The sequence below is a fragment of the Coloeus monedula genome, assembly GCF_965178545.1.
Source record: "Coloeus monedula genome assembly, chromosome: 14".
Lineage (NCBI taxonomy): Eukaryota > Metazoa > Chordata > Aves > Passeriformes > Corvidae > Coloeus > Coloeus monedula.
In genome coordinates, this window is record NC_138794.1 from 13,641,248 (window position 1) to 13,699,504 (window position 58,257).

Sequence of the window (58,257 nt, forward strand, 5' to 3'; positions counted from 1 at the left end):
AGTTCTTTCACCTCTTCCTTCAGAAGGACCAGAATATATTTGAGTAGTTTATCCCTAACACTACCCTTTACATAAGTATTGTCAACATGGTTTGAAACAAAAAATGCTTGATATAATAAGCATCTGAGATGATCAAGATATAATTCTGCCAAATATGCAGATTTTTAACTTTGAGTTCTATTTTCCACCTTTTCTCAACACCATGTGGCCAAATCCTTCCAAATTCTTAATAAAGTGGTAAATGTTTGAAAAATTTAATTGCATAATAAAAGATAAATGTGAGGAAATTGCAAGTATTGCAACTGGTTCCAGTTGAACTTAATCTTTTCTAACACCACATATCAGAGCATTATTCAAAATATATAATTTGCATGGAAGATCATCAACTGGATTAAAACTACTACAGATTTCCCTGGCTTTCAACACAGATGCATTCAGGAACTCCCTTGGTAACATACACATCCAGTTTTGTAGCTGAAAAAGTGCGTTAAACTGCATAAAATAAAGCATTGCAATGAGTAATCTTCCATGTGTAAAAGCATGAAGACATCAGACCGGTTAACCAAAGCACTATTTAATGATTTCACTAAAATCTTTAAAAAACAAAAGAATAATGCAACTTATTCTTCTCAGCTTTTTCATCTGTCATGGTATTTGAAGTTCTTAAAGTGGCAGATCTCAAAGAGCTGTGAGTATGTAAACTGTTCCACTTTTCTTTTTTAAAAGTCTTCTACACATGCATGGATGACAATGAAGATGCAGTCCAAAATGTAAATCATACATCCCTTTAGATCTTGAAGGAACTTTTGAGGCTGTTGAGATCTGGTTTATTTAGAGGCTCCAATAGTAAGCTGGATAGTCTCTGGATTTTAATACTGTTAGACTCATTAGCAGCTGAGCTCGGTGAACTTAAGAGGACAGAGGAAACTTCAGTTGCAGGCTGATGGGCCAGAAAAATATCTGTATAGTCTGGAAAGGTTAGCACATCATACCACAATACACAGGTACAAAAAATGTTTATGCATAGGCACTTGCTCATTTAAGTCTAAAATAAAACAAACAAACCAACCAACCAAAAACTAACAAAAATCCCCAATGAAACATACATCTCAAATTCACAATATTGAAGTTACTTATTTTTTGGGAACTGCCACTAAATCTTTTTAAAAAATGGGAGAAACCTAAGCCCAAAGTTTCCAGCTGAGCATAAAATTATACACAAAGACAAACTTTTGTTGCAAATATTTACTCAAAAAGTAATAATTTACAGCAGTGTTTCAACAGCTGTTCAAAACATTTAACATTCATTAAAAACAAAACTGTAAGTCAAAAGCACATTCTGAATGTTTCAAATGGAGCAATGAAATCAAAAGAGCAAGCTACTGTTAATCATATGCATTCCTAAATCTAGCTAACTAGAAAACAAAAAAAAACCCCAAAACAAAAAAACCAAACCAAAACCAGCAGCCATCTTTCTGTACATAACTTAGACTACAAAAAGTCCTGAAATTAAACTGTACAATTCTGCTTTATATGCCCTTGTGTTCTATTTTTAAGTTAGCCAGTAGCAGCTGCAAAATGGCAGAACTCATGCCAGGTGGTGTTTCCAGTTTGGAGTTTTCCTTATTTCTGCTTAAAACCATTTTTGCATTAAACCATACTTTGGTGTGACTTACAGACCATTCCTATGGGTCTACGGCTAAGAATAATTAAACCAATAGTAAAAGCCTAACAGCTACAGTACTTTTAGCATTATGTCCTACTTTATACAGTTATGTTCGGTATTTCTGCACAGCCTGCACAGTGAAAACCCCACAAATATATATTTTTATTGTAATAATTTCACTTTCACTGAAAGTTTATTAAGGTAAGTTTACAGCCTGGCAGAATTACACCTGTACAGAGGTGCACAAACTAATATACTTCTGTTTACTTGCTTTTACAGACAGGAATGTGACACCAAGTCCCAAGGTTTATGTTTACCTAAGCTATCAGCAGACCAATAACCTTCATTACAAGTGTGCTCCATATCAGCATCAGAAGTTAATTCCTACTCAATCCCCAGTTCAATGATATTCACACTGAAGAATTTAGAAAAATACTTTTTGGGCGAACAAATCACCGTATCCTGGGCTAGTTAACTATAAAAAAATTAGAATTTATCCCTCTTTTCAAGTATCAATCTAATAATATATCACATCCAAGAGACAGAAAGATATATTTGAACGTGTTACCTTTTTGAAGCCTAATGAATTCAGTCATACATACACATACATGCCATCTCCATATGCAAACTTCCCTTTGGTGTCTCTTTCTCTTCTCCCTTTTAAACTTTTTAATATATAGCATCCACGAGCACACTTATCAGGAATGGTCCATGGTGTTCTCACCATAGTTTAAAACAAACAATAAAATTAACACAATTTCAGCTTGCTTCATTTTCATCTGTCTTGTTTACAGTTGTTTCCATTCTGCTGGGATTGCTTTCTCGAGAAGTCTCATCTGTTTGTTCAGCAAGCTGTCCTGCTTTCTTTGATGAAGGTGTGACATTACCTTTTTGGAGAATTTCAGTAGCTTCATGCTCTAGTACTTCTGATGGAGTTAGAGGTTCCAAATGAATACTGCCTTGTTCACTTATGTCTGAACTAACAGATTCAAGTTCATCCCTCTTTCTCAAGAACTGCTCAAAACTGACATCTTCACCCAAAGTCAGCTTTAAGTCCCTCACGTTCATTGCTGAAAGCGTAGTTTCATCCAAGGTACTCGCTTTAGTCTGCTCATTCAGGACAACGTCATCTGAACTTTGGCACGTTTTCATCTCACTTTCATCAGGAATACATTTTTGTCTCTCATCTACTAACTGTTTGTTATTGGCTGAATCACAGTATGCTCTTTTCTGATGCAAAGAATTCTTTGAGCTGTTGCCAGGGAGTTCCAAACTAGGAACATTTTCTGTATTTGACAGTGAGGAGTCGTCTTCACTCTTTTCAATGGATGCAACTTTTTTAGTTTGATTTCTACCGCATTCTTTTGTTTCATCTGAAGAGTCATGCTCTTGTTTGCTGAAAAAAACCAAAACAGGTTATTTTTAGATATGATTTTTATATTTTCATATTATAAATGAAATAAAGCAATGCATGGTTATACTCTGCAAAGTGACACTCAGAGGGGTATTGAAGATTTCCTCTTTGGGATTTGTCATGAGGCTTCATAGCAAGAAAGGCAGAATTTAATTAACAGCTGCATTTTTCTTATCCATTTACAAACTCAGCTTTGTATTTAGCAGTCAATTAGTACTCTAGTTCTTGCATTTCAGCTCCAGAAAGGAAGGTTGCCTTCGTGTGACACACAGAATTTCCCAAAACAATACCTATAGTTCCTCTACCTGCACTGCCTCTGACACAGATGCAGATGAAAGTGCTTTATACCACCAACTGACTCTGCAATACTCATGAGAATAAAGCTAACAGCTGGAAAACTAAATTAACAAAACTAAAATTTATTTAGAGCAATCACAATCTGGATTCACTGAAAAAGTGAATCTGTGAAGTAGTATTTTAATTCACCCTTCAGAGTAAAGCCATGTGTTTATAAAGAGGAAATACAGAAATAGAGAAGTTCAAATTTTCCTGTAAAGATGAAATCTGGTAAAAGTTTAATATAATTTTCAATCAATCCAAAGTTTTTCAGAATGATAAGCAGATTGAATTACCTAAAATGATGATGATGATGACAGACAAAAGAAGGTGTGGGGGACAGGAAAGGGGAAGCTGGAAGAACAGTAATTTGTCTGATTTCAGATATAAATTGTATCTAGAAAGTGAAATTAAGAGCAAAGTCTCCCAAATGAACTATTAAAATTTAAATTGAAAGTAGTCTCTGAACAGTAACACGCAGAAAAAAAGCTGTGAGGAACACAGTTATCACCAAATATCTCATTAATCAAAATGCATTTTTATTTTATTTCTTCAAGTGGTTTTAAAGAGTGGTTTGAAACCATTTTTGGCTAAAGCCATTTAAATTATGTAAACAACACACAGTTCAGAACTCTTAAAAGGAAGAACCAATTCTTTGCTACTAGGTTTTTTGATATATTTTCAAGCTGAAAACCTACCTGTGTTCTACTCATCCAGGAATTTAATACAATTCAAGTGATTCATTTATATGATAAATGATATTGAGTTCCACAGAAAATGGTTATTCTGGAAAAGGAGCTACAAACATTCAGAAATCTCTTTCCAAGTTTTACTTTCATTTATATAAATTAATCCAAGAATATTCTACTTCCTACTTCTACTCTAGGTCAGAGGAACAATTTGAGCAGGAGTAAAAGACTGTTGGGATATCCTTCAGTGGTGAAATCTTACTGGTCACTGGGGTAGTCATAAGAATCTTTTCATCCTGTTACACCGATTTTTCATTCATAGTAAGGAATGAACTCAAGAGATAGGCCAACCTCTTTAACAAATTACAACCTATATTTGCTACTTTTCTCAAACAGAAATGTCAGGGCTTGGGGTTTTTTTTCCTCATTTAGTGGACTACCTAAAGTGTAGATGACATTCTCGAATACACAGTTTATCTATCCAAGTTCTTTTCTCTCAGACATCTAGAAAGAAAAAGGCAAAAAAGGTAACATTGGAGGGAAAACTCAAGACCAAGTTCCAGCATAAAAGCCAATGCTCAGGAGCACCCATCAGCTGTGGCTGACATAACTGGTTTGCCATAATTGTTCCTAATTTCTTTATCTATTCCAGAGAAAGACTTCAGTTATACAGAGTCATATAAATACTAGTTCAATATTTAGAATTGTTTACATATGAAAATCTAGTCAACTCTTCATCAAACAGTGTATACACATATGACCCCTAGCTGCTATTTTTCAACAAGCAGCTTGAGGGCAAGATCTAGTTGCAGAGCTAACAGGCACAGTATTGTGCTTTATGTGGGAAGTTTTGAACACAGATATACAAAACCCTAAAAAATAGGTTTTAAATAAAGGGATGAGTAATGCCTACTTATCCCACAAAGAGCAGTGCTTCCACACTGAAAAACCCAGATGGATTACACATGTGTATACACACACAGAGACAAGATTCACATCAAGAAACTCCTCAAAGGACAAATATACCCTTAACATATAAAACAAATTCATTGCAATCTTCCTCATCTTCTAGTAACCAAAAGTAACCTTCATCCAAACCCAGCCCCTTATTCTCAGTCATTTTTGGAAAAACACAGAAAGGGAAGAAGTAGTAAGTGGTGGGGGAAGAAAAGAAATATATACCCATATATATATATGTAGTTGTGCAACAATCACATCGCAAGAACAATTATCCACAAACAACAGCGATCTTTCAGACTGCCAAGCACAACAGTAAGTTCCTTTAGACGGAACAGCTCTCCAATGAAATAATTTGCCTCTGCTGAGAACTGCAGATGAATCAGCAGACCCTAGTGATTGTGATGCACTAAAATACCACAATAAAAAGAAAAATCATACAATATTTCAAGAATTAATTCGGTTAGTATGTCAGTAGCTGAAAAAGAAAAGCCTTTTATCCAGTACTAGCAACTGAAAGTACTTTAGTACTCTATGTGCAGATAGGACTGGTTACAGTGTAAAAGAATTAAAAATTCAGGCATCAAAAATACAGGAGAATGCAAGAATATTAACAGCTGTATTATACAGAAAAGAGGATGTCAGTGAACAGTTAGAATGCAAAATCTGACTTCTGTTTAATGAAGCCAATGAGTCCAGGTTCATGACCTGACCACCAAGTATGGGATATGTTAATGAGCTGGCTGTGATAGAGTCCATCTGAAATCGGGGCTTACAGTAAGACTACTCCAAGGCAGCAGCACAAGCTGTAGCTCTGAATCCAAGAGAGGAGTCTACTAAGTAGAAACATACATCTACATCAGGATACAGAAGCTTAAAAATGAAAGCAACTTAGTTTTCTTTTTTCTCATTGTACAGAAAATGCAAGATTTTGGTGCCAAGTGAGGCTGAAGAAAGTTAGGCTCTTATCACTTGTTTCAAAATCCTACTAGCTCAAGTTTTTTTACTGTACTTTATTTAGAGTATTTTATTATTTTATATTGGTATATCATATTAGGATTTTAAAAATAATTCAGGGAAAAATTCTACAGCAAGCAAGAAAAAAAACCCCAACCCTATAAAATGAATGACATTTACATATCTACATACAGAGTAGTTGCAAAGTGTGTGCAAACACTCCCTTCAGTCTGCAGAAAAGTATTCCTCCAGGTAACAAAACTTGTACTACAGCTGCATTTACATTAACAGTTTGGTGTGATCCATTCCTAATTGTTCCCACATAACTGGTTTGGTTTACAAGGCAGTACTGGGACATGCAAACTACATTTCTTTTTTGAGGAAAATGAACTGGAAGCTCTGATCCACAAGTGCTCCAACCCCTAATGGAGCTGAGTCCTCAAGAGTCCAAACCGACACAGGATGTTCCACACAGCTCTGCATGCGTGCACAGCATGAGCACTCTGTCCAGGGATCATGAGTCTGGTCCAAAATAATGCCTCTGAACCTCAATGCAGTGAAAAGATGCAGCATTTTCAGTGTCAAGTGCTTTCATTTACTGATCTGCTCCTGGAGCACTAATTCCTTGCTACTATCAACATAACTACCATGGGTTAATAACAGAGAAAAGTGTGAGGACTGAGAATCTCTAGTGCTAGAGCTACAATACTCCAAATGTCTGTCTTAAAGCCTATGAAATAGCATCAAAGTTTTCGTCAGAAAGCACAGATCAGATTTATATATTAAAATTATTTTTGTCTACTTAGACACAATGATAAGAAGTAGCACATCATATTCAATTAGAATTACAGTGACCATTTACTAATCCGTAGCCTAAAGACAGAGATAACATCTAACACCTGAACCACTTAGTCTCAATTATTAAGCCAGCATTTTATGGAAAGGCAGAATTTCAAATAGTTTGACCCACACTGCATATGACAGAATAAAAAGTGATGAAGCAGACAGAGATACTCTGAAAGCAGTTAGTGGGTTTTTTTATAAGACACTATTAATGACTGTATAGCAAATAACCACAATTAAGTTTTGACTACATTTTTAAAGGTTAAATTTGCACCAACAATTGTGAAAGATCACTAAGTGGGATAATATATTTCAGGCTGTTGAATCTGGAATAACTAAGTCTATCCACAATATGTGCCACTAAAAGGTGTAAAATTTCAATTCTTTTCCCAGACTGGCATTATTTAAGTGTAGAGCTGTAATTATTAGTTAGCCAAGAATTTCACATATTTGCTCTGCTAAGAATTTGGTTGAGTACACTTTCCATAAATGACACAGGTCTTTAAAGACCTAAAGAAATAGACAAGAATTAACATGTTATATTATATTTTAAAATTGTTTCCCAATAGCCCCAGTAATACTGTCAACTCACAGAGAAAAAGATAAAAAGTTTCTTTTAACCATTTGGTCAATTTATTTACTATCCTATGAATCTTGACTAATTTGCCGTTTAAGCATTTCTTAAAATGTGTTTTGACACTTGGAATCTAAATTCTCCATGTCTTGTTGAGGAAGTACCTTACAACTGCCACTGAAAAATTTCTATCATAGCTAATGTTATGAAAATACTAATAAAACATTTTTTGCCCAATTACCTGATATATAACACAGCATGTGTTATTTTATGCACCTGATTTCAAGATGCAGCTGATCATTGTATTTACCTTTCAAAAGCTGGTGTTTCTGTTTTTCCTTCAGATAAACTAGGTCTTGAAATTTTCTGTAATATTAATGATATTTCTTTTATTTTACATTCATGAGCAGCTGATGACAATATAAAGTTGTAGAAGTATTTTCACACTGATATTCCCACAAATCTGTTATATAACAGAGATTAAGCATGGATCTCAGTAAAGATGTCTCCAAATAGTCTTCCAAATTTAAAAAAAAAAAAAAAATCACCAAAACCCACAGAAACAAAGCAAAACTAGAAAGCAACTATTGTAGCTTTTTCCATAAACACGCAATTTAAATTATGCCTTAGTGAATAGGATGAAAACTAAGTCTGGACAGTTTAATATTTGGACAGAAAAAGTTTCTGAACTAAACTTGTGTTCTGCTAGCACAAAAAGGGCAAAAAAAGTCAAAGAACAGCAAGTTGAAGTTAATACATTTTTAAACATTATACAGTGTTTGAGCCCTCCAAATGCTACTACATTAAGTGTAAACATGTTGAAGAGTCAAGAGAACGCTTGTCACAGAAGAAACTTTTGATTCTCTATTAAAACTTACCCAATGAAATAAACTTTTTAACTCTAAACAACATGAACAAATTCAATTTTCCTTCCATTTTTAGAACAGTAGAAAAGCACTTGAATGAAAACTGCCATTTAGAAACAGCCAACCAGTCTTAAAAGCATCTTCTTCTACACTACAGGGCATCTTACTCATATATTATTCTTATTTAGGAAATACAAAGTGCCTAAGTGACAAAACTAATTACTCACATTTTTTTTTCTGTCTCAATTCAACTGCGAGTTAAATTTGGTTCAAAAATAGGAGAGGTCACTGTATATAAAGATGAACATACAATTATTATTTGTATCACCTCTTATTTAAAACTACATAAACAATGCTACATACTTTTAGCATAGTAACTTTTCCCCCACAGAACTGGTATATTTTGTTTCAATGAGGGCAAATTACACAGCAAGTATTTGAAAATTGTATGGCAAAGTTAAGCTTCTTCTATATTATAAAATGCCCTTTGGAATATGGTTCTTGTACTTTGTTCTATTTCTGCCATACAAAACTCAAACACAAATGAGCCATGCTAAGAAACTATTTCCCACTCAAAATTATTGCACTCTATCTTCTCCTACAGAACCTCCTTCTCTACCCACCACTCTCCTCTGCCCTGGCTGACCTATTTGCCCCTGAGAACTATGAGGAAAGAAAGATTTCTTGACTCATCTCTTCAAATTTTAAATGTTATATTTTTAAACTACCTGATTCTTCCATTTGTATTTTTGGTTCTTCAGCACCCTAAGGGTCTGTCCTTTGACCTCCTGCCATGTATTTCAACAAACATCCAAAATGTCAAGCATCTGGCTGCAGCAAAGTAACAGGCATTCCATGACACCTTGGAAAAAACAACCAGAGGCTCCACATGGCCCAGACCACACTGACAGAGCAGCAACTCACTGTTCTGAAAGGTCTGTCAGATGCTCTGTAAACTCAGTTAACATCAAAGTAGCTTTTTCTGTTCTGTGTTCTCCATCTTTTCCAACTGCAAGAGCTACAGTGTGGGATTTGAGTTTAGTTATGTTTTTATTTGGGTTTAGACAGAAGAGGTTGCATTTTTTACGTTTTAAATGAAAGCCAGTATTATGGAACACAATTTTGTTGAGAAAAAGAAGTGCAAATTTGACATCTATAATGCTGAAAAACTACATGGGATAAAAAAGAAAAACTAAGAGAAAACATACCAGAAGTGGTAATGGAATTTATGGAAAAGGTGTGACTGTGTAAGACAATCTTTCTTAACACTTTGGAATGAAAATGAATGGTCTTCTCATTTCTACAAAACCATTGTTTCTGTTAAAGAAACTCACCAAAATCTTTGCATTTTGGAAAGCTGGCAAGCAGTGTTACAAGACAAATCTTTCCCAGGTCTGAGGACTTCTCCCACTCTCTGACCATCTGGGATTTCTGTAACAAGACTGCCCTTTCTGAAGGGCAACTTCTTAAAAAAAAAATCTGTAAGATCAGAATCCAAAGATGATATTTTCAAAAAATGTTAATATGGACTGTGAGATCATTTAGATTTCTGATAGGCCTCAAAAAATTACAGTTCAGAGTCAATATTATTTCAGATCTCACAGTTACCAATTTCCAGGTTCCCTGAATATGAAGATACACAAGGGAAGGAAACCATTCTTTCATTGGAGTCTGACATTCAACTCAACCAAAGGGACTGACTACAAACTGCACATCTCTGGGGTGGCAGCCCCACCAAAGATATGCCTCTGACACTGCCCAGCTTTCTGCAGTAAAACACAGAGCTGGATTCTTACACCATGCACATCGTCTGAACACCATGATCAGTAATATATATATATATATATATATATAGTTAAAGAATTGTCTTGGATCTTCACACTAGATACAAAGTTCAGACATACTCTTAGACTGTGTGTAGAAAGGACAAGACATTACCCCCAAGTAATCTTCTATCTCTCTACTGGAGATTTCGGTGTGGATAACAAATTAAGATTCAATGTCTGAAAACACAGTATGGTTGAAATACAGATAAGGATGAAAATACTTACAGTTAGAAAGCAATTTGGTAATCTGAATCTGATTTTTAAAGTTGATACTTATGCTGAGCTTAAACATACTTCAGAATTTCAAAGTGTTTTATTGGGTGTACAGAAATTAGAAGATAAACTTGTTTTATGTAACCTCTTCCAGTTATCTTGCCTCAGGAAAACCAGCAAGCAACATTCTTAAGACAGTGAGCATTACTTTTATTCTAATTATACCTGAGGAATGATCTCCTCACCAGAAAGGCCTTTTAAACCATAACTGAAGTATTTTAAAGATCTGAAATGTTAAATTTAGTGCATAAAGCTATCTGACAAAAAAATTCCACAGTATAAGCTCAGTTATCTTTTACTTGTCTACCATAACCCAGAACAGAGCTGTAGTTTACTTTAGGATAATTGCAAAACATTGCAGCTGACCTCCAACTACTATCTAGAGGGGATGCTTCCTGCAAAATATCTTTACAGGCACAGTCCATACATTAGACGAGCTATAAATTATTTAAATTCATTGACTTTTAAAACCACATTAATTAAACAGCTTATCACAACATCACCAAAATTGATTTTCTGTGTTTCTATAAGAAAATGTTATCGCACAGATAGCAAGAAGCATCTCCTACAAAACTTCTTAAGTCATCAGTTCTAACAAAATCTAACCTTTCAAAGGTTTCTTATAGAAGAAAAGCAGAACCAAACAAAGCCCTCAAAATTGCTTATGCCTGTATCTTCTTTGTCGATGCTGCATTAAAGCAAATTTAATCTGCTGAAGTACGGTGTCGCCTCTATTATATTTAGATAACATTATTAATCATAAATTAAATTATTCACAACCTCAGCAAGTCTTAATGGTTGTCTACAGGGTGCAAAATACTTGACACAAAAAACAGCTTTACCACTTAAATTTTCTGAAAACTGTATACAAATATTAGATTGATCAACCACATGTACTTTCCTAAATCCAAAAGAGCAGCCTAAATCCACACCTTTTAAAGAATTTAAGCACATAGAAGGTATTCATAATGTGGTGAAACTAACATTAATGCTCTAGGACCTAACCAGCACCTTAAACTGCAGCATAAACAACTACACATTATTATTATATCTTACTCTGCAACAATAGATGGCAATAATATCTATAAAAAAGGGTTGGTTTCAGTAGCACTGTAAAAATACTCTTCTAATTAACAGAGAAATAATCAGGATAAATCAAATGAGAACACATTTTTTGGGGTCAGGACTTAAATACTCTGAGGTATTTAATCATGAGTAGTCCCAGCAGTGGAAGACGATGCAACATCAAATACTTAGCTTAGCTTTACTGCTTTAATGATTTCTATGCAAGAACTTAAAACAAGTATGTTGGAAATAGCCATTTGTCATGTAACAGTCACTCCTGAAAGACCAGAACAACTTAGACACAAATATATCAGGTATTGTGCATCCAAGGACAAAACTGTTCTTCTTGTCTCAATAAATTAGTTTTGCCACTAAATTAAATAGATGTGAATTGAATCCAGTATCTATTTTATTTTAAATCCATTATAAATGCTACTTCACATGATCAAATTTGAGAGATTTCTGTGTTCATGTTTTATAGCTGATAGAATGGATTCAAACTGGCTAATTGTTTATGCTGGTTTGGAAACGAGCAGAGTTTGTAACATTTTGTAGTAACCATATCTTTGTTATTATGGTTTACCTTGGATACATGATGTATACTCGCAACCTTAATTTTGTTTAGGAATAGTTTTAGAAAGCAGTTCCTTCTAATTTGTAATTGGCAGAAGTTGCATGAATAGACACTAAACCATAGAAAATTATCACCTTGTGATGTTCCCAACACTTTTATGCTACAAGAAGTCTTAAATCCCATAGGTCTCAACATTGACAAAGGCAATACCTTCTTACATCTGTGAAGTTACAGTGCTTCTGGAAAGAATATTATGAAAATAAAGATTTTGACCACCTCCAGTAAGTACAGCCTGTTGGTCCAACAATTTTGAGCAATTCTGAAACCTTTCTAGAACCCTCCAAAGATTCTTCACTCTACAAAAAGTTCTAGTTAAGAACAATGAAAACATGCCCTTTAATTGTCAAGCCTTTAAAAAAATTGCCCATAAAAAAGGAGCACCTGAGCACAAAATTTCACCCTGAGATAGTCAATAGAATGGATCAGCCATAAAACCAAAGAGATTCAGAGCAAAAGTCAAATAAGAAAAATAATTTAGACACCTTGAAGTCTAAATTCAGTTTGACCTGAAACTTCAGTCGAGAGAAGAGCCACCTAGGACTAATGGAAGAGACCTGGAGTCAGTAACAAAAACTAGACTCTACAATGCAGTTAAGGACAAATAGGAGTACTCTACGGAAACTCAGTCTCATTGCTTGCCCTGCTCTCACATAACAAAATTCTATATATTTGCCCACACACAGAGCTCAAATCAGGAGGCACTGTCTTCCCAGCAATCTCTCATGTTTTCTTACTACCAAAGGCTCACTGGGTAAGCAGAACAAACTCAGCTGGAATCTTGCCAAATATTTCTTTTGTCCACACCTAATCAAAAGTAACCTTTTCTGGGACGACTGTAGCTTCAAGAATTTATAGAAAGCAACTTTGAGTGACTCAAGGTATCTTCCAGACACTCAGTTGAATCATACCCAGCATTAATAAATTTAAATCTATTCACACCCAAAAGAATGAAAAGGTCATTGGGTTTGGGATTCTTGGGTGTTGGCTTTTTTTTTAACGAATCCCACCGTCTAGCAGAACTTCTCTATTTTGACAGATGTAACTTTAAATGCTGCACAATTACACATAACAGAATTACAGAAACATTTATTTTGTTTGTAAGACTGTCAAAGCAAATATTAGACATAACTGGCTAGTCAAGCAATGACACTCAATGTCCTAGAAATAACAAAAAGAGAGGTTAAGGTACGTACAAATGAAATCTTAAATTTTTGACCGTAAGCTAAACTGGTTATATCATGCATATTCATGCTCTGCCCTTGCAGAGATGGTCTAATATGTTGCATTACTCACATAAATTGTTGGGACCATAAGACAGATTTAACACTAAGGCAGGCAGGTTTATTTGCATGATTTAGAAGTGGTTTTATGAGTTTTCCACATGAGTAACTTTCCCGAGATCCTCACACAAATGGAAACAGGATGTCACAAGGCCAATTGAGTCTACATGAACCATTTCCACAAATCTCTCATATCTGTAAGTAGAAGTAGTCTATAATTTTTCAAAATACAAGTTTAGAATATTAATTTCTGTATCAAAGCTGCAAAAGAACAGAAGGATAATACTCCAAATAAGCATTCAAAAGATGTATAATTCATATAACTTAAAATCCAAGTGTCTATCTAGTGTAATTTCTGAGAAATTCTTAGAAAATGTTTCTGAAAGCCACAAAAACCTGCAATCACATTCCATTCTTCTTGTTGTCGGAAACCTGAATGAAAGTGAAATACGGATTCAACTTCCTCTGAAATGAACAGCATGTTCACAATGAAAACACAAATCCACTATGCTTTTTTGAATGCTGCTGTGTCAAAACAGAATTAAGTCCTGCAAGAAAAACCTGTAGTAGGTAAGTGATGCTTGAAGCTGAACAGCAGCAATCAAGAAGGAACACAGCTTCTGTCAGAAGGAAAAAAAGTAGCAAAAAGAGCAAGACTTTAGAGTACTAAGTGTGCAGACGCTCAGTCACAAAACAAAGAGACAACGGATGACAGGATCCTTGCCATTATTAGCAACACTACGATGGCTGCAGAAGCTCACTATCACCAGACCTGTGACTGTTTGAGTACTAAAAGTCAAGAGGACAAAAAAACTGGTCAAAATGAATTAATCTCAGAGAATTTGATTATTCAGAAAAAGAAAGTGCTGCAAATCAAGAACAGCTTACATTCACCAAAACCAAACTCTTGCAACTAGGAAGTTATATCAGTGACTTATCCTTGAGTGAGGTAAGCTGTATCTGTTATGTTGCTTGCAGGCTAGAAAATGAGAGATTCAATCAAGATATATCCACTGTAAACAGGAGGCTGAGTTTGGAGGAACATTAGATGTTCATCATGGCAAAAGGAAAGCTCATCACATATCCTGATGGATAAACTTGCCATAGATAATCTAGAACTGCAGATTAAGTCAGAAGCAGTAAAATCAAAAGCAGCAGATGTCTCAGCAGCTTGAGTAGAGCATCCTTGAAGATGAGACATGATACCAAAAGAACAAGGTGTCAATGAACTGGAACTGTAGCTGCTCCACTCTCAGAATCAAGGCTCAATAAATATATGTACTTCCATTAAGTGCTTTCCTCCTCTCACAGTATTTTGGAGCAAAAAGAAGCTTACCTACCAGAGAGCAAAGCAGCTAATAAATTCCTTTGGCCAAGACTCAGTTTATGCAGTTAAATGCAACAGAAGTCATTCAAAGCATATTTTGCCACTATATACCATAAAGTCACTGGCAGAAAAAAAATGCAACTTACTTGAATATTAAATAGATCAGGACTTGTATGCTTTAGTGTACACCCAAAAAGAATGACAAAGCCTTTTAATTTCAGAAGGTGGGATCAAGTTCAGAACAAAATGGGCTTTGATATCAGCTCATATACATCCCATTTACACACTACTCTAGCTTGGGATGATACTGATAGACTGGAACAGGGAAGAAACACTGCACATGAGCAGCAAAGAAACGCTGCATCACGTAAGTGAAACTCCTGGTAAGCCTCTCTTCAACTGGATACAGCCCCCAAAAAGCTGCAAATCAATGCTGCAAAGCAGAGAACATTATCAAAAAGGGCCTTTGACTACAATATTGGGAGAAAAGACCAGACCTGCTGTCTAAAAGATGCAAGAAGAGAATACCACAGCTTCAATGCATGAAGAAAAAGGAAAAGGTCTGGTCAGATCCTTGTTTGCTTACATACCAAAATAATCCCAAGCTGGACTGGGTTCAATTTTCTGGTCCACAATGATGTATCAGTGAGCCAAGGCAGTATAGGATACCTGCTCACTTTCAACTGCCCTGCAACAAAAATGTCTGCTGTCAGTTCATTTAAAAATATGTTAATGGTTGTGCAAAGCAGAGAGTTGAGCATTAGAAGAGTACTCGCATAGTTATTACATCTTACTCCTTCAGCACAAGGTGGATCACCAAATAAACAAGGAGACTCTCTGTAGATTAAAAATTTAAAAAACAAACTCTTCTGGAACATCCCCAGCTAGGTTATCTGTATTACTAATGGCAGGATTCTGGTCCAAAGACAGGCTCTGTAACATTACAGAGTTCATGGAACATGTCTGATCATTAGCAATAAAGATGAGTTTTAAAACACATACAGACAATCCAATATATAATAAAAGACACCATCAGAGATGCAAGAGAAGATCCAAAAGTGTTCAAGATTGTAATTGTGAGTCATTGTTTCCAGTGATGAAGTGATTCTGAAGAGTCCCATAAACAAGTCATTGAGTTATAGGTCAAAGAATTGGAAGGAACATTCAGAGATCATTGAGAAACTATACAGCAAAAGTTATGAATATTGTCTGCAAGTTCCTCTTCTTCCAAAGCAACCAAAGAGTACCACTAAGAACCAGCCCGCAAAAAGATGAACATTTTTGTTTGTACTCTGTACAGCAAATTATGAATTAAAAATCTGCTACACACGCATACTCATACTCTTCAGTTTAGCAATGATACATTCTTGCCCAAAGTATCAGAGAACTAGTACATGGAAATGGACAAGATTTACTGAAGTTAATGAAGTCTATGAGCCTGACAGTTCCAAAAAACACCATCAAGGATTTTATATTACTTCATGTGGTGCCAGTAACTAATTTTATGTTGACATCAGAACTCCCAAAAATAATGGCTATCTGCATCTGTCCTAACCTAACATCCTGCAGAAACAAACCTGCATATATTCTTGACTTTACTTCAAATCTTTGCAGTGCTTCCCCATCTGCTTCTGAGTAATACATATATATCCGTATATCCAACATTTTTACATATTTCCATATATCTCTAATGTATTCAAGACAGCAAGATCCTTTTGCAGTACTGACAACAGCCTGCCACAGCTGTGCATCTTCAACCACCATTCAACACATTTATAACCTTTCCTTCCATGCAATTCAGCAAATACTAAATTCCCAACACCTAATGCCAGTTCCAAATACAAAAACTAGGATTTCCACTAGTATCATAGCTCAACACTTTATTTTCTCATTGTTTGAATTGCACTGAAAGATGAACTACTAGAGGACCCCCTCTTACTAGCCACTTTATGGAAACTAAGAAAATACCTTATAAATATTAAATAATCTATTTGGGATATTCTCAAAGCTCAGTGAAAGCTGATTTATCTTTAGAGGCCTAAGAACTTATCCCTCTGTTGGCAGAGTTCTCACCATACATGAGACAATCTAAATTCCTTTTAGAATCCTGCTAAAGGCTAGATGGACTCTACCAGGGTTACACTATTTTCTTCTATCTTTTAAAACAGTTCTTTGCAGTCTAATTGACATTTTTGATTCTGTGTTCTGAAATGGTTTGAAGAAAACACAAATGTTTGATTTAACTGACCTCTAAACCTTGAATTAAGGCATAAACAGGCTCATAAACTACACTGCAAAGCCTCAGAAACTGTTCCAGGACAATCAGGAAGGGCTTAGCATGTCTGATGCCTCTAAGGTTTAAAAAAACCCAAACTAACACAATCTGAAACAATCTCCACAATACTGCAAGTTCTCTTTCAAATCCTTAAAAAACCCTGATTAATACATACTAATTCTTCTTTGAAAGTCAGAATAAAAAAAGCTAATACAAAACAGTATGCCTCTGTCATATAAAGAACATAATTTTGAAAATAATTCCTAAATATTTTTAAATATTAAGACTGAATTTGTCCTATTTCAGTAAAGGACATTCCTTTTTGCATTCATATTCAAATTACATAAAGAACATAAACCAGTAATTTGATAAAGCTAGTATTAAGTAGAAGTAACAGTCTCATTGTGTATAGACAGGTCAGAATTCAGGAGTTCCAACATAGCAACAATTATTTATGTCTCTCCAAACTGAACAAAAGCCTGATTTTGTTTTAGCTGCAATAGGTAATAATTTTATCTCTTCATTCTTGTAATTGTGGACATGGTAAGATGAAAAAGCACTAGTACAGTAAAGGCCTGTGTTCATCCATACATTTCAAATTCTATGGAATTAAAAAAAAAAACCAAGTTCGAAATGCAAATTTTGGCTATCACTAAATTAATAGAAAAAAAAACATTAACAGTAAAATAAAACTTACTGAGACACTTGTGCAGCAGTTGGGTTATCTGTGGAAACTGAAAATAAAAACAAAGGATTTAATTAAGAATATTTTAAAGTGTGGAAATACAGAAGCACTCACTGTCAAATGCAAGTACAGAAATAATGCAGCTCAAAATAGGACTGCAATAACACAAGAGCTATCCACAGGTAAGTATTTATATACTGTATAAAAGAGATACTACATGTACTCACCTTTCTCTATAATAACTTGACACGTATGAGTGTGGTTCTCACTCAGATGTGTGGCCATGCTATCCAAGCCAGAAGCATCAGCCAGGAAATCACAGTTAAGACACACTACAGTCACACCTCTAGGAAATACAAAGTAAAAAGGAACTGTAAACACAACATGGTCATGGAAACACTTTTCTTAACTTACAGCAACTGGACAGACTATAAAAAAAAAAAAAAAAAATCATTCAACTTCAGATGAGATGATTCACAAAAACATAATCTTACTTTTTCTACTGCAACTAGTATCAGGAAATTCCCATCAATGAGCAGGGCATCTCCATGCTGGATATAGTACAAAGAACATGACTTTAGACAGAAATTTATCTGTAGAGCATGAGTTTCTCTGTTCGGATGGTTGTTTTATTCTTTCCCTGACCCCCTCCCCATTTGGCACCTTATGAATAACCAAAAAAAAAAAAAAAAAAATTTAAAGACTGCTCAGAATTAAGTTCATAAATGTGGACAAATAAGTATATGTCACTGACCAGAACACTGCTATTGGAAAAGTTAATGGTTTTATTTCTTTGCTCTAAATTGTGGAAATTCAAGATGTTATAATCTCAACTAAGTTATTAATTCAACATCAGAAAGTAAAAACATCATGATCTGTAACTGAAAAAAGCTGAATTACCGTAGCTCTTCTGAATGCTTCTTAAAGATCCAAAATCTTTTACTTGGACGAGCACTGTGAAAACTAAATATATGAAAACATTACCACTTAGACCGGTTTTCTTGAATACATTACTCCACATATCCCCTCTGAAAGGCTGTGTTGGTACAGTGACTTTCTTCACCTCACTATTCATGGTACTGCAATTTGCTTATGACAAGACATGAAAACAGAAGCCTAAGTTACTGAACTGCATTATTCTTAAACATTAAATTGCTTAAAGCTTATGGACTTGTGAATCTCAGCTCTAGCTTAAAACATTGTCTCCCTTGTAAATGAGCTTGGGAGGTGAAAAGATTAACTTTATTGGCACAGTCTTGCGAGAACATACTTCTATTGCTTCCATGAGCAGTTCAGCTTTTGAAGAACCATGGCTGTAGTTATGGAGTGCACCACAAAAGAGCTAAAACTTCCTAAAGACATGGCTTTCAACGAGAAATAAAATTTTCAGATAACCTGTAAATTGTCTCTTACGCAGGTTAAGTATGTGCCAACACAGTTCTCTCCCATGGAACAACGTGCAGGCAGCTCAGTACAGGGGCTGCTCCTCCACAAACACCCTCCCTCTAACAGTCCTCTTCCTCACCATTACTTTTTCCTTACACTCACCAAAAAAGAGGTGATGATAGGTGCTGCAAAGGATCAGATAGGAGATACATTAGAAAATCGAGGGGACAAAGGACAAAAGATTGGCCAATTTACTGCATGGATGAATTTGACCTGCCATCCAGACCACTGGCAACAACAGGAACAGTTTACCTTAGATTCCTTTCCCCTTCCAGAGTAAATTTTTTCTTGTACAATTGGAATTAAGCACATTAATTTTGGGGGGTTTTAAGCATGCAAACAATAGATTATACACATAAAAGCATGTAAACTATTTCAGCCTAGGACTTCCATAAACATTGAAATTAGTATGCATAGGGTCAGTATATATAAAATATATCTAAAACTTAGGTCACAGATTCAAGAATTCTAGCATTCACAAATGTCAAGGCATTTTCTATGTACATGAATTCAGAAAGAAAACCACATTCAGTATTTTCCACAATACAGTTGGCTTGTTCAGGGCACAGGATTAACAAGTAGGTTTTTAAAATTTTGTTTTACTGTCACTGCTAAGTGACCTGTATCTAATTATTGGACAGTATAATTCTATGGCTCTGAAAACTAACGCATTTGTTTTCTTAACAGGCTTTTTTACAGCTGTCATCACTAATGCCCTACGCTGCCCCACAACTGGTGACAAAATGAGATGTTATGTCTATGGATGACCAGAAGTAGTGTAAGAAAAAGTATCCACTTGAGTTTGCTGTTTGAGACATCCTTTAAATCTGAGCACAGATTTCACTAGCAATAGCTGTGGCCCATGTGCATTCAGCACTTTTAAAATCAGATGAGGCATTCAATCTGAAACCCAGAGAACATGCAATCATTAGTCATTATTTGACAAGTCAGGCTGAAGTGATCAAGGAATATCCCACAGAAACTCTGAAGCAAACGTGTAATATTGCTTGAACCACTGATTTTTAAAGCAAAACAGGAACATGGAGTTTAAGCCTTCATTACAAAGTAAAAAATCCAACCTTACACATTTCCCTGCCAGTCTGAGGACCCACTTCAAAATTCACCTAACAAACACTTCACACCTTACATGAACTTAGGAAGTATATGCTAAGCCACTAAAAACTTCGAAGAGTTCTTACCTCATCATGTGATTCACATAGGCTTTGCTACAGCTGGTGTTGTATCTGCATAAGCTACAGTGGACGTAAGCAGGAAAGTGACTCGCAAAATCTTTTATTTCTGAGAAACACTCAATGCATTTGTGCGTTCCCATACGATGCCTAACAGTAACATGAAAAAGTTATCAGTTAATAGCAACACTTCCAGAAGAGATAACTACTTCAAACTTCTTGCTTTAGGTAAGTAGCAAACTTGCCTACACTAGGGAAAATTGAGAAACTTAAAAATGCATCAGCTAAATACTTTTAAGTTACACTAGCATACATGAACAAAACTTTGCTTTACTTGAACTATGATTTCATTATGATCCTAATAAAAGTGTGCAACGTAATGTAAGCATCCATTATTGGCCACTCCTGGAAACAAGAGATAATGCAGTGGATAAGAACCTCCAACTTCAGCTGCTGCTGTTGTCTCTATACACTCGAGAAGTATTTCCAATAATTGTTTCCATCCATCACAATGCACAAAAAACGTCTTTGGCTTTTCTGTCACCCCAATATTACCCACAAGCTTTGAAACATCTACAAAGCAAGAATGTAATCCTGCTCTTCCCCAGTTTTGCTGACTGTTTTTGGATGTATCCCAGAGCTACACACTGAGAAAGTTAGAAACTGGAGGGGTGACATCTACCATCTTTGACAAAGAAAAATGCTAAGTCATCATAACCAATGAAATTACATTCTAGTCCATAAAACACCCATGAAAATAGTAACATAAGGACAGCAAACCCCAAAAAATTGTAAAGATCAGGACAGTATTCCCCTAATAGCTTGTTTTTACTTTCCTGATTTCTTTTTTATTAGGTCCCCAAAATGGGGTATCTCCTAGGATAGACAGGATTTAATCTTTTAACTAACAGGTTCAAATAAAACTAAAACAACAACAACAACAGAAAATAGTTTCTCTCCATAAGAAAACTTCCGGAGAACACCCAGGCAGATGTATTCCTCTCCACAGGTAAGGTCTAAACATAAATCTGAATAATGAGTCAGTATTTCAAGAGTCTGTGACTCCAAGCAGAGAAAAGTTCTAAATGTGACACAGAGAAGTTTCCAGAACACTTGTTCTTCCATCATAGTCTGCCACCACCAAAATCAGTGAATGAAGATTCAGAATTATAACCACAGTAGCAGTATGTGGAAAGTTTATGCATCTGCTTTCTCAGCAAACCTGAGGTGTCAGATCTTCTGTATTACAGTATTAAAGTTACTGAAAGACCATCAGATGATTTATATTCGAAGTGTACTTAAAGACAATTTTAATGCTAGTATTTTACCTTAGATTATGAAATGCTATATTTGTAGGTTCTTTTTTTTTTCTGCTGTTCGTCCATGCATTTTGTTTCTTTGATGTAGATTGTTTTGATTTTCCTCTTGACTTACTTGTATTAGATTTGTTATGATTTTTAGTGGTTTCATTTTTAGCTTTAGGTGATAATTGAAATGTGGAACTGCTTGTACTAACAGAAGATGTAGCTGATGATCCTGACTGATGAGATCCCAAAGATGCTCGAATAGTCACCTACAAGTATGAAATAAAAAAAATTTCGTTTAGATTTAAGCTCTCCAAGTTCCCACTTCTATTTGTCTCAAAGTTTAAGCCACTTTACAGCACAAATCATAGCATAAAAAAACTCTCCTGATAAAAGACTACTTTGAAGAATACAAAATACTGAAAATACTGTTGGCCTAGAGTTAATCTCAAATAGCCTACTAGATGCTTAAAAAGCTCATTTTGGTTGAAGTGGGAAAACACAGTTTTCTTTTCAGAGCTGCAACTGGCTATATCCTGCTTTCTTAAATGAAAAAAAAAATGTAGCAGAAGTCTCAGGCTAATCAGCCCTACTAAGATGAATATCAAACCACTCCATCAGTGCCCGGATTTAACAAAAAAGTCCCGTGTCTTGTTGCCTCATGATGAGCCAGTCTACTCCCTTCAGGTAATTTTGCTCCTCATCCTAGAACTCCAAGGACTAATTCTGGTTACTGACCTCTCATCTGGTATTCTCCAACTCCCTTGTCATGCTCTCAAATGTGGTTTTGACTCACAATATGACTCCTAATTATATTTCTTACCCATACTCCTAGTTTAGAAGCACCTTGTCTTCTAAACCTGATTCCAGGTTCTTCAGTATTATCATTTGCATCCTGTCAAGGTCTACTAACATGAGAATTTCAACATAATCTAAGCTTTTATTAGGTCATGAAGACCCTGAAATCTTGAAAAAATTGAGGTATTGTCATAGTGTAAAGAATCAGTGCTTTACATTCCTTCTGCCAAGAAGGACAATGAACAGCAACTGCAGTCACTTTCCCTTCCTGACTCTACAGCAAATGAACTGTGAAGAGCTGATCAAAATGTTAACTTTTCTTCTTCCTTGCAACTAAAAGGACATATATTTTAACAGTCTACTAAAAAACTGTTGGAAAAAGTCCCAAAATCTACAAGAAAATCCTAGTCTAAGTAGCTCCTTCTTGAGAAATGGGAGAATGACTTAAAGACAGCGTAAGTGTTCTGAGAGGATCTAAGTTTCCCTCAGACACCTTCAAATGCTGAACCTAAAGAAGACCTGGTGAACTCAGTTTTAAGCATACATATTCTATGCAGAAGGAGGTCTTGCGATTTTAAATGGTTTTTTGCCACCACCTTCCGTAAGTTGAAAATTTTTCACAAGAAATGATTCACAAGAAGCTCCCAGCACAAGAAAGCATGAATGGGAGGGGACAAATAAACCATCAACTCAAGAAAGCAGCAGCTCTGGCTGGACTACTAGCATGCATGTAGGTGTATGGAACAATGGGACAGAAAGCAAAACCACCCATCACCAGGAAGAAACCATAAATTGTGCCTGGTAATTCTTGAAACAGGAGCATTTTTTGAGAGTTTTAGTTTTAGAGGTGAGGGGAAAAAACCAAAACACAACACACACAAAACAATACAATCCCAAACACTTTGTTCGGGAAAAGAAAGGAGAAAAGCACTTCTTTCATTCTACTCCTTACCAAGGCTTTTTTTCCCTTTGTCCCCTCTAGTTTTCCTGCATGAACTCTCACCTTTGTTCCAGGAGGCAAGCCTTCTAACTGCTTGGGTTTCCTAAATGTTCGGTGATGCTGAGTCTTGTGATCCATTTTTTCTTTGCATGTTAAAAATTGCAGTCTGCATTTAGTGCAACGGTATATTCCCTTTTTCTTTTAAAGATAAATGACAATCTATAGTAAGCATGGGTGGCATGAGAAACAAAACCCTAGCCCTAGCTTGTCTCAAGCAATGCTTATGCAGTTCCTAAAACATCAACTAAATAAACAAACTCCTAATACTGTACAAAGACAGGATACTCTGTAGGAATGAGATACTTGAAAATGCAAGGCAGTACAATTACTAAAAGGAGGAGGAATCAGATTACCAGTTACAAGACACAGTACTTCATTATCTTTTTTCTTTATTTGAACTAGTGGCAGGTTTGCTATAGTAACCTCAAGAAAAGCAGAATCATATCACTGCAATGTAACAAAGAAACCAAATAGCAATAAGATTCTTTCAAGGACATTCAGAGATTATTTTAAACAGGGAGCTGCTATCACACAAAAACAAGACCAAGTCTAATAATTAGTTTAAAGACTTCTACAATTCTTCTGAAGTATTCTTATTAACTATTCTTATCCAGTAACAACCATACAAACCAGCTGTGTTTCTTTTTTCAGAGGGAGATTCCTTAAATGTGTTTAGCATTTTTCTAGCATTAATGATTGAAAATACCTGCTTACCTGATGCCTCATGTAATGATGCATATATGGTGCTCCAATTTTAATTACTTTGAGGCAAAACGGGCATAGCAAATGTTTTGTGTTTTCATGAACTGTTCTAAAATGCGTTTCTACATCTGAAAAAGCTGAGGATCTGTAGTTGCACACCTAAAATAGAAAGTTTGACTTTTTTGTTACAAGTTTATTGACAGTGAAGACAGGGGAGTGGTGTCATCTAAATACAAAAGTCACTCTGAAATACCTGGCAAACATACGGCATTTCACCTGGCTTATGATTGTCCTTCATATGTTGCAAAAGAACTTGCTCTGTTTCAAATGATAATTCACAGATTTTACAAATTGCTAGAAAAAGCAAAAAACAAGAAAAAGGTAAAAATTTGATAGGGGTCATATACAGATAAATTATAATACATATATAATGTGAACTATATATATCACTAAACATAAAGCAATCTAAAGATTATTCTATGCTTTAGAAGAAATTCCCTGCAGAATTTCAGAAGGCCAGGAAGGCAAGGGCCTTAAACAGGAGTTCTTAAAGTAAAGCTTTCAATTAAAAATAAACAAACAAGCAAACAAAAAAACACAAGGAAAAAATCAAAAAGCTTTTTAAAATACTTTTTTGCACATACATTGCTCTTAAAAACGCTCTGTTCCTATATTAAATCTCAAGATTATTGTTCTTTAAATACAATAGCTTTATTCTGAAATTACAAACCAGGAAATAAAAGTTGGAAAATTTCTAAAAATTTTGGCTTAGGAAAAAATTCATTATGATAGGATCCAACTCACTGGACGACTCATAAGGCGTGTGTGTACTCTCAATGTGGCACTGCAGCTGGAATGGGGTAGGGAACTGTCGGTAACAGTGCTGGCAGGTGGTGTGGCTTTCCCAACTTTCATTGCTTTGCTTCTCAAGCTCCAAGTGATGTTTCATGTGGTTCATAAACCTTTAAATTACAGTGAACAGGTGCAAAAACTACATTTTAACATTCTCTATACATATCACATGCAAAATGTACAGGACTCTTTAGAAACTTTACTCTGTATGGACTTCCCAATTTCAAAAAGAAAAACCAACTAAGTAATAAGTGCTTGCTAAAAAAAAGGCAACAAACTTAAAGCTGACTAGAAATCATTGACTTTAAGGAACACACAGCAAGTCTAAAACATGTTCTAAGACTAAATAATCTATCACATTTCTCATGTCTGCTTAGACAAAATTCTTGCATTGGAATAAATGGAAGTAAGCAAAGACAACAAGAATGCATCAACTGTTCACACTTCATTCGCCATCAGCAATCTCAAAGCCACATTCTGAAACAAGTGTAACTTTAGCTCTGCTGAAAACTATTAAGTAGCAAGAACATATCTGCAATTTGGACATGATAGCTTTATGTGAAACCACGTCCATTCAAAACTGGCAGGGCTCCAGGAGCCTTCTTTGTCTAAAGCATTTAGGCCTGACATTGAATTATGAAGGACAGTTTACAAAATGTCACTGTGTAGCTGATGTCAAAAGAGTCGATGGAGAAACTGATATGTTGCTGCTTTAAGTTACCAGCTTTTCCTCATTAATCTGTCCACCTGTCTGAAGTAGGAACCTATTCTGGCTGAGAAGTCCAGGCACCCACGACAGCATCAGCAGGTCACTGTTACTGGCAAAGCAGCACAAGGACAGGTTAGCTGCAAATCCATTACTGTTCAATTTCCAAAATTCCTGTTTTGAATGCACTTCATTTCAATACAGCCAGAAGAACTACTAAATGTAGGCCACACTCAAAAAAGGAATGCAGACCTTGGAACTGGAAAAACCAAATGAGCAAGGAGAAAAATCTCTTGAGCTCAAGCTCCTAATATCATACAGTTGCTTGAAAACCAGAAAAAGCCAACCGAGTCTATCCAGGTTCCTAAGAAGACAAAAGGAACTGACACTATTACTGCATAATGCCTTAACAGAAAATTATTGTAATGGTATGTTCAATCACAGATCGTTTAAAGAAAGCAGGGGATTACCATGATGAATCGCTTTCTGCTTTTGATTTCGGTCAAAAAGCTTATACTTGAACGATGAAGGTAATATGTACTTATTTTGTTCGCTATATATAAAGGCGCAAAATACACCTTGAAATAAAAATTCTTAAGTTACAGAACTATGGAATAAAGCTACAAAGTTACAGCCAAAATTAATATGGTTTAAGTCAACCCTACAGAAATTGGGGAGAAAAAAAAAAAAAAAAAAAAAAAGGGCTCATACATTTTTAATGATTTGCTGTGGAACACATAGGCACCAAAGCAGTGATTGCTTACAGTATAATGCTGAGTAAAAAATAATGCCTATTTAATGATTAATAGCAAATGTCACTGCTTTAATTACAGAAAACTTGGGTTTTTTTTCAATAATACGTTGTCTAATGTTAGCATAAACCTGTTCACTTTAACTTGCAGACTGTGCCCTTTGAAACAATAGTCCATTTTTCAATTTTACATTCTGCTACTTCAGCTTCCCTTCAATAGTGCATGTAAAAAAGTTCAGTGACCTTAACTTCCAAAGGAACGATGACACAAACTTGTCTACCTACTAAAACAGCTTACAGGGGTTTTATCAGCATTTGGAAGTAAAATTACTCCAACAAAATAACAGATGTTACATAAGTGAACGACTGACTATTAGTCCTTGGGTGTCCCTAAAGAGAATTAACACTCGCATCTACCAATATAGCCATCAATACAGATGGCAAGTTGTAAAATACTGTGTTGCCCTTTCTAACCCCAAAGTCCTACAACTGCTCTTATCAAAATTCTGTGTTTATGTTAGACACCACTAAAATTTAAACTCTAATCTGTAAAAGGTTTCAAGTTACGGCCATACATGCAAAGCAAAAATTTCTTTTCAGTTACCCTATATTATCAGTTTTCAGTATGAAAGGAACTCTACTCCAGAGAGACAAAATTTTAATACATGAGACTACTATGGGTTCTAAATGATTAACAAATAATTATGGAAGCGAGTTCAAATACCTTATGTTATTTTTCAGAACTTTGAGACAACTGATGCATTTAAATGTCGTATGAGTCTTCTGCTCTTGTTGTACCTGCTGGAGGTCACCTTCATCCTTTCCATAATAAAAGTCATTAACTAACATAATCAATTTTCCTTTCTCAGATTCAGCAGTCTTACTTGTTGTGTTCAAACACTCTGTTTTGATCACTCCTGGGAAAAAGTTATTTACCATATCTGGACAACAATACTGGATGAGACAGAGAGAAACAAAGGTATCAGTCTCACCAAACTGCATCAATGAGAAAAGCATTTTAAAAACTGAAGGCACTAATGAGAGTCAGATGCAAAGTTTAATTCTCTGACACACTGACCTTAGTCATATTCAATTTTAAACAGTGACTCATCTTTAACTAGTGTTTAAGCAATAAAACACTATATATTATAAAACTGAAAAGAAAGATTCTTAGAGGATCAAGTAAGATAGATTTAATCAAGAAAACAATACTAGTGTTGCCTTACTCTTGAGAAAAATTTCTATTTACATTTAATAACAAGAACAAAAAGCAGTTTTCATGCAAGTATTTTGCTGACAAGCATAAGTTTATTGAGAACAATGTTTTCAGAAACAGTAATAAGTAGTTTAATAATCAGATGAAGTGATGCTCAGTTTTCAAAAGTTTTGTTTACCACAGTGTTTAAGTATGAACTACAAATGAAATTCTTCCCCCCAGCTTAACAACTTTTTTATCTATTAGGTATGAAGTATTTTTATCTTGATGTACCAAGTGATACATCAAGACAAAAAGGTACATTTACACTGTCATCTTTGTGTCAGCTGCAATCTTACACAGATGTGGGTCACCTGGCTGCCTATTACCATAGACACTTACCTTCAGCACATTGGAAAAATGAGGCAAAAAGCAAAAAGATTTAGAGCTCCCCTACTCCTGTTTTGCTTTTCATGACTGCAAGACTTTGAGCATTTGGCTCTGGTTGGTACCAGACAGAAGTGAAACCAGCTTCCTATCAAACCAAAGCACTCTTCCATAACCAAAGAGAAGCCCATAAAGTTTGTCCTAATGCTTACCAGCCCCAAAATATTTTACCTTCATATGATTTTTTAGAGGATCCATAAGATTGAAATGTATATTACACTTTGGACAGGCCCGTGGAAAAGGTCCTCCATTTTTAATGGTGCTGGATGCAGCATTTGTCCCTGTAAAATTTAAAACATATAAAAACTCAGAATTCACAAGCAGAATACTCAATTTAGTAGCAGTAGTAGAATTCTAGCAAAATATGCTATTTCAAATGAAAACTATTACCATCAATGAAGCTGTAGTAACCGTAAGCAAGGCTTTACAAGCATCTTTTAATTACTCTTCCTTTTTCCCCAAACTGACTTGGAGTTTGTTCTATTTGATATAGACTGATAAACAGATTTTACAAAATCTTATCCACAAACAAGGAGAAAACACATGAGATAAAGGTAGCATGGTAGGGAGAAAGCACTCTTTCTGTGCACTATCAACTCACCCCATCCTGGACAGGATGGATTTTTGATGCTTTTGTTTTACAAACTTTAATTTTCAAATGAACACATAAAGCCTGTTTACTGCCATGACCCGATTATCATCACAATAGGGTTCAGATAAGTGGTTTTGGAAAGGAATTTCGCCATTTGGTTCTTAATGATGAGGCTATCTCTCTCTGGATATTTGTTGGAATCCAGGCCTATTCAAATGCATACTTTCTGTTAAGCAAAGGTGTCTTTGGAGAATCCAGAGAATAAATCCTCTAAATTAATAATTACTCCCAGTAATTAAAGGAAATAACATTCCCTTATCAACATAAATGATTAATGCCTTTTGAACAAAAGAGAAGTATTAAAGCTTTGCATTAGTTTAAACTTTAATGAATAAAACCAAGCTTCAAGTTTTCTCCAAACTGCCAAAAAACATCAGGGCAAAAGCTACATTTCCAGATGAAATTTTCTTGCATTCTCAAGTCATTCACAGATCTGGAGGACTCCATACTAAGTAAGTAGTTTAGAAGTTAAACGCAGAAAAAACATCTCAACAGTAGAGTCAACTGTTCCACAAAATACAAGGGAATGAGTAAATGTATGAATTAAGAGATGACCATGCAAGAGTGCTATACATTTTTACACAAAAATAGTCCTGTCTAGACCATAGGTAGACAGTAGTTTTCCTTAAGATAATAGTCTTGCTAAGAATCATTATTAAGCAGAAAGTCCTTCACATGAGCGGATGGCCATGTAAAAGATGCACCACAAAACAGTGCTGCAAGTCTTCACTATTACAGTTGGTAAAACATTTTGACACATCACAGCTACATGCAAACTGAGTTGAAGAAAACCAGTTCTGCAGCAAAATGTCATGTTCTGCAGTGCTTCAGTGCTGGATTCTGCGACAGATTAGAAATTGCTATGCCAGCATGGGATGGCTTAGAGACAAACTCAGCAAAAGACGGTTTTCAGTGAATACGATCTACTTCTTTTTTTACTGAATTTAGCAAGATCCTTCAGTTATCTTTTATTACAGGCTGCAGCACAATATCTAATTTACCCAAAACAGGGTGGAGGAAATTTTTTTCCTGCGATGTTCATGTTATAGCCACTTCCTTCTGGTTGCTGGAAAGACCAAACAAGCTCTAAATAAGACATGCAGAAAAACTCAAATCTGAAATTATTCCAAACAATCATTTTAACATTATAGGAGAAAGGATGTCTTGGAAATGTCTCAAAGTCAAGAATAAGTCCTTGCCTACTGCAATCACCAGAAAGCACCTTTTGGCTCAGGAGAAAAAAATGCCCCTAATTGTTAATACTCTGAAACAGCTAGACTAGCTCTCTTCTTGCAGGGAAGGAAAGATCTTTCCAAGAATATTCCCTCTTTGAAATAGACCTTCCCCCCTCGCACTGCTACTTCAAACTGCATCAAAAACTGCTGCTGCTGCAAGAAAAGGGGGAAAACTGCAAAACACACTTTGCAATAGTTACTCAAAGTACAGAATCACAAAATAATTTAGACTGGACCTTCGGAGGTGGTTTTGTGCAACCTCCCATTCAAAGCAAGTCCTCTCTTATGCTCAGAGCCATGCCCTGTCAATTTCTGAATATGTCCAAGGATGGGGATTCTACAATCTAAGTCATTACTGCCTTGCCTGGCATTGCTAGAATGACTTTTTTTCCTTCATCTAATCAGAATTAGTTCATAAATTCAGCAGTCACAGAATCAACTCAAGAATTCTTTCTATCTTGATTTTCTGGTTGGTTGTGTTTTGAAGTTTCAACCCCCTACTCGCTTCTTTGACATAGAAAATCTGAACTAAGAGAATGAGGTCAGGGGCATTTATTTTTATCATCTGTCTTCAAGTGACTAATTATTGCTCTACAGAATTCAAACCTACCTACTAAACAAAGGTCTAAAATTTGAATAGGTAATAACCTCAGATGAAATAATTTGTAAAGCTGTATAAATCCTTGCATAGAATAGCTATTTTTATTTTATGGCATAAGAACAGTTACCTACTTACACTGCCTTAAGAGCATTAAAAACACTGACCAACTGAAACACTACAGATGTGTTAGCTTTTTCCATGACACAGAAGCATGGACTGCCAGCCAGACCATTCCATCTTCCTACGGCTTGAAGATACATTTTGTGTCTGTGTAACTGTTGGACAGGTATCTGTAGGTGAAACAGCCGAGTTGCTTCTAGCACCGACCTCATTAAGCTTGGCCTGTTTTGGAGTTACACTGTCACCTTCAGAAGTAGCACGAGCTTTAAATACAAAACCACTCTCATGTAGACCTACGGCACTTTAAAAATAAAGAACCTCGTTTTTTTCCCATAGTAATCAAAACACATTAGTGATACCTGCAATTTAGACTCCACACAAAGCAGTTTTAAGATTTTCCTAAACTAATATGCCATACCGAAGTTAAGAAAACAATATCCAACTCAGACTGAAGGCCAAGGCCAGTGAAGCAGGAAAGAGTAAATGCAAAGAGATACAGACCCACATCTGAAACCCCAGTAAATCATACTACGGCCACCTGAATTTATTTGGCCTACTTTTCACATCTTGACCCACTCTAATCTGAGACAAGGTGAGTTCAGAGTAATAAAGTTAAGCTAAGCAGCTGGTTTCTGCAGCACCCACTATTTGGAACAAGATCTGCACTTGTGATGAAAAACACCTTCTTTTTTGGTTCTGTGTTAATGCTGTTTTAGTTTGTTACTTAACTCTGTAAACTTCAGTTTGCATGCAAAACGAAAACAGTGTTGTAACTTCTAATGACCAAGCACAACACATCTATCTGCTCTCTTCTGAAAGAAGATCACACGTCCTTATCATGTGCAGTATTTCTTTTGAAGAAAATCAATAAAAACAAAACAAACAAACAAAAAAAAACCACCAAAGCAAAACAAAAAACAACACACCTAAAAAACCCCCACAAACCCCAAAACACCCCATAAGAAAAAAATCCCCCAACAACTTTGAAATTGGGAGGTTCAGTGGCTGATTAACATGCCCATAAACACTTGACTCCATCTTGTCAGAAACCCATGTCTCTGTCACTTGACAATATAAACTCAACACAGACATCAGTCCTCAAGTAGACTCGAAAGACACAGCTACGAACCAAGTAGTCTGAAGTGCCAGCACTAGTCTTGTAAACCTCTCACAATCACAGACTGCAAATAGTCTTAAGACTATAATAAACTATGTCAAGGGCTTCAGTTCTGGACACAATGATCTAAGCTAAGGACATTCTGGTATATCCCCCACCCAATGGTATAGCTGCTTCAATGATTTCTCAGAGTTAACACGAAGCTCATTACATAGAGATACCTTGTGTCACATAAAATTATTCAAACTTCTGAGAAGAAACTAAACAGCCCCCTGGCACCCACAGTCGTGCGTACTCAGTGGGAACCATCTACACTTAGCCAAGAATATGGAGAATCTCCCCATTCAATGCACACAGGCAGACTCCCAGCAGGGAATGCTGATGAACATCTTGGAGAATTTGCAACACTGTGCCTCACACACGGGAAAACACAATTCACTTGATATATAGATACTTAAACATCCAAACATTCTCCTTTGTAGCACACCTTTCCTTCTTTTTGACATAAATGAACATGTTAAGCTCAAATGTCTCACTCTATGCATTATTTGCCTAAGGTTCATTCATTCACACATTCACAAAATCATCAGGTTATTAATTAGATGCTACTGCTTCCTAGGGGGTTTTAATTCACTTATACTCACCCTCATAGGTATATGAGCGGCTTACATTGACATATATGTCTTGCTCAGCAAAGGCTTCCAGGGAGCTGTATAACCCTTAGCATTCTTTATACCACTGAGGCTATTTGAGCATCCGGCCATCAACCTACAGCAGGAACTGCTGCTGTATATTAAACTATGTGTAGCTGTGCACACAGTTTTTACAGGAATCTTCAGTGAAGTATTTTATTTGACTGTAGAAAACCCGATTTGGAAACAAGGACTATTTTCATATGTTAACAAAATTGTTCATAATTCAAATTTTAAAAGCTTAACACATCTGTGATAAAAATTTTGAAGACTCTTTTATATATTGATAAAGGCAAGTAGTCTTGGTCTATACAACTCTGATTAGTAAATTCTCTCAGAAGAACTGTAATACTAGAAGAATACACAGGTTTACGTTTTAATTCTGTTGTTGGTTCATGTAAAAAAAAATTAGGCCTATTTTGAAAACTAATCACACCAACTCCAAATATTATTTAATATCTTGCTGGTATAAATCAGATTGACCCCTCTTATCATGAAAATGCCCCTCTCAGCTGGAGTGTGGACACAAGAATTCCTTGTATCACCCACGTTCCAGACTAGTTTGTCCAGTCCTCTACACAGCAGACAACGGGGACTCCAAGTACTCAGGACAGCAGGGAAAAGCAGCAGCCAAACAATTCTTGTTTGGTCACTTTGTGCTATTAGTGAACACTTCTGTAGCTACTACCCAGCAGTCGGCTATCCTTATACACACAATATTCCTGTGTACCACATCCACAATGACAAAGAAGCAGCAAAGTACACTGCTGCAGCACCACCTCACAGACAGGTTTCTGAACACACAACACCACTGTAAAAACCTTAATGTTGCTCTGTGCATCTGTGCTGGCTGGGCCTGATTTTATAAATGCTGAAAAAGGACATTAGAAATAGTAACCTGGAATAAAAGCACCAAATGTACCATGATAACAGAATAGGCACAGGAAAGCCAAATTGCTTCAGGCCTCTAGTGCATTGTCCTGCACCAACACCTCCTGTTAATCAGGAGCCATGAACTCATGGATGCAGTCCAGTCAACTCCACACAACAGATCTTTCAGTTACAGCAATTTCTCATTACTCCAAGTGGGTGAAGTTTGTGGAAGAACATTCTCACAATATTCTCAGAAAGCCAGCTACATTTTACATACATCCCCAGTGCCATCTGACCTGCAGGTAAGAGCTACCAATGCTGTTTACCCAAACACCACCACCTATTTAGCAGCCTAACAAGATGCTTGGTTAGCAACCTGTCATTTCCCCGCTTAGACCTCAGAAATAAATATTTATTCTACACTGAGCTAAGAAATGTCTTTAGTGATCCATATGCGTAAGTTAAATTGTCCTGCAGAGTATCAAAGGCCAGTTCCCAAAAGGATTTTGTTTTTAAATACCATATTCCAGAATGTCTCGTGCCCACAGTGCTGCATATGAATTAGGGAAGCATAGCACCAACACAGGCAAGTAGGCTTCGGCATACACGAACTTGAATGTAATCTCATTACATGGCCTCACCAAGCAAGCCAAACCACAAAATACACAGACACTTCCTTCTCGCAAAGTAAAATTTATCTTCAATTTGCCTTCTGTGTCATAACAATATTCATATTTCAATCCACAGTAATAAAACTTTTATTTTAACTTTCAAATCCTATTTCCATCTTACAGAAATAAACATAGAATAAGTATGGCACATTTAAAATGCTTTGAATTGCAATCCTCAATGCTTTTAAGCATTTTATTTTTTTCTCTGTGAGAGACTAATACGAGTAATTTTTAAGTAAGCAAGCAAGTCTCCAAAGTTAAAAAACTTAAACCCACAAACAATTAAACTTTAATAACTATTATTTGGAGAACAAGGGCTGGAATACTGAACCATTTGCAAAATACAAACCATTTCCTTACTTGACGAAAAGCTATTTAACCCAAGACAAGAATGACACCAACAGAATGGCTGGACACGAGCAAGAAAATACACTACTAAACCTTCATCAACACATATGTGGAGTGAAGAACTAAACTAAAAATGCAAAATCATCACATGAAGCTGAGCAAACTAGCTATCCCTCTGTCCTACGTAACTTCTTAGCATGACCAGTAAGGCCATTCACTGCACTTAGCCAGTCACCTCAGGGAAGAATCAGAAGTCATTGTCACCCATAACTTACAGACAGAATAATGGGATTCTGGCCAGTTATCACAAAAGTACAATCCTTCAAAAAGGAGGAGGGAAGTCCCAAGTTATAGCCTTCTTGAGACTGAATACACTGCATGCTTCACATCTATTTCATCTGCTGTGACACACACACACACACAAAAGTAGGTTTTTAAGTAGGTTAAATATTTACTGCTGAAATACAGTTTAGCTAGTTGAAAAAAGAGGGTTTTTTGTCAAATTACATGCTCTCTCCCTTCCCTTCCTTTTCAGGAATGATTCTTTTGATCCCATCTACTCCAACTCCTGCATATAGTAGTCAGAAAACCAAGATCAACATCACAGGGAATCCATCCAGCAGACTCAGTTCTTCAGGTACTGTACAGCCCCTCTTTTGCTAACAGTCTTTCCTATTCCCACTGGCCAGAGAGCAATGAATACATTGAAAACAAACCCTTACCTGTCAATAAAGATACAGTGGATCTGGCAATGCTTTTTCCCACCTAAATGAGCATTATAAGATGATATCAGTTGATTTTATAGTCAGTCTAATGCACTGAAAAGCAAAGTCTGACAACACAAGACTCCAAAGTTTATTTCATTAAACATTATACAGTGTTATGTACAGGGGGAAGAAAAAAGTAGCTATACTATATTCCAGAAATCCTATTTAAAGTTGTAACCCAAAGATCTGCACTAGAGTTAAACGACAGCAGGTTGTTTCTTTCTCTTATCAACTACTACAGTTATACCCACCTGTTACATTCACTGCTGGCCCAGTCTGGTACTGTGGAACTCCCGAGTTCTGTCTCACACCAAACAGTATACCAGATGTATTATCTGGTGCATCTGGTGGAGAATCCATAATATAATCCTAATAAGATATTTTCAAGAGGGAAAAGAAATTTGAGGTTTAATATTTTTTTACTTGCAAGCTTCAAAGGGTTTATTTTAAAAACATATGATTGCTTAAAAGTACTCAGAAGTACTCAACTGAAAATCAAGTTCATTACAATCTCCCCAAAATAGTTTCTTTTGACACTTCACTAAGGTTGCAATTCTCACCAGTGCTTGTTAATTTTTCATAGCTGTGTATTCAGAACAGTAAGAACAATCCTAAGTCCTGGGAAAGACCATTTAATGAAATATCACTAATCTGTTTGAATTGCTAATTGTAAATGCTTTTGTTCAAAAAGTCTGATGATGTTTCAAATTATACTTGATTATCTTTCAAAGAGACAAAATACTTTATTCCTTCAACCTAAACTCAGGCATTTGCCTGTTACTCCTACGTAACACCTAGCTGCATTTTAAAAGATTGAAAACCAGAACTCAAAAAGTAGCACAAACTTGTAGCAAGCAGAAGCTTCTCAAAGCAAGATGATATTAAGATCAAATTCTACTAAGTGCTCAAGCTTTAATGAAAGTAAGGGGTGTCTATAGCATCTTGACTGGGAAGGGCACTCATTCCTGATATCATCAAGGGTTTTTTTCTTTTATGTAGAGTAATTTTGTAAGGATTTATGAAAAGAATATAATCAAACCCTCTTTTCAAAGCCCAGCTAACCTAAAAGCTGGTTCATGTTTCCCAGCACCTTGTTAAATTAAGTTTTGTGCATCTCCAAGTACAGGTATTCTTTTATCCTTCAGTTTAAAAGGTTTGCCCTTCAGTACATATAACCTAAAAAACTAAATAGTCCACATTTCTTGTCTCCAGCACTGGAAACTGTTAAAACTAAACAATTCCACTGATCACCCAATAGGTAACACTTCGAGGAAAAAGAAACATGAAATTTAGCTCTCTTTACAAATATTCAAACTTAAGAGGGTGAGGTAGGAGAAACATTTTTCAAGATTCATCAATACTAGTGACATTTTAATAGGCCATTCATCCTAGCACAATCTGAAATATGAAATATTTTCAGGAATAGCAATAAGCAGTTAAGGAAAACACAATAGTTAGGTTTAATTTAATACTAAGGTAGAAATGGAAAAGTATTGGCAATTTCAACTCTGAAATAATTCAAATGGTTACACTTCATCAAGCTGTACTGTGAAACAAAAAAAATTGACAATAGTGCTATTTTCCTAAAATAAAAAAAAATAAACAAATGAGGAAAAACACCCAATACACATACAGAGACCATGTCATCAGTGGTTTTTAACTACCACCATGTTAACCAAACTGAATGGAAATAAAGCTGAAGGAGCACAAGTACACAATCAGGTACGATAATCTGGTTTAGGACTCCTAAATACCAGAACAAAAAGAAAGATGCTGCTCCCCAACCTGCCTTTTTCTTGCACATCTCCTTAACTGAAGACCCTTCAGGACCTTAATAAAGGGCTATTCTTTCTTCTGGTGAGACACCTAATCCACTCTAACCAAATTAAAGATAGATGTTCAGGAGTAGCTGTGGAAAGTTACTAAATGCCTGCGTTGTATTTGCTATGAGTAACAACTACATGAGTTGCAGTCACAATAGAGGTGTTACTGTAGTTACAGCAGTTTCAGAAGAGCCAATGAAAGGACAAGCCAATGAAAGGCCTGCTCAGCCTGCAGACCACACCTCAAGCACAACTAATGCTCAGGGGATAAACCTGTGGCAGGCTCTGAGTGTAACGTCCTGTGCACACCATTTATATTTGAAATGTGACCAATACAACAGCTACATACAAACTCTGCATCTCTTACTAGTTTGTAGTTTGTCTGGTTTTATTTGCCAACATTTTAATTTTCATCAAGATCATAGTTTGGGTGTTTTGATGGCATGGGAACATCTCCCCAGTATATATTAAACATATCCAGCAAGCAAAAAAAGGTAAAAACAGACACACTGAAAACTCCATCTCCTAATTTTCAGAAAGTCCTTTTCTGTTCACAAGTATTATTTTAATGTAATTTGGCTCTGTCATTTTACATACAAACCCCCCAATACTGTCCAATGCTTTAGGAAACAAAAATATTTTAAAAAACCCAAAACAAAACAGCCTTACCACTTTGATGAAACAAAAAATAAATCAATCTAACATGTATAGGTGCTCTCACATGCAGAAAGGCAAAACCCTACATCTTCATAAGTCAATTTCCTAGGGCTCAAGCAAAGTGAAGTAATGTACCACTACATCTAACTTTCTAAAGGACTAGTGAAAATATTGGGTTCATAGTCTGCATCCTAGATTTTCTGACTGTGGAAGCCCATACGGCGGTAACTGATAACCAAACCCACCCTGAAAAATCACAGTGCATAGTACTGGACCTTTGTTCTCTCAAAATTACGTGGAACAACCAGAACCTGAATCACACTAACTGAAGAAAGTGCCTGTTAAGGGAAAGAGAATTGGCTGTAGCTTAGTGGAGAGCATTCTGAACACTGAATTATGGAACATCTTCACTGCTAAGGACAAATTTTTCTTAAAGAAGAGGATAGTCCTATGCTATGAAATGCAACAGTAGCTCTGACTGAATTAAAACTGCTGTAAACTGTATGACTGAAATAAAAATCATCTCTGAATTTCTGGAACTGCACAGCAGTTAGTACATAGCATGTGGTACAGTAACAACACAAAAAAATAGACTGACTTACTTAGGAATTCAGCAAATCAAGTTTGTGATTGGAAAGGGGTATTTCAATGATAAAACTGGAATACCAAACATTGACAAGAGCCAAATTATAGATCTGTTGAGAAATTGAGGAGGTGTTTCAACCCAGTAGGCAATCAAAGGCAACCAGTTCCCAGAGAAAAAAATCTTTTGACATCCTAAGATTAAAAAATATTGCAGTGTATTTAGAATGCAAAGGCACTCTGAAGGATGCTCAGCTAAAAAGGGGTCCTGCCAGTGTCTAGTCAGTCATACCTCACAGTGATCTTCACAACATGGTATCTTCAAAGGTAAGTTTCAACACCTGGAAGCTGAAGATCCAAATGACAAACACTCCCCAGAAAAACTTATTTGAAACTTTTGTCACTTGGGAAGAACGAAGTTGGGAAGAAACAGAACATGTGTGAACAAAAATGTCACAGAAAGCCCAAGGTAGAAAGTCATCACTATAAAACAGCAGCCCCCGGTGAAACAAACACTAGATGGGATGGGGCTGAGGAATCCAAAAAACCCTAAAGAGCTCTTGAATGAAGAAAATTCAAACCAAGGATATGAGCCAAAATACAGGTAGTATACACATAACACTAAGAAAGCAAATGACAATACGGCAGGAGTGATTAAAAATCACAGAACTTGCCCAAGAAACTAAACTATAGTACCTCTCAAGAAAAAGGCACATCAACCAAGCTTCTTCCTCAATAAAAGGTGTAACATCCTCAAGTAGTAATAACAATATAAACAAGAAAACAAATTCTAGATAATGCTGAAAGTGAAAATACAGTTCTGAATCTAGAAAAGTTAAGCTGAAGAGATGAAAGATTTACCACATCTTAAGCAAGGGAAAAAAAACACAAACAGAACTTCCTAAAGGTACTCAAGAATTTCTTAACATCCAAAACACAGTATGTTACATTTAAGATGCTTTAAAAAAATTAAGAGCTCATGAAAACCATGATCAAAATGTCAGCACTGTAAAGAAACTGTAAAAGACGATAATTTCAACTAACAGCAGAAGTTTTAAGAGACCACAGAATCTGTATGCACTGGTTATCCCAGAAAAGGATGCATTATTTTCTAAAGCATGTCAGTCTAACCTGGAATAGACAGAACTGATTAATACACAGTTAAAGAACCTTTTCCATGTCCTATTTCAGGCTGCAACTTCTTCAAATAGCTGTTTCTCTACTCTGCCATGGAAAAACAACCTGCAGATTTTGACAAAGTAACACTATAAATACTTAACTAAAGCCTCATCTGTGACATAAATAAACTCAATGAATGAGAAAGAAGTCTCACAAAAAGAAGTGCACTCTGCATGCTTTCTTTAAAGGAAATCACGGTCTTGATGAGCTACATGCAGCTTACATATACCCCGTGGAAAAGTTCGGCTTTCCTACCTCTGTTTACTCTGAGGTTTTGGCATAAAAACAATGCAGAAGCCCCTAACCAGTTTTGTCTGTTAGAACAAAAACATGAGCATGTATGTGTGAGGGAAGTAAAGGAGAGGGCTTTCTTTTGCAGTAAATACTCTGCAGGACATACTAGCACATTTTTAAAGGATTTAAATAAAGCATACTATGTCATCAGTAAACTTGTAAAAAAATTCACAGATTTGAAATATGTGTATACATCATGTAAAGTAGCAATCCTTCCTGTATTAATCTGTCCTGCTTTAAAAAGACAGATTTAAGAGGACTAAAGAAGCAACCTAGATATCTTACTGATATCTGGACTTTTAATTGTATCATTTCTTAGGCCTTCTTAACAGTGACAGACTAATTTAGCTAACCCACTTCACCAGACACATCCACAATTTCTCTCTGCAAACTATCAATCAACTGCTGAAGACTCCAAATCGGCAAGGATGAGTTTTTTCCTACTGAATTTGCCAAAGATGTAGCCAGCCAGTTGATAGGCAATGATTACATTGCATTGTTTTACTTCTGTTTTTCTTAAAATACAGCCTCTCATCAGCAATTTTTCAGCCACAAGTCTTAAGAACACCCAATTCCAGTCTGTATGTTTTAATGGCCTAATTAACTCTGTTCATTCAGACTGATCGCCCTGCTCAGCAAATGCAGAATCCATTAGGCTGCATGATTTTTATTTACACCAAAAGACTAACAACTGAAACAACCTCAGGTATGTCTATTTGCATGGACAACTGAGATGGTGTGTACTGTAAGGCTTCATTTTAACCTGACATAGTAGCTAGTATTATAGGCACATTGAACAGTTTCAGCGTAAATTATTTTCAATAAAGGTATTGCATCACAGTTTACCTCATACAAATATGGAATTTTAATGCTCATTCTCTCACACATGTCCAATAGATAATGCAACAAAACCAGCATCTAACTCAACTCCTTCATGGCAACATTCTGGGGCTCTGTGGCAAACCAGGAAGGTCTATGATACATGACCTAAGTGCACAATTCCCTTAGGCTTTTCAAGCAAAACAAGTATGTTGCCAAATTGTCTCAACTGCTGATCGTGCAACTTTTGGTTGCTTAAACATTTTTACCATACTATTGTTTCACAATGTTTTCATTCCTGTGCCACATGAATGAAAAGCAAAACTCTCTAAGGAGCTACCACTACAGCATGCTCTTTATTACCAAAAATCCCAAGCAAGGCACTGTAAAAAACAGGTGGAAAACCCACAAAGTTGCTTTACACACTAAATGCAAGCTATTTAAAAATGAAATTATTTCATCAATACAGAGGATTCATCTCTGAGCAAAGAAATCTGCAAAATTCAGAGAATGAATTTGCATCATTTCTCCACAGAACACAAAGAATCTAAACAGTAGTAATTTCTCTAGCATCTAGGATTTTCATTTAATGCCATTTTACCCTTACTAAAGCTATCATCTTTGAGTCTTCCAAATCAGTATTTCCCAATATATATTTTAATTTACCAGTGCAAGGTTATGGTCCTAGCATCTTTGCAGTTTACGTAATGCTAGTCAGTCTATAATCTAGTCCAGATCTTTAAAACACTAGGCTGAGTCAGTATGTTCTTCATTAATTTATTCCAAAAGTAATCATACCTCTTACATTTTAAATGAATAAAGATTTACCTGATTGAGTATCACAGGCTGCGCTGTTGCAGTAGTCTCTGGCCTGGATACAGGTTGAGCCACTACAGGAACTGTGATATTTCTTGATGCTGGCTGTGTTGTTACTGGAATGGTTACAGGTCTGCTAACAGGCTGTGTTATGCCAGAACTTGACCCAGGCATCTGCTGTGTTGACAAACATCCAGCAACTGGTCTCTGCAGTATTTGTGAAGTTCCTGAAACATTCACTGCTACAGCCAACTGCTGAACTCCCACCAAGCCAGTCGCAGGTCTGGGGACAGTTGGAAAGACTGACAGAGCAGGCACGGCACCGGGGCTGGAGGCAGGCGTCGTGTAATGCTGACTCTCAGACTTGAATGTAGTGACTGGACCTGCTGCAAAGGATTCCAAAGTTATCTTTAAATAATTCTGCAATCCAATGTTTCATAAGTGTTGTGGATTTTTTTGGTTTTAATTACCATATTAGGACAATAAAGTACCTCTACTGGGTGCACCATTCTGTATCCCCCTTCGTGGTGAGCTGAGGTTGACTCTGTTCAATATATCTGTCAAAAGTTACATTTATCTTAATTGCAAATAAATTAATAGCTTCATTGCTTTTCAAATTTAAAAGCTGTATTCATATACATTAATTGAGCCAATTAGGATTTGACTTATAAATTAAAATACTATTTCTACAACAAAAACCTGGTAAAACCAAGTGTAATTTGTACAAATTAGGATACGATCTTCCACTCCTCTTTGGTTAAGCTAGTTCGCTTAAGAATCTCAGTGTTCATTTTCTTGGAGACAGATCAACACACACATAAGAGTACAAACAACAACAACAAAAAGGACATTTCATTAACATTTTAATTTGCTGATTATAGTGCATTTATTTACATCTTTCTCACATGTATGTAACGTTTCCCAAATACTAGAACTGCTCTACATTAAAGGATGCATTTTCTCTAAACCAGTAGTAACACAATTTGCCTCTGTATTAGCAAAATACAGCACTTACAAACTGGATTTTAGACTTCATGATAGCCATTTTCCAATGTGAAAGGAAAATCAACAGATCAGCAGCCAAAGGAGTCATACTGGAATTGCATTACAAGAGCACTGATTTTCTTACATATCCTACATGGTAATTTGTGTCCAGAGTTCTAGCTCAGCAGAAGCACATGCAATTCCTTAAATTACATTTACTCCCTAACTAACGCCACTGATAGTCCCTGACATTTTATGACTTAGTCTGAGGTTTCTGACAATTTCAAAACATTACAAAAATACTCATCAAATCAAAATACTTTTCTACTCCCAGATTCTTAATTCCACTAGTGTTGCTGACAAGTTGCTTGCTCTGACCTGTGAAAATATGCATATGAAATTAGATTGATTCTCCAATATCTAACCAGCAAGGCTTGAAGTAACTTCTCAAACCAGGGTCAAATTACATCAGGTTCTCAAACAACACACATTAGAGTATCTACACATTGTGTTTAATAACCTTAAGGCTATTTCCACCAGCAATGGCTCATTAGTATACATTTCTCAAGTTGATAAATAAATCTAATAGCAGTAGAATTCCGAAGATCACAGCTTTCAACCTGCCACCTGCATTTAGATCACACTAACAAAAAAGCAACTACAACCAACATATTTAAACAGGCTTGCATTTTTTAAGATATGATGAAATTTGGTCCTGTAACAGTAATACTATATTTACTTCAACATAACAGTAACTACAAACGATGATTAAATTATTTTGGTATTCAGCTGAACTCATACATTTTGTGATTGTTAACAAATCTATACCTCATATATGAATTCCAGAGTGAAATTAAATTTAAGTATCATTACCTACAAAAGAAAAGCTATCCTGAAAGTTAGGTCTCACAAAGCATAGTCAAGACAGTCTGATGTGGACATATGCTAATTTACTAAGGAAAGTTTTACTGCTTTTAAAAAGAACATTTCAGGAAACCAGTTATTTGAAATTATAAACTACATTTACACAACTCAACTAATTCATCATAGGCTTGATGTGCACTTTCCCCTCTTCCATCAAAGAGTTATTTGTCCTGTTCAGGTAAAACACCACGGAAGCATAAGCATGCTGACATGCAGAATTACATTTTAAAGCAGTAACAAATTACAGGTTTGTATCATTATGAAAAAGGAAGCAAGAACAACAAGTGGTAACCATAGGAATAATGAGCAGTTGCAGAAAAAGGTAAAGGGAACAAAGTGTGAACTACTTTTCATCTCAGCCAAAATAATCCCCCAGTACATCAGGAGGGACACTTGATTCTACACCACTCTCTGCCAGCAGGTCAAAGTTGGGGTTTTAACTATTTCCTTCAAGTTTTCCACACAGTCTGTACAAAAACTAGTAATTGTACTTGCAGGAAAAGGTTAAGAAAATGCAAGCATTGTAGAAACTACACCTTTCAGAAAAATTAAGACCTACACGTGAGTTTCTATTTGTCATCAATATTTCATCTGATCAGGTGCAAACTAAACAGTGATAAGCGAAGCTGAGTTCCCGGTATCTTGCCTATCACCAATAACAAACTGAAGCCTGACTAGTGCCAGGTAGTACTACTTACAAGCCAGAGAAGAACTGAGGCCATTCTTCCATAGCTGTTTTTGATAGTGAAGTAGAAGATTAAAAAGAGAAAAGTTGAGGAAAGGGAAGGAAAGAAGATAAAGTAAAAAGTCATACCGTAAGTGATTTTACTTGTGTCAGGACCGACAGCACTAGAATAAGAAGCAAATATTTTAAGTCTCTATCTTTTACCAAAGTTCTTGAAGTTCACAGAATCATACCAAAATTATAGTTTTCACCTGAATTATTTCTATCCTTTGACTACAAAAAAATCTTGAGGCAACAATTGCAATCAAACTTGGCATATTTATTGTTACAACACATGCTAGTGCCTTAATAGCTGTCCTATGCCACGACCTACTGCCAATGACCAACAGCAATCAGAGGTCTCTGGACCTTCCAGAAAACAGTTAGAATGTATTTCAGACATTCTAAAAGTTTGTAACTGCAGAAAATGTAGAATAATTTTTAAATATTCTTCACATTTTTTAGGGTATCCAGAGTATTTTTAAAATACTCTTAAAAAACATTTTCAGGTGAGAGAACTTAAGTATCAGATTCAGTATTCTTTTAATATTTAAAATCATGCTTCCACTTTTTTAACCTAGTGTAAGAAGCCTTAAACTTACTATCCTAGTGAGCAACAAAGTAATAGATACAAGATGAAAGTACTGTGAAATAAAAGGACTGAAGCTAATAACAGCTCTGAAATCCATGCAACAGTGTGACAGTCTAGTGTAACATTGTGTCTTGAGATCCTTCACTGCAAATTACAGACCTTCAGAAAACTACTAGGAAATCTTGGATACAAGCAGAGCAGAGATGAGGCAGAAACTGCGAGCAGTAAACCTTACCAGGCAAAGTCTTGGGTATGTGACTGCTAAGGAAACCTTAGGTCAAAGCTCTTGAAAATTGATACAAGATGGATACACAGAAATCAAAAAGTTTCATTACTAAAGTTAATTAAAGTAACAACAAAAAGAAATGTTCCTCTTTACTTACCTGCCAAAGCCCAAGCATAGGACAAACGTAGAATCCAGACACATCTCCTGTCATCACAACCACCTAACCTCACTCCCTGCACTGCCTGAATTTAGGAGAGAATTCCAGAACTTGATGAAAAAAACCTCTCTATTTCACAAAGGATGGGTAAATTTATCAATAAAAAAATCTCCTACTTCACAGATGAAGTGAAATTTTCAGAATTTTCATATTAATCACTTTCCAGATTCTGCTTTTACTACAGACACTTAACACAGTTACCTTGGTTTTGCCAGAATGATGTTCACCAACATATGAAATGAGGGGTGGAGGAAAAAAAAAAAAAAAAGACTGTAACAGGAAGACTTAAATTCATGCATATTCTTTTAGCAGGCAGAGACTCCCAAATATATAACTAAATATTAACTATACCGAGAGCAATTGCATGCATGGTTTCAGCCTTGTATATACTGGCTTCTAAACTCTGTCACTAATGCTAAAACCTTCAAATGTCCTTATTTTGACCTCAGAGATTTAAGGTTAGAGGTAACCAGAACCTGGGGTTCAGACAGAATTTCTTAAGAATTCTAATTTTCAGTGAGACAGAGACATACAGCTTTAAGATGTGGAATTTCTTAAGTCATACTGTTAAAAATTCTATACTTTCAAACGAAGTTTAACTTTCTATACCTTGAAATTTCTGTTTTGAATTATGGAAAAGTGTTGTCTTACATGTAGTAGCTGGCTTTGAGCTTGAGATTTCCCCAACAAAGATTGGCTCATCATCATCATCCTCATCATCCTCTTCCACTTCTCTCACTCTCTTTTGCCAGGGTTCTAGCTCTTCTTCTTCACATTCCATAAATAATTCTGCCATCTTGAGACTAGACAGTAAAAAAAACCAAAAAATACACACAGGCAAACAATCAGTACTTTCATGAAATGCTTCACTGTTCAGTAAGGAATACTGCAGTTCTCAGTAATTCCCATAGAATGGTCTCCCTCCCTTCCTGTTCTTTATAGATCAAACATGATCTGATACAAGAGATCTTCAAAGATTGATGCCACATCACCATTCTGACAATTACTTGAATGCTCATCTTTCCTATTGAAAAGACCAAAGACATCTTCCACAGAATTTAACCTATTTTTGTATAAAACACCAGTAACTATCAGAGAAAGCCTCAGTGGAAGCCACAGTGAAAGGTATCTTCTAAAAAATACTCCTATTCCAGGTAAGTAATTCACAAGAAATGTGAAGGGCCTTCTACAAAGCACATAATTTACCTGGCACAACTGACTTAGTGAAACACTGATCACACCTTTATTCTCTTTGCATCTTAAAAAACCCAACACAAACAAAACAAAACCCCACCCTAATCCAAAACCTACCACAGCCTCTGGAATTCTCCAAGATTTTGCCTGGGCTTCCCATACGGTCACATTTTCTTTAAAACCCAACAAAACCTACACAAAATTCCAAAAAACCCACAAAACAATATCAACAACAACAAGCAAACTACCCACAAAAAACATTTCAAACAAAAAAACTACACAACAGCAAAATCCCCAAGCCATATGTACAATGCATTGCATACTGCTTTCATTATCAATTAAGACTTGATAAAAATTTATCATATATCTCATTAGAGTCCCTCATGCCTGTAGACTTTCTGTTGCAGTAAAAATAACTCATGTACAAATACAGTAAAGAAAAATATGCACCTTTTGGAACTAACCAAATTAATACCAGCATCTCCTATCACAACTGGTTTTATTTGTTTTTTAAATGAACAGAGAGGCAAATAAAGTTTTCTTCTTTCTTTTAACATTCTTTAACATAATCTTGAAAGTATTTCTGAACAGAACAATAAATAAGAAACTTTGCTATTTCTTTGCAGAGTACCAATAATCTAATAAGACTGCAGAAATAATTAATCTGTAACATCACAGGGAAGCAGACAGAATCATCCTCTACTGGTATGAGAATGGGAATGCTGGTGTTAGCACATGTTAAGTCTTGAGATAAAATTAAGTAGCAAAGCTAAACTCCTTCTTTGCTTCCTCCATCAGTTTAGGGTGCTGAAGCTAGACATGGTGCTAGGAAAGAAGAGAACAAGATACTAAACTAAATTCTTACATGGGGAAAAAAGGAAGATTCTGAAGTGAATTTCCACTTGACAGAGATGACATGGGCTACATGCCAGGTCTTGGAAAGAGAATCAAGCTTAACTCTATAATTTCTTTTCTGTAGGACACTCTTTAGAACATTTTTTTTAATAACACGAAGTTTAACAGATAAGGCAAAATTTAGTAAAGTAAAAAAAAGTAAAAAAATTTATTTTAAGGCAAAATAAATTACTATTTCAGAGACTTCTTTTATAGAACAGACAACATAAATGAGCAGTTTTTATTTTTGGAATTTAATTTTACTTGACCTCAGGGGAAAAAAGTAATAAATTATAAAATGTGCTTGGAGGATGCAATGCAATTTATATTAAAAACACAAAATAGGCACGAGCAATCTATATGTTAGCCGAATTCTAAAAAGACACATGTGATAACCTCACCTACACTGTAACACAGCCGATTTTTTTCTTAAATACAGTTAAAAGTAATTTGATAACATAGCCATGTGCTTTTAGAAAGTGACACAAAGTAACTGGTGACACCTCTTATAGATACTTCATTTTATGAATCAGGAAGGTGACTCAAAATGCAGAGCAGCTTTTAAAAGGCAAGTATCAAGATTAATTTCACATCTTTTAACCTAATTTTTTAAATTTCAATGCTATAATCTGAAGCCAAGCTTTCCCTGACTACTTCTTTCCTGGGAAGAAAGCTGGCCTAATGAGTTCCTGCCCTGCTCCTGCACTGCTTCCTCAGTTGTGCCAGCACGACTTTGCACAAAACTATGGTGTGAAGCAGAGCAGGTTAAAAATAACCTGGCCCAGTAAAAGTTTTATTGGCACAATTGAGAGGTCAAAAATCTGTAGCCTGAACAATCAAAATTGCAGTAGGGGGTAATGGATTTGATTAGAGGAGGTGTGCAGGAACAGCTCCTGCAAGTGGTCTCCATTGCCAAATGAAACATCTACATCCATTTTTAGAGTACAAACAGCTTCCAAATTTTTAGCTTCTTTAACTACATTAACCCACAAAATGTGTTCTAGGAATCCTGCTAGCAGCTGCTCTCAAAGACAAAACCAACCGTGAATCCTTCCCCCATCCTGCTCAAATATTCCCAGCGGAGGTGCAGACACCGGCATAAGAAAAGCAAACCGACTGACAATAGACTTTATCTTCCTCATTTTTTAATATGTATAAGCACATATATATGTTTATACACACATTTCCTTAAAGGTAGTCCATGCATCTGAGAGATCCAAAACTCCAATGCAATGCTGTATGCATAGATTCAAAGAAAGTGTTGAAACCAGTATTGTAAGGTAAAGCATCAAAATCATGAACAAGTCCTTTAAAACATTTTTAAAATATCATTAGGTTATGTCAAGATACTGCTTTAAAAGCAACTGCTCATCTAAAAATAAGCATAGCCATGGAAGTTCATCAGGCAGGCACTAATAACCAACAATCTGCAAAACTGCAAGTCCCTGGAACACTATTATAGTTACTAGAAAAGTGGTGAACTAAAAACCTGATAAAAGACAAAAAATGAGAGCTCGTTGCACAAAACAGCAACAAGCTTCTGATGAAGCAATTGTTTTAGAAGCACTAGTTTAGCCATCTTTATGGTGGTAGTTAGGTTCAAAAATACCTAACTTTATTAAAAGCTAGTTGTATTTATAACCTCTTTTTTTAAAGTTAGGACTTAAAAGGTCTCACACAGAAACAACAAAAAAAGATATAATGTTAGTAAATGTATCAAGAGTAACAGCTGTAGTGAAAACAGCAGAATGATCTGTAGAAGAGCACCCTAAGGATGGACGAAGCTGGCACTACAGAAAATCACGGTAGATGCAGCCCCAATGGGACTTAAGAACTATTGGAAAAAACAGTTATTACTTCAGATGGAAATTTATCTGTTCCACTGTTAAGCTCAAGTGAGGCTTGCAATACTCAAAACTTCCTTGGATTGGCTTAAAATCAAATAACTAATATGAAACTGATAGCGAGCTTAAAGAGTGAGGACATTTACACTAACCACAAATTTTTCAGACTAGCCTTGTCACTCTTCCATAATAGAATCATAGAATATTCTGAGTTGGAAGGGACCCACAAAGATCACAGTGTCCAACTCTTAGTCCTGCACACGGCATCTCCAACAATCCCACCATATGTCTGAGAGCATTGACCAAACTCTTCTGAACTGTGGCAGGTTTGGTGCTGTAATCACTTTCCTAAGGAGGCTATTCCAGTGCCCAACCACTCTCTGGGTGAAGAATCTTTTTCCAATATCTAACCTAAATCTCCCCTGACACAACTTCAAACCATTCCCTTGGGTTCTGTCACTGGTCACCACAGAGAAGAGATCAGCGTCTGCCCCTCCTCTTCCCCTCATGAGGACTGCCATGAGGTCTCCCCTCAGTCTCCTCTTTTGAGGCTGAACAGACCAAGTGACCTCAGCCACGCCTCGTAAGACTATCATCTGTTACTCAAGTAATTTTCCCCCCCACTTTAATACCTGCATTTCAAATGCCCAGAGAAGTTATCTTATTTACAACACAGATGATACAATGGACTACACGTTGTATTTCTCAGATAACGGCCCGTACAGGCACATAAATTTGCACCACATTATTTGATGAGGGTGTGCAATCCACAGCTCCACCGAGACTGGGAACAATTGGCTTTTAATCGAGGGCTGCATTTGTTTAGTAACGAAGAAACAATGACCAAGCTGAAACTGCACCTGAAAATTGTAAAAAACCAAAACATAAACCAACTTTCCTCAAACACAAACCTCACCAGCCAACGCTGCCCTCTGTGCCATGAGAAGGCACAAGCTCCGCCTAGGGAAGGGCAATATCGGCGGTACCAGCCCGCCAGCAGCTCACGCCGCCGAGCCGCGGTGGTGCCAGGCCGTGGGAGCAGCGGAGTCCCGAGGGCAGCCGAGCAGCTGCCGCTTCAGCCTGACCGCCCTGCGTCCCGCCCCCCGCGCCGGGTGACCGCCGGCACTGGGATCGGGTTGCGGGCTCGTGTTTGGGCGAGGCCCGCACGGCAGAACCGCAGCAAGCGGGGAGGAGGCCGAGCCAAGCCGCGCCGCCAGCACCGTTCTTGCTGTTAACGCCCGGGGCCCATAGAGAGCCCCGCGCGGCCAGCGGCGGGAGGAGCGAGCCCTGCCCAGGCCGCCCTCGAGGGCAGAACCGGCCGGGGCCAGCGGGGCCCGCGGGCGGCTCGCGGGAGCCCTCACAGAGCGGGGGCCCCACTCGGGGACGCCAGGCCGCGCTCCGACCTAAGATGGCGCCGGTCTCGCCGGCGACAATCCCCCCGCGCCCGTCCCCGCCGAGCGCGGCTCCCGCCGCCCAGGGAGCGCGGCAGGGCGGGCCGGGGGCACGGAGCGGGCTGACCTTACCGTGCTGCGCGTCCGTAGGGGCCGCGGCGTGGCCACCGCTCCCTGCCGCCCGGGTCGGCGGGGGATGGGGCAGCGCCGGCTGAGGCGCCTCACTCACCTCGCCGGGGCGCGGCGCCACCTCAGCAGCAGCGCCGCCGCCGCCGCCGGGGGAGCGCGGGCAGGAGGCGGGGGCGGCCGCGGCCCCGCGCGCTGCCTGACGGGAACCGCGGGTCGGAGACATCGCGGCGCCCGCGATCGGGGCGGGGCCGGGACGGGGCGGGGCCGGCGCCATGTGCTGGGCCTCACACCCCGGGACGGCACCGCCGTCGTGTGTCGGGCTTTACACCCCGGTACCCGTCATATGCCGGGCCTCACACCGTGCTCTAGCACCGCCACCATGCGCAGGTTCTCATATCCCCAGTACAAGGAACTGCTGCTGGTTTTGGGCCTCAGGCCCCAGTACTGTACTGCTGCCACGGGCCAGGCCTCATGCCCAGCAGTCCCAGCCCAGTCTTGAGCTGGCTGCTCACCGCTTTGGTGAGGGCACACAGGGCCACTGCCATGCTATTAGGGAAACCAGCCAGTATCAAGAGAGGCTGAAGACCGAACGGATTGAGAGCAGCCCTGCCAGGAAGGACTTGGGAGTGCAAGTGGATTCAAGGCTGTCAATGTCAAACAATGTCAGAAAGCCAAACATGGCCTGGGCTGCATCCAAAGCAGTGTGGGCAGCATGGGAGGGAGGAGATTCTGCCCCTCCACTGTGGTGAGGCCCCACCTCAAGTACTGCATCTATTTCTAGAGTCCCAAGCACAGGAAGGACATAGACCTGTTGGAGCAAGTCCAGAGAAGGCCACCAAGTTGATCAGAGGTACAGAGACCTCTTCTATGAGGAAAGGCTTGAGAGAATTGGGATTGTTCAGCCTGGAAAAACAAGGTTTCAGAGTAACCTAATTGCAACCTTTCAGTACCTGAAGGGAATTTATGGGAAAGGTGGAGCAAAACTATTTACCACAAGCATGTAGTGGCAGGGCAAGGGGGAATGGGTTCAAAATGAAAGAGAGTAGGTTTGGATTAGATATTAGGAAAAAATTGTTTACTCTGAGGGTGGTGAGGCCCTGGAATGGGTTGCTCGGGGAAGTTCTGGCTGTCCCATCCCTGGACATGTTCAAGGCCAGGTTGGATGGGGCTCTGAGCAACTTGGTGTTATTGAACATGTCCCTTCTCACAGCAGGGGAGCTGGAACTAGATGATCTTTAAGGTCCCTTCCAACCCAAACCATTCTGAGATCGTAGGCTCCACCACCCAGGAACCACTCTGGCTGTCACATTCGCACCACTTGAGCTGGGACCAAAGCCCCTTGGTAGCTGCACCTCCCACACTCACACAGACCACATTTCCTTACCAGCTCGGCCACAGGTCTCACATAGCAATCTCTCAGACATCCTGATCCTTTCCTGATCCTTAAAATAATTTAATCATGGTGTAGAAACTAAATAATAAAATAGCAACTCGAGCTGGGTGCCTCTCAGGAGGGCCCTCTGGGTTTTTATACCCTCACAGTCTAAGGGCACAAAAGTCGGGGGGTCGTTGGTTCCTGCCACGTCTTTGTGTGTACCTCACCTGGCCAGGCCGCAGGTCCCCGGGCCATTTGTTGGGCAAAGGCTCGGCAGTTCATGACTTCTTGCCGGAGCTCTCCTGCCCGCCCAGAGCTGAGCCTGCAGCTCCAACTGCAGCTGCCCCCGGAGCTGCCAGCCCTGAACGGGTTCCTCAAAAACGCGGCCCGGTCCCGGACGGGCCCCAGGGCCCAGCACGGTTCCCCTCAGCGGGGCCCCCGGCGCAGACCCCGCCCGCCGAGCTGGCGGTGCCGCCGCGGGGCAGCCCGGGGGCCGGTCAGGCCTTTCCCCCGAGCGGCAGCACCAGGAACTTCCCACAGCCCTGTGGCCGAACAAAGCCAGGGACAGCTGTGCCCAGAGTTAACATCCGATACAGACAGCGGAAAATACAGCACACAGCGTGCTGCTACAGTCAGCGGAGCAGCGTAGATACTAAACGCTGTTCAGACTGAAGGTTCGTTGTGCACCTGTGTTCTCATATACCCTCTGGGTTAAATATCAATCAAATACATGATCAACTGTTCTAAAGCTTTATTGAGTAAAACATTCCCATTATTTTCAGTGGGATGTCACAGAACTGCTGGACACAGCCTTACCTCGGCAATGGAGCCACAGTCGCTGGAGAAAACAGCCCTGGAGCACAGCACCTCCAAGAGCTGCGGTTTCACTCGCCTCGGAATTTGCATATGAAAATCTCTGAATCGAAAGGTGACTAAGAAATGCAGTTTTTCTCAAGCCTTTTTGTCTATAGTTCGGTGTCCCCCTGGCCACCAACTAAGAATGCTCCTGAGTTTGAATTTGGTTTTTTTTCCAGTTTTGCTGTCCATTCTACACTAATTAAAAAACAAAACCCAACAAAACAAAGAAGAAACAAAACCAAAACCCAACCAAACAAAAAACCCCAAACCAACCAAGCAACCAACGAACCAACTAACAAAAAAAACCCAAACAAAAAACAAACTCCCACAACAACAACAACAACAACAACAACAAAAACAACAAAACCCACAAAACCCATACACCAAAAAAACCCCCAAAACCACAAAACCCAAACATCAAAAAACCCCAAAACCAAAAAACCCAAAACCAACCAAACAACAAAACCCACCACCAAAGTATGATCCTTTAGTAAAATATGAAAATATTTCTGGTCATTTTTAAAGATAAATAATAGAAAAGAACTTAAACATATGTAATCTATATCTCAACTTCTCCAGCCCATACTTCTCACAACTGATTGTTGTATTATCTACCATAACTGCCTTCAGAAATACGCAGTTTAGTTAGTGTAAATTCTCTCTCAAATATAAGTATTTTTTCAGATGAATAAGTGAAGTGTCCACCCCTGTGTGAACTTAAGCTCTAAAATTTGAGTACTGTGTTTAGCCTGGAAAATATTCTATTCATTTTAAATAATATCTTTAGCCTTGAGATGCTTCCAGAGTAGTTTGGAACCTTAGAGAAGTGAAGAAAAAAACCTGTTAGTAATTAAATAATTGCTGCTTAGTGATTATGCCATTAAATAATTCTGTTATTGCAGTTTAGTAGTTAAACAATTACTAAATTGTGCCCTTCTGCCAAAGAAGGAAGAAAAAAGTGAGAAATAAATATTCTTAGTATTTGGCAGAAAATGGAGCAAAAGGTGGGAACCAGAGAGTGGAACTTATTCTAAGCAGTAGTCCGTTTACATGAAATATGTATTTTCAACTACTAATCTACCTACTGAGAAATCATTGCAGGTGTTTATGTTCCTTCTAAAGCAAGATAAACATAAAAAGAATATTAAGATTACAAGGTAAAACATTGAAAAATTCTGAAATAACAAAACCAATATCAACTCTGCACATTTTTGTAATTAAATTTGTGCATTCCAGTGGTGCACAATTGCATACTGTCTGTTCTGCAAAGCCCTAAGTCCTTGGACAAATTGGTTTGAGTGTCATGTTTTCACACCATCCCACAGAGGTATGGAAGCAAACCAGAGTTTATGAAGTGAGAATTAATATGCATTCATAACTCTAAAACACAAATTAGTAAAGCATAGTAAGTAGTCCCCATAATTACAAAAAAAACCCCCAAAAAAACAGGGAAAACTGCAAACATATGATACACTCTAAAGAAAAACTTAACAGAAGCTGATAGAACAATTGTATTTCATGCAGTTAGGCAGCATGCATGCACTGTTGACTATAGCAGTACAGCAAAGCTTGAAAGTTAACTAGTCTGAATTACTTCATCTGTTATTACTGTCTATTGGCCTGGGACTCACTTGCTAAAGAGACATTCCTTCGCCTCTAGAGGTATTGACAGCAATCTCTCATCAGTTCCTGGGTTTTGTCTTAAAAAGCACAATCTGTGCCAGAGAAATCAACTGATTGCTGTATCCCTCAATGGTCCAAACTGCTTCTATTGCTTGTTGCAGGTTAAAAGAACTGGGGAAAGCACTACTAAACTATAGTGACAAATACACCTAATGATGATTCTTTTATTAGTATTTTTATTTTAAACTCTGCTAAACTCCATGTTGTGTCTGGTCACTATTTGAATGTGATCTGGGAATCAGAGGGCAATTGTCTCGTCCTGATTTTGTATGTCAGTAAAAAAACTGGTTTTTTATGTCAGTAGCAGAGTGGGGAGGTCTTGCTCATTAGCACTGAAGTTTGGGTTTGTTTAATGTTGTTTGTTATTCTTTGAGGCTCTAGACACAGACAGCAAGTACCAACCCGCATGACATTGCAACTGTAGCTGCTGCCAAAGCTTCATTAGAATAGATATGTTCAGATGGGAAGACTGTAACTATGAATGCACAAACAGATACTAAATGAACATCTGCAACACAAACACTATTCAACACATGTATGGTTTACTCATATATTCCATAAGGTACACTTGTAAAATTGATTGCATTTAGTCTGCTGTGGCTTGTTCTTACAGTATCATAGCTTCAGGAATTTGGCACAAGTATAAACACTAAGGAGTGATCTAATCTGTTTATAACATTATTTTGTAATGCTTGTTAGGCACATGTAACATGTTTATAGTGTCCTTTTTGAGACAATATGAAAGTATGCAACCCTGAAGAAAGCGTAAGCTTCCAGTCTTTAAAAGTATGCTTCTGTAAATGAGGAGAAAAACACCAACCCAAACCATAAATTACCTTTTTAAACACTTCCAACATATCATTATGCAGAATAATAATAAAAAATTAGCATCTAGGAGAGGCAGTGTCTCATCAGCGTGTATGTATTTCTCCTGTCAACATTACCCTAACTCACCAGATGAAAACACAGTCTAAACTGCTTGAAGTTACAAGAAGTGTTTGAATTGGATGAGCTGTATCAGAGTGAAAATGGCTACAGAGCTACGAATCCAGTTTGTTCATTTGGAAGCAAAAGAAAAATCTTTCTTAAAATTTTTTTTCCCGACAGTTTTTCATGGTAACTTCAGGTTGAAAGAAGTTCAGTAGATTAACATCAAGAAATAAGACTTGAGATAATTTAGTTTTTATTTAAGAAATTGGTCTTGGAAAAATGATACTATGTACATCCATTTATTGCAACTGCTCACCCAGTTCTCAGAGCAGAGACACAGGGCATACACTGTGTCTATTGGATTTTTATCATTCCCGTTTGAAGAAATTCAATCCAAAATATCTACTGCTGTGTGTAATCCACGTAGTAAAGAAAATCCAAGCAAACAGCTATTTGGTTTAGCCTCTGCATCCACTTCACTCAATTAAGTAATTCAGTAGTAAAGAACATTGTTCCACTGAGTTGATGCCAGATTTGTTATATTGGCAGAAGCCTTAAATAGCATGAAAGGTGACATAACACCAACTCAACAAATGACCTGGAGACCCCTGTTGAAAAATTACACTACTGGGTAAAATTTACAGTCACATTTACTGCTTTTAAAAAAAAGTGAGTAATATATATCTATTGGAGCAGTTGTCTTATTGACAGCAGTTGTCATACTGACAACAGCTATACTGCAAGAAGCCTACTGCTAGATTGGTTTGCCTCTCTCACAAGCCTTGTCAGAGAAAGAAAGATATGTTATTTTACCAAGATAGATATTGTAGTTCATTAAAATATGGTGAACAGATATCCAACAGCATGTGCCCTTGTTAACAGGAAGTGAAAATTTATTCTGTGATGCTTCCTTTTGTTGTGATTTGTAAAAATTAATTACCTCATGCAAAATATTAACCATTGCTCATATAGGATCCCACAAGCAAACCACATTCATTTGAGCAGACAAAAGAGGATAATTCCGGAAAAGAAGAGAGAAGAGAAGAGAAGAGAAGAGAAGAGAAGAGAAGAGAAGAGAAGAGAAGAGAAGAGAAGAGAAGAGAAGAGAAGAGAACTCCAAAAGAGTGAGTTAAAACATTGTAGAAGTACAATGTTCCAATGCACCTTTTAAACTATTGCAGATAGTACTGGAAGTGATAAATGATATTTCTACTTTGAAATAATAAAATAACTCACATTACCTCTCAATGAGTTGCTATTGGGAAGATATTAAAAATACCTGAAGAATGAACATAGAAACACATTACTAAGCTTCTAAGCAGAATTTTCTCATCATCCAAAACCCCAAAACTTAGAATAGGCAATAAAGAAAGAAAATCTGTTAAATGTAATATTCCTTTAGCACAATATTGTTCAAAATTTCTGCTGAGGTATCAGCAACTCTGGACCAATCACTTTCTCCTTAAAGTGACACACTGTTACATTGTTAAATTTCTTTATATTCTTTAATCATGTGTTTGCTTCGCAGTTTCTGTTCAGAAAATTAGAATTGAAACTAATTTCTTGGCATTATCATCATGTCTTAAAACTTATCCATGAATTCTGAGAAAATCTGTGCCAACAACTGATTTTTATTTATCAGATTGGCTGCCAAACTGAAAGGAAAGAAAATATAAGATAACAAAGCAGAAAACAACGGAGATTGCTGTTTTGTCCAGTAGCCAATCAGTTACAGTCCGTAAGGGGAGACATCTTACTTTTCGTAGGCTCAGCACTTCCCACAGGTCTGATATAACCAGAGTTTTGCAGGATATTTGGGGTGCTCTTCTCTGATTTAGCTGTTCCACTTTAAGAATGTTAAATGTCTGTCTGAACAGGGATTAAAAGTCTAGCATGCCCCACCTCCCCAGCTCCTGGTTTACGTATCAGATTTGAGTCATTCTGACTCAGTGAACACTTACATGAAACAAAACAAGGAGGTTTATTCCAAAATCCCTACTAAAAATCTCCTCAAACAGGCACAGGTCTTCTCTGTCTAGTGCCTTCTCCCAGATGAATGCATTAGTGACTGGACTTTTGGATGAAAGGCAGCATCACTTCCAGTTTCCTTTTCTTGCTTATGAATCTAGCCAGTTGTGTCCTGGGGTTTTGCATTCACACTGCTTTATGAAGTTTAGGAACCAGCAAAAGAAAGTATTGCCCTCTTAAATATTCTGCTTATTTCATGTGACTACTGTATCATTGCCTTTCTTTGAACAGCTTTTTTTGCCAGGTTCTACTGAGAACAGTCTCTAGAAGATAAACATTTTTTCAGTTTTAGAAAGTTTCCCCATAGCACATGAATGATAACTTTAAAATAGTAGAAGTATATATTTTTAAAAACCTTATTTAAAAAAAAAAAAAAAAGACTGTGCTGTTTTGTTTGGGGTTTTTTTTGTCGTAAGTTTTGTCATCCACTGACTGCTATTTATAAAGCTGTCCAACAGGCCTCATATCTACACAGCTATTTCCTTTTTGCTTCAGTATTCAGAAGTCAACTTGTTTATCTTTACTTCATGGTCCCTTCTGTTGGGCATATAGTGTTCTTAGGAGAAGTTTTTTGTACTCTTCAAGAAAAGCTACAAAACAAAGTTGTGAGCAGCAACTCTAAAACAGAGTTGATATTATCAGGACTCTCCGTCATCTCCAGATTCTTGAATATTTGGTGCTTGACTAAAATTTAGCCAGTTTATAGTTCTCTTGCCAAATTACAAAGCAGAATACATGCATCCTACCTGGACTACATGTGTCTGACAGCCTGGAGTGGTTTGTACTTCAATCAAAATGTGAAATGCATCTGAATGTCATGGTGATGCATGCCTGGTTGGTGTCAGTATTGACTCAGCTCTGAAGAAGACAAGGCAGTCATTTGCTGGGGAATATCTCAGGTGTTCTAAACAGCTTGATGGAAAATCATACTTGTCATGTAGAAGCATGGAGAAAGAGTCA

At 37.2% G+C, this 58,257-nt stretch overlaps 1 protein-coding gene across 7 annotated transcripts; it reads right to left on the reverse strand.

Annotated features, from left to right (window-relative positions):
- Positions 1-558: 558 nt before the first annotated feature.
- ZNF280D (zinc finger protein 280D) lies at positions 559-50,591 on the reverse strand. 7 transcript variants are annotated; one of them, XR_014226806.1, is made up of 18 exons: positions 50,427-50,572; positions 45,623-45,774; positions 41,796-41,861; positions 41,317-41,690; positions 35,386-35,503; positions 28,230-28,339; positions 27,141-27,370; positions 24,912-25,069; positions 24,361-24,461; positions 24,120-24,266; positions 23,409-23,543; positions 21,632-21,876; positions 20,313-20,453; positions 18,568-18,630; positions 17,895-18,013; positions 17,680-17,716; positions 15,298-15,395; positions 2,929-3,062 (listed from the first exon to the last, which is right to left on the reverse strand). XR_014226806.1 is itself a non-coding variant. In XM_082290423.1 (17 exons), the coding sequence occupies exons 2-17, from the start codon at positions 45,765-45,767 to the stop codon at positions 2,426-2,428; spliced, it is 2,823 nt and encodes a 940-aa protein (XP_082146549.1). In that variant the 5' UTR covers positions 45,768-45,774; positions 50,524-50,591; the 3' UTR covers positions 559-2,425. The 7 variants fall into 7 exon arrangements, 6 of the variants coding, with proteins under 6 accessions (XP_082146549.1, XP_082146545.1, XP_082146546.1 ...); XM_082290423.1 differs by lacking the exon at positions 15,298-15,395 and having other exon boundaries at positions 559-3,062; positions 41,317-41,687; positions 50,524-50,591; XM_082290419.1 differs by lacking the exon at positions 15,298-15,395 and having other exon boundaries at positions 559-3,062; positions 50,524-50,591.
- Positions 50,592-58,257: the final 7,666 nt, after the last annotated feature.

Excerpts from the sequence above, each read along its gene's own strand:
- ZNF280D (XM_082290419.1), bottom strand. The coding sequence starts at position 45,767 with ATGGCAGAATTATTTATGGAATGTGAAGAAGAAGAGCTAGAACCCTGG. Across the intron at positions 21,877-23,408 it reads GCTTGCCTCCTGGAACAAAG|GTGACTATTCGAGCATCTTT; the intron begins GTGAGAGTTCAT and ends TCATACTTGTAG. Across the intron at positions 18,014-18,567 it reads AAGCATTCAGAAGAGCTACG|AGGTGTGACTGTAGTGTGTC; the intron begins GTAATTCAGCTT and ends TGTATTTCCTAG.